Here is a 69,666-nt window from a genome sequence, read left to right on the forward strand (position 1 = left end):
TGCATCCGCCCTTCCCCTCACTCACCTGCACCTGCACCTCCATCTTCACCTGCACCTGCAGCTCCATCTCCATCTTCACCTCCACCTGCACCTCCTTCTCCATCTTCACCTCCATCTTCACCTCCATCTGCACCTGCATCTGCACCTCCTCCTGGAGGCACCGGCCAGCGCTGCTCCCAGTGCAGCGCCCCGTCTCCGGGGCGGGGTGACCCCAGACTCCGCCCCATCCCCACCCCCAGCGGCGGACTGAGCGCCGGGCCGTCCGCAGCCGCAGGGCCCAGCGGAACCGGAACCGCCGAGCGGAACCGAAAGCGGACGGACCCGCCGACGCTTCCTCCGCCGGAGCACCGAGCCGCCGCCGGTGAGTGCGCCGCCTGCGCGGGGGGCGCGGGGAGGGCCCGGGGGAGCGGCGGGCCTGGCCCCGCTCCCGCCCGGGATCCGGAGGCCCCTCCGCCGCCTCTGCCCGGGGAGACCCGGGGACCCTCCGCCTCCCGGGGCGCTCGGCCGCGCGTGATGGGGGCCTGCGAGGCGCGCGGGGTCGGGGGTCGGGGACCGGGATCGGGGACCAGGACAGGGACGGGGATCGGGGACCAGGACAGGGACGGGGATCGGGGACCAGGACAGGGACGGGGATCGGGGACCAGGACAGGGACGGGGTCGGGGACTGGGACGGGGACGGGATCGGGGACCAGGACAGGGACGGGGATCGGGGACCAGGACAGGGACGGGGTCGGGGACTGGGACGGGGGTCGGGGACCGGGACGGGGATCGGGGACCGCGACAGGGATCGGGGACCTGGTCGGGGACCCGGACCAGGATGCCGTGTCGGCCCTAACCCGTGGGAGGCGGCTTTCTCTGTTGACCTGTGACAGGTCAGGTGCTCTGGGCGGGGCCAGACTCCGGAAACTTGTTTCCTTCCTCTTTTGATTCTGTGTGTGGGTGCGTTTTGTTGTTGTTGTTTTTATATTTTATTGATTTTTTTACAGACAGGAAGGGAAAGGGATAGAGTTAGAAACATCAATGAGAGAGAATCATTGATCAGCTGCCTCCTGCACACCCCTCACTGGGGATGTGCCCGCGACCAAGGTACATGCCCTTGACCAGAATCCAACCTGGGACCCTTCAGTCCTCAGGCCCGAGCTCTATCCATTGAGCCAGACCGGTTAGGGCCCATTTACTATTGCAACAACAACAAAAATTAAGTTACTTAGGAATAAACCTAACCAAGGAGGTAAAAGACTTGCACTCGGAAAACTACTGGACGCTGAAAAAAGAGATTAGAAGAAGATAAGAACCAGTGGAAGGATATACCGTGTTCATGGATTGGTAGAATCACATCATTAAAATGGCCATACTCCCCAAATCTGCAGATTCAGTACAATCCCCATTAAAATACCAACAGCATAGTTCATAGATCTAGAACAAATCCTCCAAAAATTTATATGGAACAAAAAAAAGAAAAAGACCCCCAACAGCCACAGCAATCCTGAGAAAGAAGAACAAAGTTGGAGGAATCACAATACCAGATCTCAAGTTACACTACAAAGCCACTGCAATGGAGACAGCTTGGTACTGGCATGAGAATAGATAAATAGATCCATGGGTCAGAATGGAGATCTCAGAAATCTACCAAGCCATTACGCTCAATGTTTGACAAAGGAGGCCCACTGGATGGGAGGACATATTTGGCAACGATACATCTGATAAAGGGTAAATATCCAAAATATATAAGGAACCCATACAACTTAACAAAAGGAAGACAGTGCAATTAAAAAATGGGCAAAGGACCTAATAGACACTTCTCCAGAGTGAACATACAGATAGATGGCCAAGAGACATGAAAAAATGCTCAAAGTCACTGATCATCAGAGAGATGCAAATTAAAATGACAATGAGGTATCACCTCAGACCTGGATATCTGAGATTTTGCTGCCAATAGAAGTGCACTCGGTGAGAATTGGGGTGAGATCTTTGGTTGCAAAAGCATCCCGTTATTTGGCAAATATGAGTGAAATAATTTATAATTTACCTCTAAGGATAATTATGACGTAAAGAAAAGGTGATGCATTTTCTTTCCCTCTCTTTTGACCTTACTCAGGGCAACTGCCTCCGTTTCAATCGAGGGAACCTTTAAGTGAAACTTGCTTAAAAGCTGAGCTCGGACACAGAAGAGAGACCGCAGTCGACACTGAAGAGGAAGAGAAGGATGCTGTCCTTGAACAACCTACAGAATGCCATCTGCAACCCGGTAACCGAGTCCTCTGGCGTCACTTCCTGCCCTTGGCAGGACTGAGAGCACACCCAGGGCTGCAGTGATGGACGGGGTGGCTGTTGGAAAGCCGTGAGGGCCATGTGGAAAATGCTGGGTTCCTAAAAGCGCGTTTGTTCAAATCGTTTTCCCCAGATAATCCCCTACGTGGGGACCATCCCTGAGCAGCTGGATCCCGGAACTCTGATCGTGATCCGCGGGCACGTCCCCGGGGACTCGGACAGGTAAGATCGCGTGGCGTCCGATGGAGGAGAACATGGAGAAGCTGTCTCCATGTGGCAATAACGTAATGTGGGAGAGACGTTGGGTACGTGAGGCTGACCTTGCCTCCGTCAGCATCCTGGCCCAGATGCCGAGATGAGTGACTGAAATAGATGTTATTTTGGTTTTTTATTTTATTGCTCTAAGTCTGATCTCATTATAAGGAACAAGAGGCCTGGTGCACGGATTTGTGCACCACCGGGGTCCCTCCGTCTGGCCTGCACCCTCCCACAATCTGGAACCCCTTGGGGGATGTCGGACTGCCGGTTTCAGCCCGATTCCTGCAGGCCGGGTCGAGGGCACCGGGCCTCTAGTGTGCATATAAGATCTTTGGTTAATCTCTTCCCGCCCTCCCCCTATCCCTCTGAGATTCATCAGTCTGTTCCATGTTTCCATGCCTGTGCGTTGAGCGTCTGCCCCCTGGTGGTCAGTGCGTGTCATAGCTAACAGTGGAAGGGTCGCGTAGGCTTTTATATGTATAGATGGCATGTACGGTTAGTGAGGGGAACTGTGGTCCGGCGACAGGGACAGAGTCCAGTTGCAGGTCCCTCCCACAGCCCCTCCTAAGGCCCGTTTGGGTCGTTTTCATCGGACGGGCTGGGTACAAACTGTGGACGAGTCCGTATCTGTTAGAGTTGGGCTCCGGTCAGTGTGGCTGCCGCCCATGTTGACAGTGGCTTCCAGGAAAGAGTCGGGTCTGAAGGAGACAGCTGCTGCCAAGTCTTAGAGAAGCAGCCTCCTCCGCGGCGTCCGCTCTGCTGCCCCAGCGAAGGCCTCTTTCCCATGGTTCTTGGCGCTGGAACTGCAGCCTCACGGTGTGGGCGGGGTGGCTGGGTGGGAGCACGTGCTGTTTGCAGGGATGGACGAGGGAGGCCGGAGAATGGAGGCTCCCTCCGGACAGACGGGGCCCCGGCCTCGGCCCCGGGGACTGTTACTAAGGAAGAAGCGAAGGCGGCTGGAGGAGGGGTCTGGCGTGTGTCCCCTGCTGTGGCCCCCACCCCGCAGCCCCCTGCCCCGTGCTCAGCTCAGGGGCCGTCTCCCCCCAGGTTCCAGGTGGACCTGCAGAGCGGCAGCAGCGTGAACCCCCGGGCGGACGTCATCTTCCACTTCAACCCGCGCTTCAAGAGGACCAACTGCATCGTCTGCAACACCCTCAAGAACGAGAAGTGGGGGCGGGAGGAGATCACCTACGACATGCCCTTCGGGAAGGAGAAGTCCTTCGAGATCGTCATGATGGTGCTCAAGGACAAGTTCCAGGTGGCGTGCGGGGGCCGAGCCTCGGACCTCACTCGTGAGCGTGCGCAGGGCGCTTTCACCCTCGCGGTTCTCCATCAGAGAGTCTGGCTGTGGCCCTCGGAGAGGCGGGAGTCACAGCTCCTTCCCGATCGTGTTTCTCCTCCCAGGGAAACGTATGTGCACGCGTGTGTGACTGGTGTGCAGAGAAGGACAGACATTAGGCGTTCATGAGACCCTGCGGGTGGCTGATGCTGCCCGTCAGTCTGGGCAGGTTGAGCGGGCAGAGGGGTAAACTGGAAATCCAACCCGAGTCTCCAGATGGCGGGTCTGTTAACTGGTTTTGCTGTGCCCACCAGGTGGCCGTCAACGGGAAGCACACGCTGCTGTACGCGCACAGGGTCAGCCCCGAGAAGATCGACACGCTGGGCATCTCGGGCAAAGTGCGCATCCATTCGGTCGGCTTCAGCTTCAGCTCGGTGAGCGCCCTCCCTCCGCGGTGAAACGGAAGGAAACCCCTCCAGTTACCGCCCGGACCCCCAATCCTCTGTCTGCAGACCCCAATCGAGGGCAGTTCCAGCCAGAAGCCCTTTAGCCGCTGGGCTGTTCCCTCAATCCAGGAGGACGGGGGTTGAGAGGTTGCTGCCTGCGCCAGGGGGTGTCTGCATTCTAAGTTCTGGTTGAAAGTGCTAACTTGCCCTCCAAAAAGACTAAAGCGGAGTTCTCAAGCATAAAAAAAAAAAAGTGGCCCTAACCGGTTTGGCTCAGTGGATAGAGCCTGCGGACTGAAGGGCCCCAGATTCGATTCCGGTCAAGGGCATGGACCTTGGTTGCGGGCACATCCCCAGTACGGGGTGTGCAGGAAGCAGCTGATCGATGCTTCTCTCTCATCGATGTTTCTAACTCTCCCTCTCCCTTCCTCTCTGTAAAACACCGATAAAAATATATGTTGAAAAAATAAAATAAAATTTTTTAAAAATGTATTGATTTGAGAGAGGGAGGGAGAGGGAGATAGAAACTTTTTTATTGATTCACTGCCTCCTGCATGCCCCCTGCCAGGAATCGAGTCCACAGCCCTGGCATGTGCCCTGACCGGGAATCAAACCTGCAAACTCTCGGTGCCCGGGTCGCCGCTCAGCTCCTGAGGCCCCCTGGCTGGGCTGTGGTTCTTTCTGTTATGTCACTGGGAGCCGGACGGATGGTAAAGATCCCTCTTCTCTTTTCCCCAGGACTTACGGAGTGCCCAGGCACCCACTCTGGAGGTGGCCGTTCTGAATGGAGAAGATGTGAGTGTCAGATCTTTCCATGAACCACCAGTTTAAAACGGGGGATACAGGATTCAGCTTGACCTTCCAGCCCGCGTAGCCCTGACTCCGGACCACACCGCCATGGGGCTCTTGTTGCCTGGGTATCGGTCTCATGGCGGAGCAGGCACTGGTCCCAGCCGGGCTGGCTTGGGACACCAGTGAGATCCAGTTACTGCTGTTACGTACACAGTGCTGGGCTCTCCCCTTTCAGGCGTCCTCATTCTGTCTGTCTCTCTCTCTCCGTAGGTACCAAACGCCGGCATGTCACAATTTGTAAGTATTTCTGCCTGTTGGAATACGTAGAACATTCTAGAAAGCTGCCCAGGGAGCGAGTGGTTTAAACATTGGAAGACAGCGCCATTCATCCCATCCCTCACTGCACACCTGTCTCCCCACAGCCTAGTAATAGAGGCGACACTGGTAAAATCGCACCCAGAACTGTCTACACCAAGAGCAAAGGTCCGGCTGCCCATCACACTTTGACTTGCGCCAAAATACTACCTATCAACTGTTTGTCAAAGGTTTGAAGAGCCCCCATTTTTCCTCCTGTAGGACAAGGGGAGTCTTAGTTTGCTGATAAGTGGCACCTCTACCTTCAGGAGCCCAGAGCAGCCAGTCCCTGGTCAGCTCAGGCCTCAGGCCCCCAAGAGCCATTAGTGATCCCCTCCCTGCTGGGGACCCAGGCTGGCCCTCCACGGGGTGGACAGCCTCAGCCTTCGGACACTTCGGTGTTTGGACAGCTTTCCCACAAGCTGGCCTCCTGCAGGCTTCCTGGTGCCGACTGTGGTCTCTTTTCAGACTCTGCCTTTCGTGGCGAGGTTGAACACCTCCATGGGCCCCGGGCGGACCGTCGTCATTAAAGGAGAAGTGAACGCGAAGGCCAAAGGGTGGGTATCACCGAGTTAACAGTAATAGTGCAGCCCTCTTCCACGTGTCTCCTCTTGGCGTGCACCACGCGTCTGTCCTGTGAGATCCCAGTAGCGCTCGGGTCCCAGTCCTCATCTGGAAGGTGAGGCTGATAAAGAGGAAGCCAGGCTGCTCACTAGGTGGCTGAACCAGGACTGAATCCCCTCCTCCCCTGGTGAAATCCAGGGCAGCTCTGAGGTCCTGAAGCTCTTGTTAGGGCCCCTATTGTCACGTAACTTGTGAAATGTCTGCTTTACGGGCTCCTCCAGAGATATTCAGATCTGGAAGCTTGGAATGAGAGATCTTTCCTAGACAGTACACCTCCAAGAACACAACACATACAAGTGAGGAGAATCCCTTCTTGATAGGACGCTGCCCCCCACCGCAGCTGGAGAAATCACTCAGCTGATCCTTCTAAACCCAACCAGATCCTACCCTCTATGTTGATTTTAAACTTTTTTTTTTTAATCTTTCTTTTACAAACAACATATTTATGTCTCCGGAATGCTAACTTGGAATTTCAAGTTTCATTTCACCTTTTTGTGTTCCTATGTCCGTATGCATACTTGTATTTTGTGGTTATCACCACGGTTCAGTTCTGATTGTTAAATTTCAGAACGTGCAATTTTTCGGTTGAAAAAAATTTTCTTTTTCTTTTGTCTTGAAAGCTTTAATGTGGACCTGATATCAGGAAAATCCAAGGATATTGCTCTCCACCTGAACCCACGCCTGAACAGTAAAGCATTTGTAAGGAATTCCTTCCTTCAGGAGTCCTGGGGAGAAGAGGAGAGAAACATTACCTGTTTTCCGTTCAGTCCTGGGATGTACTTTGAGGTAAGATTGCAGGGGTAAGACATATGGTCTGTGCAGACCAAGCCCTCCTGTGGAGGTGTGTGTGTGTTTTATTTTGAGATTGTATTTTCAGTCCTGTTTATAACATGGACAGTCAGCACAAATGGCAAACGCAGTAGAATGGAATTATTGGACATAACAGCCCCGTTAGTCAATAGGACTTTTGGCAGGAACTGTGTCTCGGTCCTGGGGTAACATGTTTAATGCCCAGTGCACATGAGGACATGGGGGCCGTGAAACTGCCTGCACGGCCATCACCCCTGTGGTTACTCACAGCTTTGGGGCAGTCCTTTCTTCCAGGAAGTGAGTCCTGTTTGTTCAAGAAACGAAAGTTTTTAAACCGGGGGAGGCACTAATGTGGCGCGTCCCTTCCTTTCAGATGATCATTTATTGCGACGTGAAGGAGTTCAAGGTGGCGGTGAACGGCGTCCACAGCCTGGAGTACAAGCACAGGTTTAAGGAGCTGCCCAGTATCGACACCCTGGAGATCGATGGAGACATCCAGCTGCTGGAAGTGAGGAGCTGGTAGCTGACGCCACCACAAAAACTGAAATACAGATGGCTCACGTGACACTGGCCTCGTGACAATGCATCGCACGACCACACTACCTGTGTACATAGATAGGATGAGCTTCCGCAGCGTTTAGTCCCAGTGTTCTGACCTGTCGCGCAGGTGGCTTCTAGCGCAGGAGGAAGTTAGAGGCGGCAGCAGCCTATGTGTTATTCAGGCTCCCTGCTCCCCCCCCTCCCCCCTCCACCCACCCAGCCTCTTGTTTGTAACCCGCTTCGGTCACCAGGCACTGGTGAGGGGCCTGCTCTCAGCAGCAGCAAATGCATCAAGTGCTGCCTTTGCGGGCCATGTGCTGGGAGCTGGGATGGATGCCCAGTGGTGCCCACTGCCATGTTCCTTAGGCTCTGCTATGTCAGCCCTGGTGCCTCTGCAGGTCAGATACACCCACCAGGGCCTTTGATGACTCAGCTAGTAAACCACCTAAGACATTAATTTGTAGGAGACACTACCACAGCCCCAGGGACCACATTCTTAAAGAGCCTTCTCTCATCCCCGCAGCTAGGGAGTTGATACCGATTGACACCTGGCAGTTCCCTTTAACACAATAAACACCTGACTGTAAGCGCTACCAGATCATTAACACTAGGACATGGACACAGCACAGAGATTAAGGCAACAAAACGAAGCAAAACCAACAAAAAATGAACGGTGTTGAAATTCACTTGATGTCAATCAGAATACATCTGTACCAGTGAGTGGGTATATTTTTTTATGAATTTAGGGTGAGAGAAAGATCTGCACATACCTGTACAGAGAGTTTAAGGTAGAAGTGAGCGGAATTCAATTAATTGGCAGGTGTTTCTGGGTAACAAAGTGTAGTCAAGAATGATTTAATGTTTATCAAACAGGCCCTACCAGAAAGTGAGCTACAGCAAGAGACCAAAGTAGAGGGGCAATAAACGCCTGCTGGTTGTCCGCATGCCAAGTGGCATTGCCTCTGCTTTTCCAAAGATGAGTCCGTCATTAGGCCGAGATCAAAACATTGTTCTACCTAAGCGATTAAATCAAACCTGTATCAGCAAGTTCAAGTGTTGCATTTCTGTAATTTTTTCTGTTATTCTTTGAAACGAGTTGGCAGAATCCTCTGCAGAATTCTCACATGCCAGGTCTTGTTACAGGAAATTTAAAAGGCTCGGGAGCGGGGAGGTAAAAACTGCTGAGCTGGATTCTGCCAGGATTTAGGAGTATTTTCATAACAGATACTCGTTATTTTTTTTAACACCCTTATACCAAAAAGAATACTACAATGTAGAAACTTCTAGCATTCTTTCCAACATTTTCCTATTTATTATGCCGAGTTTTGCCAAACTCAAAATAAATTAAAAAACAAAACAAAACATTGGTGGGGGCGTGCGGGCAAGAAGGCTCTAGAATCTCAGGGTTATTTTGTTCTTCCTCAAAGATTGCATGACTGAGATTTTGCTCTAAGTCCAATAGTTCATTTTCATTTTACATGGAGATTGTGAAACAAAGGACTGATTCTTTGACAGGATACAAAATATTTAGATGTTTTGAAATGAAGCTATTAGCATTTATGACTGAGTGTAAGACTTTTCTTAAAGAGAATATCTTTACAGCATGTCAGCCTTTTGCTTGTGACAACTCTGTCACTGTGACATCACATTAAAAAAAAAATCCGGTTCTTTCTCATACAAGTGACTCTTGGTCACCACCTGTGGGAAACGGGGCCTCCTACTCCCTGGGAAAGGGGATCGGGAAGGGAAGGGGGAGTGGCTTCCAGCTGGTGGGTTTGCCAGGTGTAGCTGTTTCATAAACAGCCTGTAGCCGCCACCCCCCACCAAAGGCCGAATGATAAAGGAGATGGATCGTTGTCCTGAGTGGAAAGTACATTCTACAACGACTGCCCTCTATGGGCACACACACAAGTCAAGGCTGAAGTGTTATCTACCCAAAATGAAAGTAAAGTCCAAATGGCTTTACAGTCCAAAGTGTTCCTGCTGAAAGCGGAATAACGCACTTTCTTGAAGAAAATGGATTGCTCTGAGGGAAATCTGACCTGGCCACCACGGGCTAAGACATTCCTTTATAGAAACGCTAAGGTTTGCGCTTGCAGTCCAGCGGGTACTGCCAGCTGGGGCACGAGGACCAGACCTGTCTGTACCAGGAACCTCGGTCAGGAGTGACCAGTAAACGCTGAAACAACACAGCCGCCGTTACCAAACCACACGTGTCCTTTACTCTGCGAATCTGTACAGATGGCGGGAGGGCTTGGATGCAGTACAAACGAGGGAAGACCCTTGTCAAGTCCCCGTTGGTGTTAAGGCACCAAAACTAACATGGCACCAAACACCCAAGTAAAAATATAAAACATAAATCCGAACTCGGACCAGAGTGTGAACCCCGCCGCAGTTAGAAGTAGCTCTGCAGCGGCTCCCCCAGCACGGCCTCCAGCCGCTGCACCGTCCGCTGGCACTGGTGCTCCACCTCCTCACACTCGTCTGCAAATGCAAGGACACGGGTCAGCTCCCGTCCCCCCACCTCATCCGGGCGCGTCCCGGCTCTGGCCCCCGGCCCCCAGACAGGGAGGCATCGAAGGGAGGCGCCTGGGAGGCACCTTCCTCCCTGCCAGGGGCCTCAGGCTTGGAAGACGGAGCCCAATAGAGGCCCCAGAAGAAAATTCCCGATTCCTGGCGGAGCTGCGCTCCAGGCCGTCGGAACCAGGTGCACGACCTCTGTGGAGATGAGCAGTGCAACACGAACGTGAACGTGTGGCCTCCTCGTCTCCGTCCCCTGCTTACGGGGAGCCCCACTGTCATTCCCTGGGCTGCGCTGTGCCTGGAGCTTCCCGGGCCCAGTGTCCACACCGCACACCTGGCTCCCACCCCAGCTCCGTCATACATGCTTTGTTAGTTTGCCGAGTTACCTAATCCCCTAAAGCTTCTAGTTCTTTCCTTTGTGAAACGGGCACTGCATTGGCTTACAGGATCCCGGGGACAATGAGGACCATGCCCAGCACGGGGTAGAGCTGGTCACTGTGAACAGGAAGCTGTCACAGGCTGTCTCAGTGCCTACCCGTCGTGATCCAATAGCCTCCAGCTGCAGCCAAACACGTGTGTGAGGGGAAGGCAAAGGAAAGGCCATTTCCTAATCTCTTCCCGCCACCGCACTCAGCATAGGAACCCCGCCTCCCGGGTCCCCTGCACCCATATTGGCGTGTTCACTGGAAATTACCTTCCATCAATTCCGCTAAGAAAGGGATGGATTCCGGCAGCAAGACGATGTAATTCTCCTTCAGCGTCTCCGCCAGCGCGAGCACGGTGATGAGGGCAGCAAACCGAACCTGGAGGGAGGAGCCAAGGGCAAAGGTTGGCGAAAACTAGAATCTTCAAAGCGAAATGCTCTTTAACATGAGTTTATTTCACTTTATGTCCATCCGACTCCCACCTCAGGATGCCAGGGGACGGGACAGTTGGGGATCTGTTTGGGATCCAGGCATCCTGAACTGTGTTCTAGCACTTCGGCCCCCATGTCTGTGGGTGTCACCCAGCTACACCTGCCTTCCAGCATCCCACAGACCCCTCAGCCTGAGATTCTCTCACCCAGAGGAAAGTCTGTGGACAAGCTCAAAGCACTGGCCTCTGTGAGCAGAGAAACTGAAGAGGCGTTTAAATTAAAAACCACAAGGGATCACTTCATGTCTTCTCAAGATTTAAAAGTGCAAGAGTGCCGAAACCGGTCTGGCTCGGTGGCTAGAGCATTGGTCTGCGGACTGAAAGGTCCCAAATTTGATTCCGGTCAAGGGCATGTACATTGATTGTGGGCACATCCCTAGGAGGGTGTGTGCAGGAGGCAGCTGGTCCATGTTTCTCTCTCATCAATGTTTCTAGCTCTCTATCCCTCTCCCTTCCGCTCTGTAAAAATATATATATTTTAAAAAATAAATAAAAGTGCAAAAGTATTTAGAAGTATTTGAGCCACCCACACATACTATAGGAGTCAGGGGAGGACTGCTGTTCTTTATGAATAACCCAGAAGTAAAATCCAGAAACGCAGGCACAAACTTCTATCCGGCACAGCCTGCTGCTGGTGCTAGCAGACGAGCAGCCGTGTTTGTCTGGCCAGTTACCATGGTTGCACAGCCATGACTGCGCGATAGCTGTTAGGCCTACGTGGTGAGAACCCAGGGCACCGGTGCCGCCACCGTGGCTCCTGACCTTGGGCGAGGAGTCTCTGGTCTTGAGCAGGATCTGGTAGTTGAGGGGCTTCCAGAGGGAGTCATCGGCCATGGCCACCGAGAACTGGGAGATGCAGGGCACCAGGTGCTGCGTCACCCGCTCCTGGAACCTCTCTTCTCCTCCCAGCCGGTTCTCCAGCTGCGGAGTGAGAAAAGGGCTTTGAGCAACAGGGCGCATTCCGTTTGAAAAAATACCCAACGTGTAAATACTATTCCTCTGTCCTCCGTGACAGGCTCAAACCGGGAGCTGTTCTGACACGGTCCTAGGTAGCGGGCCGCCTTCAGGAGCTCACAGACCTCAGCCTCAGCACCCCTCCCTCCAGAGACTCTCCGAGCCAGAGGACGGCCGCACCCCAACATTCTCAATGAAACCAGTTCTAACAAGTTAGAAACTTAACCACTGGACCAGCGGTCCCCAGCCTTTCGGACCTCATGGACCACCAGGGGTCCGAGGATCACCGGTTGGCGACTGCTGCATTAGTCCTTACACTGTGCTTTTCATGTGAAAAATTCAAAAGTAGAGCTCAGTAAACTAATGAAGATAAGTTAAAGCCACAAAAAATGATAAGTGAAAAGGTGGTTTGACTCGGTTACCTGGTCCACCAGAGGCATCATCAAGGCTTCTGCTCTCTCTTTACTTAAAAAGTGCTGGGTGTCGAAAAGGAAGATCTTATGCAAACAGTTCAAGATAAACTGTAAGAGCAAGCAGCACTTATCAGGGTCGTTTTCAGAGTCAAAAAACGCTTCATCTGTAAGAGGGGGGAGAGTAAAAGTGAAAACCATGCCACAATTTAATCTCCAATGTTTACATTCAAATCACTATTGACAAAACTACAATCAAGAGGGTATGTCCCCCTCCACCTAGAAAGCAAGCTCAGGATGAGGGTGGAACAGTGTGGATGGGCTCTCGGTTAAAGTGATCCCTCCTTTCCGTTAACTCAGTGGTCGGCAAACCACGGGTCACGAGCCACATGCGGCTCTTTGGCCCCTTGAATGTGGCTCTTCCACAAAATACCACGGCCTGGGTGAGTCTATGTTGAAGAAGTGGTGTTAGAAGAAGTTTAAGTTTAAAAAATTTGGCTCTCAAAAGAAATGTCAATCGTTACACTGTTGATATTTGGCTCTGTGGACTGATGAGTTTGCCGACCACTGCATTAACTCATGACCCATTTTCAGATGCGAAAGCAGACTCTTTAGGGCCTGAACAGCGGCTACAGTTAAGAACAGCCACCCCCTTAGACTCTCTATACTTCCCAAGCCTTGTGTAAGGCACCCAGAGCAAGGAGTCCACGAACTGGAGTCAGCCACCAACCTGTTTTGGAGATGTTCACCTGGTTCAAGGTGTCGGCAAAAGGCTTCACCAAGTGGCCGGCGAACAGCGTGAAGAGCCCCTTCAGTTTGGCGGCAATGCAATCCGCCAAGTGGTAAAACGTCAGCAGTCTGTCCTTGGGGGCGTCCTCGGTCTTGGCCCAATCGAACAGCTGGAGAGAGAGAGAGAAACGGGAGTTTATTCACACATCTTGTTACTGAGAGAAGCACAGAGCAGGCGGGGAGGAAGCAAGCTCACCTTGAAAAACAGAGGTCTGAACGTGACCTCAGACAGTTTTACAACCATAGCCACCAGGCAGTCAATGATATGACTTTCTGTTTGTCCAACTTCTTCCAGATCATTCTGAAAACAAAAGAGCCGTTTTACTGGGCAGAGGCCTGGCAGCCAGCTTTGCATGCTTGTGGCCTGTAGAACAGGTCACAGCCAGCTTTCGGCTGGCTGTCAGCAGGTGAGTTCGGGATTGGGGGAGCGGCTGCCAGCTGACCTCGGGGTGCTTGGCTCGGAAGTCCAGGGCCTCCAGGAAAAACGTGGTGAGCTGAGACTGATGGGAGGTGAGCTCCTCCTTCTTCATGACCGCGATGTGCTCTTGCAAGATGCTCATAAACGGGCCCATGTGATTCTACCGAGAACACAGCGGAGAGAGGGGCCAGTGTTTCACGTTCCAAGTTCATTATGAAGGTAAACATGTCAGCATCTTAGCTCCCCTCCCCAAAGTCTAATCCCCAACAGATCTCACCCTCCAGTCCTTCTGGACGTGCTTGTAGGTTTTGTTGATGGCTGGCAGCAGGACGCGGGGTGACAGAGTGGTGGCCAGGGTCTTTTTAAGAGACGTGAGACGAACATTAGCCTGGGAGGCTGGACCCATCTCACTCGTGATTTTCTCCAAACGAATCACCTACGGAAAGAGAGAGACAGCGATCGAGGCCTCTGTGGACTCAGTGAGAACGTCTCAGAGTCACGTGATAAGTCGAGAAGTCAGCCCAGATGCTAGTGGCTGGGAAGGCTCGGTACATGTTTGCCAGAACATTCCCTTCCCAGCCAACCCTGACCATCTGCAGGCGAAAATGGACGGGTGCCTCTTTCCCAGCGGGAGATGGGGATGTGGATGAGGGGAAGGAGGACTCTGAGCAACTGAGACTCGCGATGTTCTCAGGACAGGAATCCAGCGCCATGAGTACTTGAGCTCCTTCTTGCTAGCAAACTTAGAAAGCTCCTTAGAGAGAGAGGTCCCGTTCTGTAAATTTCAAGCACTGGTTAAATCATCCGCATCAAGGAAGTTATAAATGACGAATGATCAAGAGACCAGAACAGGTGCGGGGCCATTCTTGGGCATGTTCAGTTGGAAATGCCACTTGCCCGCTGTGTGCAGTAAGCTCTCTCTGCACTGACCTCCAACAGGAGAGCTGGGGGGTACCTGGTCCTACAGCAAGGAATAAAGACGGCTCTGCCTGCTCAGTGCCAAACCGCTCAGGGGGAAAAAGAGCAATAAACTACATTCTGCCAAACCCAGAGACCAGCCTCATGGCAAGATGACACCTTCGCGGTGCCAAGGCTAAGCAGAGGCATGATGACGTGGGAGAGAAGGCACGCATTTAGGAATAACAAAGCACTTCTCAGAAAAAAGCTTCCTGCCAAGCAGCAACTACTAACGTAGAGAACAAATACAATGATTGAGTGTGTGATTTTCCTTTCCCCCTGCTCCCTCGCACCGCACGCTGGGTCCCGGGCTCACCTGTGACAGCACGCCTTCCAGGTACGGGCTGAGGAAGTGGGGCAGAGTCTCCACCACCTTCTGCAGGGCTGCTAGGGCGCTGAGCAGGTAGACGTCGCCGGAGACGAGCTCGCTGGTGTTCTTCATTGTTGTCAGCAGTGAGGGCATCAGGCTAGAAAGCAAGCACACGTTTTAGACTAACTTTAAGCAGATAGAGAAGGGAGTGTAAGTCAGTAAAAAAAAAAAAAATCTCACACTGGTGTCTACACTGTGTATGTCAGAGCCTACAAAACACTGTCTACATAGCTTTCGTGACAAAGAGCAAGATGTGTCCCAGAGCCTGTAGTATTGACAACGCTCCTTTTAAAAATAATGCCTCTCGCCTGAACGCTTGCTTTGTGTCTGGCCTTATCCTACAGAACCCCACGGGTGGGTGTGGTCTCTCTCGAGTGGCAGCACCCACGGCTTCCTAATGACAGCTGGTCAGAGGGGATCAAAAATGGGGACAAGAAACACCATAAAGGTATAATAAATGGGAATGTTGTGCTTTTCAGCTTCAAGATCAATTCTGTAGCAAATTTATTTTTAAAAAATGCTGACCTGAGGACACGATTTCATTGATTTTAGAGAGGGAGGGGGGAAGGCAGGGAAAGAGAGAGAGAGAGAGAGAGAGAGAGAGAGAGAGAGAGAGAGAAAGAGAGAGAGAGAGAGAGGAAGAGAGAGAGAGAGAACCATCAACGTGAGAGAGAAACACTGATCGGCTGCCTCCCGTTTGTGCCCTAACTGGGGAAAGAACCGTAACCTTTCGGTGTAGGGGACAACCAGCTGAGCCCCTTGGGGCCTCGCCACGCACCTGGGAAGCTGTGGGACGGCCAGGGGCCCCAGAGTGGAAGCCACCTCTGCTACGCACAGCAGGGCACTGCCCACCACGTTCTTCTCATCCTTCTCTGGAGCGACCAGTTTCACCGCCGTGGTCAGCACTGGGACGAAAGGCTCTGGATTCTTGGCACCGAAATTCTTGCACAAAAGCTTCAGGGTGTACAGAGCTGTCTGTCTGTTAATTGCTTGTTCTTCGGTCCCCTTCTTCCTATGCTGCACCACGGCCAGAAGGACTGGAACCAGTTTGAGGAAATTGTCAACCTGTGGAGGACAGCGAAGTTCCCACGTAATTAAAGCTGCAGGGACATTGCCAGGTTGCTCTCCACTGTCACTGCCGACACTGCCCAACAGAGGCCCGAGCAAGACGCCCTGAGCTACATGATCACACACAGAACCTCCGCCAATGGACTCGCTGCTGCTGAGCAATGCGAGTGCTGGGAACAGTCCCTGGCTCACACTAAACATCTCCTGATGTTTGCAGAGAGACGGAGTGGATGAGAATTGTCCCAAAGCCAACGTGTGGTCCACATCAATAAGAATTCTATCAGAGTTGAAATCCATTCCAAGAACACTTAGGACACATCTCTACACTCCTGCAGGATGACTGTCACGTTGGAAACACGCATGCCACAGCAATGTGTTCAGACAGCAACCGGCTATGTGGACGGTGCCACGGAGACCCGGGTGGGGGGAAATGCAGCTCGGACACGGCGGGACGGGAGGGTTCGGACGCGCAGTCACTTACGGTTTTCTTCTTCCAGGACGCCTTCTGCTGCAGCTTGTTGTTGAGAAGGTCCATCGCCTTCCGGCGCACAGACGGCAGGGGGTTGCCCAGCAGCCCTCTGATCACGGGGATGAATGTTTCCGTGGGCAGCAAAGCATTGACCTAGAGAGCGGTTCACATTGAACAAAAAAGCAATCAGAAAAGAGGGAAGATAAACGCAGATCCAGACAGGTTTCTATCCACGGAATACCTTCTAGGCGCAGGCGTGTTCAAACCCCCTTTCTTATTTAAATTCTTCTATAACTTTCAGGTAAGGCATTGCTGATCACGTTTATTAAAAAAGAACTGAAGCTCAGACTAAGTGAGCTGAGCAATGCCAGGGAGCAGGCACTCAGCCGGATGCTGGGCAGTGATCCTACGTCAGGACCGGCAGAGCCTCTGAGAGCCTGAGACCCCACCTGGCAGGCACTGTCCTCCCACTTGTACTTGAATGAAGTGAAACACCGCACAGTGTCCCATGACTGAGTTCTGAAAGCACAGTGTTTGCTAAGGCTCAAGCTCACGTAGTCGATAAGAGATACAACTGTCATTCCGACAAAATTACTTCTAGTCATCAAGAGGTTCTTTTCTGAGTTGTATTATATTAAGAGAGGCTATTGCTAAGTTTATTCTTTTTTTAATACATTTTATTGATTTTTTTACAGACAGGAAGGATCGATGAGAGAGAATCGTCGATCAGCTGCCTCCTGCACACCCCCTACTGGGGATGTGCCTGCAACCAAGGTACATGCCCTTGACTGGAATCGAACCTGGGACCCTTCAGTTTGCAGGCTGACGCTCTATCCACTGAGCCAAACTGGTTTCATCACTAAATTTGTTCTTAAAGTAAAACTATGCAAAACCATTTCACAAGGACACAAACACAGGAACAAGGCACAGGAGATGGGGGAGAAACGGAGCCCCACCTTGTCCAGCATGTCGTAAGCTTTACTGAGGAGCGCTCGCCAGAACTTCCCCGTTAGCTTGTCTGTGTTTTTCTCCACGGACTGGGCCACAGCGTTAATGTAGCCGAGCACCGCCTCCAGCAACCTAAATGCAGGAGACTCGTGAGGATCCAGTACTATTCTTCCAGGTTGTTGATAAAAGCTTGAAATTATTTCCCAACAAAAATTGAAAAAGAAGAAGTAACATACCTTTGTTCAAAGCCCTTTAAGGCCTGAGGACCACCGCTTTCAACGACCTAATTTATAAAGAAGGCCTCATTAGGACATTATGCAGCTGGTCATAAAAACCATTTAAATGGGCCCTTAATTCACCTAAGACTATTAAATTCAAACTTCCTACCACAACTGTTTTGACACTGCAATCTTACAGGTTTGGATCACCCTCAGCATAACTTTAATTACACTCTATTCATTTATTTTAATTGCATTCTACAGCTATTGGTAATATCTGTAAAGTACCACAAAAATTCAGAAAACTATAGCGAATCAATACTCATTTATCTACTAATTATGGAAAGCTAATCTTCCTTGAGCTCATAATCTGATTTTAAGGTTTCATGCTTCATATTTTCATGATATTGGCCAAGCTTTTTACTAGTTTTTAAAAATATATATATTTTATTGATTTTTTTTTTTTTTTACAGAGGGGAAGGGAGAAGGAGAGGGACAGATAGTTAGAAACATCGACGGGATTGAAACATTGATCAGCTGCCTCCTGCACACTCCCCACTGGGGATGTGCCCGCAACCAAGGTACATGCCCTTGATCGGAATTGAACCTGGGACCTTACAGTCCGCAGGCCGACGCTCTATCCACTGAGCCACACCGGTTAGGGCATCTTTTTAAGCGTTTCAAACACAGTTCCTTTAGAAAAAGCCAAGCCACTGTATCGTACAGAGCTGAGGAGCACTCACCTTCCTGATGAAGTGGCTGGAGGCCAGCAGCTGGGCCATGAAGGACACGGACAGGAACTTGAGGTGCCGCAGCTGCTTGCCTGTGTGAGCGTCCACACTGAACACCTGCAGCACCTCCCCTGGCGCTTCGCTCACGTGAGATGCCGCCTTGGGACCGGATTCTGAAAGAGAGCAACACATCCAGGCAGTCATTTGGGGCCGCAAAGCGTGGAATGTTCTCGAGTCTTCTATACTCGGTAACATTTCAGTGTCTCGTTACCACCGCTTCTCTTCTACACAATCTCTGCCCACCCCTCCGTACCCCCGACCGTTCAGATCAGCAGGAAGTACCCCCATTCTCCCACCTTCCTTTTCCTCCGGCAAGCTCAGCAAGTACTGGAGGATATTCATCAAGCTTTGTATCTGCTCCTGGACACTGAATTCACAACAGACCGAGATCCAAAATTCAGTGTCTGCTTCGAGCATAGCATCCTGCAGAGAGAAGAGACTCGGGTCATAAAACTGTACCTGTCCAATTTATGTAAATTAGTAAGCACAAATAAGGGGAATGTCGTAAAAATATTTCTCTCCTCCCGTCCCGTCTATCTCCATGGGACCGAGCTCCACACTGAAGAGCCAGTCCAGGAGGGTCGCAAGCACACTCCACAGTCTGCGTGACGACTTCAGCAGAACCAAACACCCTGCTTTCCTCAGCTCAGGTCTGGATCTGTTCCCAGACCAGCCTCTCGTCTAAAAACAGTCCTGCTGAAACCGGTGTGGCTCAGTGGATAGAGCATCGGCCTGCGGACTGAAGGGTCCCAGGTTCCATTCCGGTCAAGGGCATGTACCTTGGTTGTGGGCACAACCCCAGTAGGGGGCGTGCAGGAGGCAGGTGATCAATGTTTCTCTCTTATCGATGTTTCTAACTCTCTATCCCTCTCTCTAAAAAATCAATAAAATAGCCAGGGCCGGTTTGGCTCAGTGGATAGAGCATCGGCCAGCGGACTGAAAGATCCCGGGTTCGATTCCGGGCAAAGGCATGTACCTTGGTTGCGTGCACATCCCCAGTAGGGGGTGTGCAAGAGGCAGCTGATCGATGATTCCCTCTCATTGATGTTTCTAACTCTCTATCTCTCTCTTCCTCTCTGTGAAAAATCAATAAAATATATTAAAAAAATAAAAAAATCAATAAAATATATTTTAAAAAAGAAAAACGACAGCGCATCTCTCAGAGCAGGTCTGAGCCAGCACTGGCAAGCACTGCACACGGAACATGGCTGCCCACACTTCAGCTGGAAAGTGTCACAAACCTGCGGGAAACACCTGCCTTTCATCCACTCGCCCCCCACCTCTGACCTTCTCCCCGCCAGCGGCCGCCAGCACCGTCTTGGTGATGTACTGTTCGAACAGCAGGACGAGGAGGACCCAGAGGAACCGGCCTGCGCCGAGGGTGTCCACCAGCTGGGCCAGGACCGGCAGGCGCCTGTGCTCTGGGACGTGTGGCAGCGCGTCCACAAACACACGCATGATCTTCACCACGATCGCCTCCACGTTCCTCGTGACTTCCGCCGAGTCTCCGCCGTCAGACTGCAGAGTGGCAAGCAGGGTCAGCGGGGGAACTAACGGCCCCCACCCATCAGGCTTTTAGTGGCAGGATAAGGCCTTCCTGTGTGCCCAGCGCTATTGAAATCACTTTAATAATCAAAGGCTGATTGGGAAATATTCGATAAGGGTAAGACAGATCCCAGGCACTATCTGGCTCGGAGGGGAATATAAAGTGTAGGATTCCAGCCCTGCCCCAAAGGAGACTCATCAGAAACAAGATCCCGGGGTGAGGAGGGAACAGGAGGCACTGAATGGCACACCCCAATGCCAGGCACTGAGAGCAAGTCTGCTTGAGTAGAGTGGGTACAACTGAGAGCACAGAAAGGCCATGAGCTCCTGCTGTTTCAGAATCAAGTTCAAACCACTCCTCTCTAGTATGGGTGCTCAAATCAAAACTGTTCAATGGATCGAAAAATGAATAAACTGCCAAAACCAGTTTGGCTCAATGGATAGAGCATTGGCCTGCGGACTGAAAGGACCCAGGCTCGATTCCGGTTGCAGGCACATCCCCAGTGGGGAGCATTTTAGAGAGGCTGGTAACTGTCACTCATTAACTGTTACTCTAAGTTGATATTATGCAAAATTTTTAAAAAGTGATACTAGCAATGGTCTTAAGACAGCCTACCTGAATAAGTGCTGGAATAACCATTTTCACTGTCTTGTTAATAACTTGAAAACTGTAGGTATCATCTAGACGCATGACGTTGGCTCCCATAAATGTAAAAATAGACATGATATTGTGTAGAACTTTATCCTGAAAAAGAAAATACGTTTTCAACATTTTCTATTTTAAACAAATCAAATATCAATGATTCATTACACCTCAACAGTAAGAGGAAAAAAACTCAGTTTTAAAATGTGCAAAGGAGCCGAAACCGGTTTGGCTCAGTGGATAGAGCGTCGGCTTGTGGACTGAAAGGTCCCAGGTTCGATTCCGGTCAAGGGCATGTACCTTGGTTGCGGGCACATCTTCAGTAGGGGGTGTGCAAGAGGCAGCAGATCGATGATTCTCTCTCATCAATGTTTCTAACTTTCTATCCCTCTCCCATTCACACATGAAAAAATGCTCAACCTCATTAGTCATTGGGGAAATGCAAAACCCACAAGACACCACTCTGTACCCACCAGCCTGTCCAGGGAGGAGAGAAACACCGGGAGTACTGGCTGGAGCCCCCACGCAGGAGTACTTACAGGAAATATCCCGGCCACAGTCCCCAGAAGCAAGAGGGCGTGGTGGTGGGTCTGAGGCATCTCGGAGACGCGGATGCACTGCACGATCAGTTCCACGTTGAACTTCTCCTCGTCCAGAACGTCTGTGGTGGGGAGGAGGACCCAAGCTGTAGGTGGCAGGCACGGTGCTACCTGAGGGGAACAACCTCCCAGCTTCCCGCCACCAAAGCACGCGCGTACCTTTCGGTATTCTGCCGCCGTCTGGAGAGAGCTTTTGGCAGATGTTGAGCAAAGAGCTGAGAATGAGCTGTTTGGTGTACTCCATGTTCCCCTGCTCCGGAAGCGGAGGCTCTAAACACCTGCAGGATCCGGAAGAGGACGGGATGTGAAAGCGGAATCATGTCAGCCAGTGACACAGCCATGACCACAGTCCAGCACATGTACTAAGTAAGAAATGACTGAGACGTTAACATTAAACATCAAGTCCATACACAGGATGGAAGATTTAGAAGTCTAACTTCTTTCTTATACAGGCAGCTCCTCCCTATTGCACTTCCTATCACGCTGTGGAGAATCATAGGATTGATTTGCCTTTCAGATGAAAGAACACATCCACAATTCAACGGCATTCGCTATGGCTCTCTAGCTAATAATTTACACCTAAAATATAGAGTGAATGTCACCTTGTATCTTTATTTTTAAATATATATTTTATTGATTTTCTACAAAAAGAAAGGGAGAGGGATAGAAAGTTAGAAACGTCGATGAGAGAGAAACATCGACCAGCTGCCTCCTGCACACCCCCCACTGGGGATATGCCCGCAACCAATGTACATGCCCTTGACCGGAATCGAACCTGGGACCTTTCAGTCCGCAGGCCGACGTTCTATCCACTGAGCCAATCCGGTTTTGGCTCGACTTGTATCTTTAAATACAAGCAATGCTGGCCCGGGGACAAGGCACTGAAAGGAGGAGAGCGGACCCCAAGGCCAAGTGGCCACTTCCTGCACAGCCCAGGATAAAAGTCAGTGCGGGCATTGGCAATAGATCCTAACCCATGCTTTTCATCTTTCTTCGACAGTTCTTAACTTGCTCTGTTTTACAGACCAGCAAAGCAGAAGAGTGTGAATTAAAATAAGATGAGGAGGAATCGGAATCCCTTCTCTCCTGGACCAAAGGCAGGACCGTTACCTCGACAGCAGGTTAAAAAGAGTTGGGATCAGTATCTGAGGGTTTTTGAGCTTCTTTTTGTGCTGCAGCAATTCCAGAATGAGGGTTACTCTTTGCCAGTAAGAACCTCCAACGTCCTGAACAGATTCTAGATCTTGTGATTTCCTGGGACACAGATGTGACAAACAGTTGGAAAAGCAGATACTACGAGTGCTAAGAATAAATACACCTGATTCTAGAGCAGCATGATCCCTGCAGTGACAGCTTACTTCTGCTGCATCTTCTGCCTCCTGGTTTGCTGAATCGTGCCCAAGGCCTTGGTTTTATCTGGTGGCTCCAGTTCTATTCTGACTTGCTCAGCGTTGACGGAAATCTGAAACATGAAAAAATGTTGACGCCAAAGCTCACGGGATAAATTAAAGCAATGAACGTTGACTAAGAGATGCGATGAAAACTCTGTTCACTTTTATGTCTCCCTATGACTCTGGAGCCCAGGTCAAACCCCAAAGGCAAACACCACTGACAATTTCTTACGTATTTTTGAAAATTTGTATACTGACAGCTGTATAAAGATGGAAAGAATAAAACCAACAGGAGCATATGATACACACTGCTCTGTACCTTCATTTGTTCCACTTAATTTGCCTTAGAAATCCGAGTAAACACACGGTAAATTCTGAGAATGCTGAGCACAGACACTAACGCTTCCCAGGCCCTTACCCTCTGTACATGTGACTTCCAACAACAGAATAACTAGTGCTTATTCTGATGTAGCCTGGGTCTCAGTGGACACACAAACCGACACGCAAGCTCTCAACGGCATTCCACACGCATCGTTAGACAACACTGAAGTTAGACGGAATGAGCTGTTACCAGTAAACTCCAACACACACACACTTGCTACCTGGTTAAAACCACAAATATTCCAGACACTAAAATCAACAGTGCAGATTTCTAATTCTGATTTAGCACTTCTCTATGACTGACTTTTCTGAGGGTTTTGTTAACGGTTAACACTGGACTTCCTAAAAGCAGTGTGCATGGAGGACGCTTCACATGGTGTTCCTTGGAAGGGAACAAACGTTCATAAACAACTTACCCCTTTAAAAACACTGCTGACAGTCTGAGCACACTGGGCATTTTTACAGTTCACCAGTAAGTCAAACAATGTGCACAAGAGCTTCTGCTGAACTCTTTCATCTGATACAGCGGCAAAAAATGGCTTTGTAATCTAAAGGAGATTAAAAAAAAAAAAAAAAAAAAAAAAGGTCATTGGGGTCAATGAACAAACTTGAATCCCTAAAACATTCTTTACATCATTCTCTTACAAATGTAAAATTGTTCCCAATTTTGTCCGTTAAAATGCAGTACTTTTTAATGACCCGTGTACATCACTGGCAAAGTGGGTCAGATAAACCATGTTCCTTTAAAACCTGTCCAGTCCACTTTGTCTCCTCCAAGGAAAACATCACACAGTTTTAAACGCTGGGATGTGCTTTCGATTCCGAAAGAAGTCACTGACCTTCTTGAGGGCTGTGATCTGAACAGGTGGCATGCCCGTGAAAAGCTCCTCCGTGGTGTGCACGGCTTTGATGAATATATCTAGACTCTTGGGGTCCTTATGCAAAAGCGAAGCTGAATATTCATTATATTTTCCCAGAATGAGATGCAGAACAGTGGCCTCGTCTTGCAGGACAGCCGCGGGCTCCTTCTGGATCTTCTCGAGCAGGTGCTCCGCCATAGGCAGCAGCTGAGCAAGCACCATCTGAAGTGTGGAAAGCTGATTAGTGAACAGTTAGCACGTGGGCACAGCTTTAACAAAGATCTGCAAAGATACCCTGTGGGAAGCCTGCCAGCTCAGTCTGGAGAAGACCCCCCAATAATGATGTCCTCATGGACACGGGATGACTGTCACCCCAAGGAAGCACTCAGGTCCCTTTCTATAGTTTAGTCTACAATGAATGGTTAAAAATCTCCCTAGCCAGTTTGGCTCAGTGGATAGAGCGTCGACCTGCAGACTAAAGGACCCCAGGTTCGATTCCGGTCAAGGGCATGTACATTCCTTGATGCGGGCACATCCCAGGAGGGAGGTGTGCAGGAGGCAGCTGAATCGATGTTTCTCATTGATGTTTCTAACTCTCCATCTCCCTTCCTTTCTGTAAAAAAATCAATAAAATATATTTTTTAAAAAAGCTCTAAACCCTTCAGAGATCAATGGAGAAACCCAAGTGTCCCAAGACTTTTTGAAAACAGGAAATACAAACTAAACTGAAGTTATGGATTATCAACATACATTTTAGCTTTTTCTAAAACACTGAACCTTTTCTCTAAGTGTTTCCAACTTGGTATAATTAATATTAATGCAAATTATGTATGTAAAGGCTTTAACTAATGCCAGAAATATGGCTTCTCCCATCTGTCCAGATACCGCCTCAGCCACCAACGCCACAGAAGGCAGAGCTGAGCGGCTGTCTGAGACTGTACAGCCTGCAGGGCCTAAAATGTCACTACGTGGTTTTTAATAGACTAAGATGGTCAATTCCTGTTTAAATTACACCTGGGAAGACACGGAGCTCATAAATGCCACGTGTGCTCCCACCAGGAAAACAGTCAAATGGCTTTCACCCTATTCCACCGTTGGTACATCTCCCTGCTGCAGTCACCCTGAAGCAGGGGAAGCCCAGGTACTTGGACCCCAGGAAGAGGGAGTGGTGAGAGCAGCGGCCCACGTCACATCACCAAGGCTCTGAACCCCTCATCTGTACACAGGTTTCCTTGACAACATAATGCAAGCTGTGGATTTCCACCCGTAAAGAGTACAGCTTGAAATAGTGAGCAAATGGTTTGGAATGTCTGAATATATCACATCGTGGGGGTTTTACACCGGAAGCACAGATGCAACCCAAGTTGTTCTGCGCCGATGTGTTTCCCTGTGTGATTTTAAAACTCATTTAAAACAAGCCAGTGATTAGACAGGGATAACACACCATTTTAAAATGGGAAGAAACGCCCAATACGTGCTTTTGGTTTCCTATGTATTTCTCTCCACCATGATGCTTCCCTCCCCAGATTAGTAAGGAGATGTTCGTTCTGAATGCGTGCATGTGATTCTGCCTGGCCTCGCCATGACACCCCAGGGGATCCAGTCCACTCACGGCACTCACCTCACTGTTGACCCCCTGAAGCACTTTCAGCAGATCTTTTGCAACGTAAGATGGGCAACTAGAAACACAGTAAAGCAGGTTTTTTAAAGTCTCGGCCACCTTCTGATGAGATTTCCGTTTTTTTTCTGTCTGGAGTTCCTCAAATAAAGTAGTCAAATCCTAAGGGAGCCAAAAAGAAAATTGCACGAAGAAGAGTTAAGGAACTATCAAGGTTAAAGGTAGTAATTATGGAGGGTCATTTCTCATTTCCCCTGAAACCTTAACAGGAAAAGACATTGGTGCTCTATAGCTTACAATCAAGAAGCCAGGCACTTGTCTGCTAGCAGCGATCTTTAAAAAACGGGGGAAGGAGAATGTGCAAGTACTGACATGGCAGTTTCTAAATTCAGAGACTAAACTCACAATCCTTACAGAGCGAGTCAAGGATGGAGGATACCATCAGGTGGATGCAAGGCGCACGCGCAGCCTTCTGTGCGATGAGCTACCTGAATGACGTAGGCGGCGTCCGAGGTGACCTCCTCGGCTTTGGGGATCACGTGCTCTATCACCGGGTGGAACAGGGAGGCCGAGGCCCCGAGGGCCTGCAGGCAGTGGACGGCGGCCCTCCGCACTTCCTTCACGGGGCTCCCCAGGTTGAGGAGAAGCGATGCCACTACTGGAAGCAGAGGGGAAAATGTCAGTAACAATTTAAAGACAGAAAGCAGCATAAAACTTAAATAGTGCCCCCGAGTACATGATGAGAAGTTTTACTCCCAATGCAAACTCCCTCTCCAAAGACCATTCACTGTATCTGGTATTCTAGAAAAATCTTAGCCAGGTGCTGGTAAATTCTTTGGAAAGTATACAAATGAGAGCATAGTACAGACACACTGTTCTGCAGAAACCACCTCAAAACATTCTGGGAGTGTTTTTCCACACAAAACTAAATTAAGTTGTTCTTTAAAATTGTACAGGTCTTCCCTGATTTTCTGTATGTTTAAAACTAATACCTCACTGGAGAAAGTTTACGTTTCTACACTTTTCACATAAAACCCGCTGCAAGCACCCTGTACACACATCCTTATACAACTGTGTGGAGGAAGTTACCCATCAGTGCATCGTGCTTTACAGAGATTTTGTCCTGAATTGATGTTTATTGTGACTTTACTGGCCCTTTCCCGGAACTGAACCAGGACCTTCAATCCACAGGCTAATGCTCTATCCACTGAACAACACCAGCTAAGGCTGACTTCACTTTTCAATGCAGAAATTTTAGTTCAATACTGAATTGTATTATGATGGTTAAGCAACACATAGAAGTAAACAGAAAATTCATTTAGTTGGGGGGGGAGGGGAGGTAACATGCACATGCTCTATTTTAAAATCTATAAAAAAGAAATTCTCCAAACTATTATACAACCCACATGTAATATCTACAGGGAAGGGTGCAGAGCAGTCACAGCGGGCGGGACATGACAACGCTCGGAAGTACCTGGGGAGGACATGGAGGCCAGCTGGGCTCTGCTCTGGGGCCTTTGTGAGGTCAGCACTGCACAGCCCACATACAGAGCCTGAGTCTGCAGCACAGTCTTCACACAGCAGCTCAGTGGATTTGCAAGGCTAGACCCGTAGGTCCACACAACGGAAAGGAACTTGAACAGCTGAGGAACATCTTCCAGATGCACCTGAATTAAAGAAGCAGACAAAAGCAGTGACGCTTACCTTTTACTAAACATAGATTGATTCCTAGTCCCTTTCCCTAGTGTACAACTGTAGGAAAAAAATATTTTATTACAGTATTTTGCTTTGTCTAGCCACTTACCCTTACTTATTCTGTACTTGGTATTTTAGCAAACTGGAAAGTATGTAAATAAATTCAGAGGACTGACATTCAGAGGACTCGCAATAACCTTGCACTTGAACTCATTTAACAACAAAAAAACGCCCGGGTACTCTAAGCAGAACAGCGTGAGGAGTGGTGTCGCGGAAGCCTCGCTAAGGAAGTTCTGCAGAGACGAAGCGGACACCGTCCACCGTGTCAAACGCGGCTCAGAAGGCAGGTCACTGGTGCCGTGACAGAGTTTCTCATCCGAGTGACTGAACACACTCAATCACTGGTCTGAACGTCAGTTTCTCGTGGGCAATGGCCTGAACCCACCAAGCAGACTGATTGCACGTGACCAGGCCTATCATGTGACATCGCAGGCGGCAATGTCAGTCTCGGTCACATGCTGCTTGGCAAGGCCAGTGTTTACCATGAAATGCTCTTTGCTGTTTAAAAATCTACTTTCATTTTAACTCAAATCGGTTATGGCGAAAACACCTGCACCACTTGAAAGGGAAGAATACGCGTGAGAGAGGAGCCACGCACCTTCATGAACAGCTTCATCAGCACCCGGAAGTGCGTGCTGTCAGCGCCGCTGAGGATGATCTCGAAGAGCCCGAGGAGCAAACGCAGGTAGTCTCTGCCGTCTTCCTCCAGGCACTCGGGGTTCCACCACACGTCACCTACACGTAGGCGACGAAAGAGGCCATGCGTGACTTCCAGGAACACTGCTGGGCCGTTTCACTCAACACAAGCACAGGTGTGCATCCAAGAATTCCGTCCCCCAGGGTGTCACATTCAAACGGTTCCCACCTTGTCCTACCTTTGGGAAAGGATTTAGGCGTCTTCAGTGCATGAATGAAGTTTTTCAGCGAAAACAGGAGCAACACAGAGTCCTCCAGAGCAATCCTCTGGGCAGTGCAAGCCTGCTGGATGTAATGTGCCCACAGCTGCACTGGCATCGCTCTGTCCAGCATCAGCTCGGAATGCCACTCCGGGGGCACTTCCTGAAATGGCAGGGCAACAAGAACAGCACAGATTTAAAGAGGCCAATAGGAGACACTCAACTTGTCCACCCTTCTACACTGAGAACAAATACAGTCCAGGCCATAGCACGTTTCCCAAACATAAGAGGTTAAAAAGGGCCTGCCGGGGCTAACTTTTTAAAATGTAAAGATTTATTCCTTAAGTTCACATAACTTATAAAATCCTGAGGGTATCTGTCAATGTGAAAAAGATGCAATTCATTTGGAGGACAAATAACAACAAAATACTATTAGATAGGGAAGACATTATTTTTGTTTTCATTTTGCTTTTTTTTTTTTTTTTTTGTCTGAAATTTCTATAACCTTGCTCTGGAAGCAGCAGAGCAAGGCCTCAAACTGTTCCAAAATGTTCTCGCAAGCTCTGTAGGAATGCACAGGGTCACCCCAGACCCAAGCACGCTGGAGGCTTGCAGTGTAGGGCAGATATCAAAAGAAACAATCTTATTACCGCAAGATGTGGTACTAATAAAGATATAAACTACCCTGTTTCCCCGAAAATAAGACAGCGTCTTATATTAATTTTTGCTCCCAAAGTTGCACTGGGTCTTATTTTCAGGGGATGTCATATCTTTCCATGCGCTAGGTCTTATTTTCAGAGGATGTCTTATTTTCCGGGAAACACGGTAGTACTAACTTAGTAACACTCAGAGACAGCAGGAGGCCTGTGAGGGCCAAGTCTAATATAAGACAGAAGGTCTATTTTCAGCAAACGGAGCACGAGGAGTCTTCTGCTCAAGCAGGGACGCATGCAGTGAATTCTCACCACTACGGGCAGTCAGGTACAGCTTAACCGATTACCTACCCAGTAATTGACACAGACACAACACTGCGACCCTGAAATCTAGAATTTTCTGCAAAAGGAAGAGAGCGCCGGGTCCACTCTCTCCGGCTGCCAAGGCGGCTCCACACTCCCGCCAGCCCCGAGCACCCAGCACCTGGGCCCCCCGATGGCCAGGCCACGTGCTACCCCACCCATCATGCACTGCGCCTCCTTACCACGGCAGCCATGACACTTTCCAGCTTCTTTATTTTCTTCTGCAACAAACTGAAGACTCTTGTCGCAAATGCAAAGTGAGTTCCTTTTGAAGATGAGCAGCAAGAGACGAGCACGGCCGTGATCACGTGGAAAGTAACCTTGTGCTTCAGGCTGAAGGATTCCTTTTCCCCGACGCTGATCAAGTCCTCCACCTTCAAACACAGACAGGGTCCATGACCGGTGGCTCTTGGTTTGCGCCCATTTTCTCTACTTGAGGGCTATCTACGCATTGTGTTTTGCATTTCAAGTCAGATGACAAATATAAAGCGTGAAAGAGGTAGTAACTACTAATTTCTAATTATAAAAAGAATCTCAGAAATTATAATGAACATACCTGTGCTTGCCAATTGGATGTTTTTAAGTCAAAAACCCAAATGACTTTACAAAGGTGTATTGTCTACATCAAAAAAAAATTTTCTCCTCCTTTAGATATTCTGCTATTTTAACAAAAATTTAACTTTAATATTTTAAATAAGAGGGGGGGGAAAAAAGGAAGTGAAAAAGTATACATTATTCTTTTTCGTCCAATATGAAATAAATCATATAAAATGTTAAGGATTTTTAATAATCTGCAGAATATACAACACTATGTTTACAGCAAAACAAATGACTCAAGAATGCAAAAGATATTAATAATAAAACAAGTGAAAAAAAAAAAAGAGAAGAATCTAGTAAAGCAAATATGGAGAATCTAATAAGATTACAAGAGGGAAATCTGGGTGATGAACTTCAACAGAGAACCCACCAGCTTTAACCCTGAAGAAAGATCCCCTGACTTTATATTGTCAGCCAGCAGCTCAATCATCTTCTGATTTGCTATACCAATTAGTTTGCCGGATTTTGTGCTTTTAGTCACATTTTCAAGAGCTGGAAAAAATAAATAAATAAAATTTAAGCTCAGGGCCTTTACGCCACCAATACTCACCTAAAGAATCATGTAGAGTAAGAAACATGAGGAAAAATTTTACTATTTTCCCATAAAGGTTTGTTTTCTATTTTTCCTTTTATACAATTCTGAATTTGTGAGTCAGCGTCTTTCTCATTGTATATATTTTATCTCAGCAAAAACAAATTTAATCTTGCTGGCACATACAATAAGTATGATTTCAAAGAACAAGTATAGCCAATTTTTAATTGTATTTATCTTCTTTTTAAAGTGTTTTCTGTTCATTTTTTTTCTCACCTGCTTTCCAGCCTCTAAGCACAGGGTGCAGAGAGCAAATTCCCGACTTGGATAAATAAACAGCAAATTTCGTCTCGGCCGACTCCAGGTCATCGCTGTCAATGACCATGAACGGAAGCAGATGCACCACCACCTGGTTAGCCAACTCCTCGTTTCCACTCAGCATCTCTTCTTTACTCAGTATGCCTGCGGCCACCTCAAGGACCTCATACCTGAAACATATCAAAGCACATCTGGTTCAGAGACACCTTAAGAGACTTCAATTCAGCAAGAAAATCATTCCATTGTTCTAGCTCCAGTGACTTCCTAGTCTCCTCATCAAATATGTTATTCAGAAACACCAGGATCGTCACTTAAAATCCATGCTAATAAAGGAATTATTTGGGACAGTAATTTTAAACTAGCTGTCAAGCCTTTTTTTTGAGAAATCACATTAGGTTAATATAACATAAAACTTGTCACAATATATATCTTACCTCCACTAGAAACCAGAAATTCATTTATGAGTTCAAAAATTCTCTGAACACATTCTATGTGCTAAGAATCGAATATGATACAAAACCCTGCAAATAAGTTTTCTTTCTCTAAGGAGCTTAGTGGTTGAGTATCAACACATGAACCAGAGGTCACAGTTCCATTCCCAGCCAGGGCACATGTCTGGGTTGTAAGCTCCATCACCAGTAGGGGGCACACAGAAGGCAGCCAATCAATGATTCTCTCTCATCACTGTTTTTCTCTCTCCCTCTTCCTCTCTGAAATCAATAATAATAATGAAAAAAATTACACCAATTCAAAAGTGTATGAGGAGAAAGGAATACATACCACATCCTATGTTTGGAAAGTTCTGCCCTTTGAAAGAGATTCAGAAGATTTAAAACAGTCACCTCTGGACTAAAGTGGCTCTTGAAAATCTAGGGAAAGAAATATCCCGAGTAAATTTTTACTTGCTGCAAGTACATCCGGTGCTTATTAAATAAACTTCAAAAAATAATGAATTACAAATAATTTATCTCCCAGGAATCCTAGTGTAATTCAACGTTTTATGACAGCAATTTCTCAAAAGTGGCATCCACCAGCCGATTTCCCATAAACCCAAAGTAAAATTCACAAAGTGCAATCTCATTACTCTTAAGCGCTATTCCCAACCAGGCTTAGTCTGTGCTCTCAAGAGAACAAATTTACAATGGAAGAATAATTTTCAATATATTCCTGCCTACAGCAGAGAATCACAGAAATTTATTTACCAAAAAATGTGCATTTCAATGAATACCAAGTCCACTCACCTCAAAAGCACTTACTGCTGACAAAACAACATCTATACTGTCATCGCCTAATCGGGCTAAAATAGCTTCTTTTATAAAAGACTCATCGATGCTCTCCTGAGCAAGAGGAAGAAAAAAAAAAGTATTTAGTTGTTGCTAAAACCTTGTAAGACTTACACTAGGAAGGAAGCTGGGTTTGTGGAAATCGCTCCGGAATGCAGACACGGACCTCACGCTTTGCCCTGAATGCAAACGCAAACACCCTAAAAGATCACAAATAAAAGCTATTTGACACCCACCTGGGATGTTTTCATGATATTTTTCAGATGATTAACGGCCAGAAGTCTCACAGGGGCCAGTGGATGATTCAGACTGAGCATCAAGGAGGTATTGGAATCTGCTAAAAACTAAAGGATTCATCACAATTACCAAATGACTCACCACTAACCCTGAGCAGCATAGGATCTAGAATGAAAACCAGAGAAAACCACCCAAAACTGCCCCCTACACCAGTAACAACTGTCCAATTTCAGAAACCGGAGAGTAAAGCAAAACCTCTGTCCCCAGAACATGGGATGGCTTATAACAGATGAAAAAATATGTGTTAATGCTCTGATTTATGCTTGTGTCTATATGTTGGTTTAACATAGTAACGCAACAAAGTAATTTTGAATTCTTTATATATATGATTCCGAGGTGAAAAACATCTGAGGTAAGTCATAATTTTAACACCTTAATGAAAATTAAATTAAAAAAAAAAAAACTGATCACTGAAGACAGATGCAGTAATTAGACTAAAGAAATCTGTATACCAAGCTAAGATTTGGATATAAAAGATGAAAGTCTAATTATGAAGGAGAAAAACCAACAATGATGTCTCTTCATATTTATTTTTAAGGCTAATTGTAAAAGCTGCTTACATGTTTAACTTCTAGTATAAAGATTTAGGGTGAACCACCAGAAAACTTCTGAAGTTCTAACATGATCAAGAAATAAAAGTCCACCTCCTTTTTTCTGATCAATGACTTAGCCCCCTGGGTGACTGTACCACATGACAAGTGCAGACAGAGGGGAAAGGTCAGGACACTACAACCTGAGGGAGGTCATCCTTTTTTAAAAAATATATATATATTATTGTTTTTTTACAGAGAGGAAGAGAGAGGGAGAGAGAGTTAGAAACATCGATGAGAGAGAATCCATCGATCAGCTGCCTCTTGCACACCCCCTATTGGGGATGTGCCTGCAACCAGGGTACATGCCCTTGACCGGAATCAAACCTGCGACCTTTCAGTCCGCAGGCCGACGCTCTATCCACTGAGCCAAACCAGTTTCGGCGGGAGGCCACCCTTTGGTGATTACTAATTAGCATCAAATATAGAATCTCCAAATACTATGTTTCCTGAAATAAGTCCCACATTCAGTTCAAGTCCCGTACTTTACTCCTGATATTTAACCCGTCTCTTAAGCCTTACCTCAATAACTAGGCAAAATTGTAAAATCTCATCTTTCCATAAAACACTCCAAGGAGCCCATTTCCTTCTGAGTTCTTCAAATACTCACAGATATACCCCAGTCTCAGTTCCTCTGAAGAAAAACTCACCTGGTACTTCCCTCCACTCGTAGAAAGAGAGATAAACTGGTGAAAAAGCTCTTGCTTTTTTAGGTCTGTGATTTGCTTTAGGTGTTCCTCTAAGACAATATCTAGCGTTCTCGGATATCTGAGAAGAAATCCAAAGGGTTAATTCATATAAAAAATTATACAAAGTTATTAGTAACCACACGTACCCTGTATGTATCAGACATAAATAGAAGTTTTAATATTATTGAGCTTGAGACTAAAACTTTAAGTTTTATGTAAAACCAATTGATACTGATCAAATCTGTTCCTATGATTTATTTACTACATCAAAAAAGTCTCTCGCCGAACCCGGTTTGGCTCAGTGGATAGAGCATCGTCCTGTGGACTGAAAGGTCCCAGGTTCGATTCCAGTCAAGGGCTTGTACACTGTTTGCAGGCACATCCTTGGTGTGGGGTATGCAGGAGGCAGCTGGTTGATGTCTCTCTCTCATCGGTGTTTATCTCTCTATTTCTCTCCTCTCCCTTCATCTCTGTAAAAAATCAATAAAATATATATTTAAAAAATTATCCTCTAAATTTGAAATATAAATCCTATACTGCCCCTTCCTAAAGGGGAAAAAAAAGGACAGGCTCTGTACAATTCATTTACTATACTAAAATGAATCAGAGGCACACATTAACAAGAGGCATGAAGACACACAACTTACTTGCTTTCTAAAAGTCTGATAAGTGGGAGAAACTGTTCATTAAGCAAAGATGCTTTATTAGGATCGATTTCTTCCTGTGAGTTATATGAAATATACTCTTCAAAAAGAAGGCTGCAAAACAAAACCAGTGTTAGCTGACATGAGAGTTGTTTGAGTACCTACATGTCCTAGGTGGTGTAGAAATATTCTAACTCTCATCACCGCCAGGTAGAAAACTACTCATTTCACAGATACCACACGAGGGCTAGGAAGTCTTATACCTGCCCGATGTCAAACGAGGACAAACACAGCCGCTACCCTGGTGAGCCCCACTGTGCCTTTCCAAAGATGAGCTCCCAGTCTGAATCCAGAGCCCAAGCTCCCCTTACATGCATGCTCCCCATCCATTCACAAGCCAATGCTGGGAGCAAGAGCAGGAATGAGGACTCATGTCACAAGGTCAAACCTAGATCTGGGCAGCCTGGCCTCCAGAACTGCCCACCCTACTCTCCTAGGGAAGTGAGGGAAGGGTTCAAGTTCGCAGTTCATCGCTGTGCGTACATTCTTTGCACCGTATCAAGCTGCTCTTCAAGCAAGAAAAGAAAATGGGAAACGGAACGATTTTTACAGAAAAGGAAGAAATAACTTTCACTTGATATCAATCCTTAAGAGGAAGTTTCTAGGTGATAGTTACTAAATACCAACTGTTTCAGGCATTTCGGTCCATTTATGTTTAGGAAACTAAACACATACAATTTATATGAAGCTATAACCCAAATTTAGCTTAACTATTAACTTTTCATGATCAGGTATAAGCATTAAAGATAAGCAAAAGAAATTAGTTTTTTCTGTTGTCGCTAATACTGGACTAAAATACTTATGATAATACAAATCAAAAGCATGTTTGAAATAACCACTTACCTAGCCAACAAATGGTCTAAGTTGTTCTTCAGTGATATGTGTGTAAGTATAGCTTCCAAGTGTTTCCTGTAGATTTGACCATCCATCCCTTCAGTTTCTTCTCCTTAATATATATGACAAGTTAAAATGGATTGGTTAAGCGACTTTTGCATGCTTACGCTATTATATCCACTTAGTTTCTACACGAGAGCAGAAACTTTCCTACAGGAATAACTTTAAAACATGTACACCAAAACTTCACTTCTGGGGGGCATTTTTAAAATCTGTTTTCAAAATTGTCTTTCACTTATTTTGTCATTTATATTTTTCAAAGCATTTCTGCATATATTACTACCCTCATTTATACTTTAAATTATCTATATTTTTTAAAAAGAAGGATGATCATGCCTACCTCTTTAATGAAACAGAAATCCAAAAAATTGTCTTTCTCCAGATCTCATTACAAGTAGTTGAAGTTAGGACATGAACCTAGATCTCATCTCATTAAACCTTCCCTTGAGAATATGTCTGAAGACCCCCAGTGAATGCCTGAAACCTTGGATGGTACCGAACACTTTATACACAGTATTTTTTTCCTCTACATATATATCTGTGATGAAGTTTAATTTATAAGTTACACAGAGAAGGAGATTAACAACTAATAATAAAACAATTAACCGGGTCGGCAAGACTCAGTGGTTGACTACTGACCTATGAACCAGCAGGTACCGGTTCGATTTTCAAAGCACTTGCCTGGGTTGCAGGCTCCGTCCCCAGCAGGGGGCGTGCAGGAGTCAGCCGATCAGAGATTCCCTCTCATCATTGATGTTTCTCTCTCTCTCCCTCTCCCTGCCTCTCTAATAAAAATCTATTATAAAGAAAAGGTACGAGCACAGGCATGGCTCCTATTTTAAGAGAATTAAATATTAGAAGCATGTTCTGATACATGAAATGTAAAACCACATACCTGTAACATGATTAATGATGGAGATGACCAGATGGGGAAGCATGTACCGCAGGAGAGGACTGATGTCGTATGTTTCGGAAATCCCATGCAGTATTGTGATAAGATCGGGAACATTGCACAAGTGAGGAAATGGCCTTTGGAGAAACACGAACAGAGGTGTTCACTTTACAAGTAACACAATAAATAGCAATTTATCCTAAAAAAATAAAATACTAAAGAGAGATTCAAAATAACATCTAATTATCATTTCTCAACTCAAGAATACGTACTTCTTCCCCAGGCTCTCTGGCTTCTGCCTCTGCAGCAGCACTATCAGGCAGCCCAGTCCCTCCTTGATCAAAGAGGGGGTTTTCGTCAACGTTTTGATGATCTGTGAGGCCAATGAGTTGACGATGGTTTCTTCCATGGTCACTTTCACCGCGATCTGACATATTATCATGTACGTTGCAGCTCTGTAATCTGGTAAAGACGATTTCAATCCCTAAATATTTTTTAAAATATAAGGGAAAATAATGAACTGTATATTATTTTAGTCTACTTAAAATGTCACTTTACCTTGACAAGTTAGAAGTGCCATAAACTGCAGATCAATGCTACCTAATGCACACTCCTCTGAAGTGAAAAATCAAGATGCTGACCCTCTCCTAAGTGGACACAGACAAGGCAAGAGGGACCTCAGAGGTCTCCCACTCGAATACCTGCCACACATCCTGCCAGGAGCCAATTTCTTTCTACACAAATTCCCACCCCTATAAGGGAGACTTCAATCAGAAACAGCTCTGAGTGAACACAATGATGGTGGCACAAGGTGGGAAGTGCAAGCAAGTACCTCCAGGGGCTGGGATGGTGGCGGCACCAAGGCAACTGGGAAGCAGAAACACTGAGCAGCAGGAGTCAGTGTAAACACAGTAATGAGCCTGTGTCATCAAGATTCGCTAACCTGTTCTCTCCCAGTGGGGTAACATGACTAAGAGAAGAAATATGGGCGGGAAGACCACCACATGAGGATGGGCGGAAACTGGAGTTATGAGCACCAGGGCTGCCAGTAACGCCAGTAACGCCGGAACATTAAATAAATACACAGAATCAATGGTTCACGTGAAAGTGACAAGGCTGACTGAACAGTCTTCCTGACATTTTTAGACTGTCTCTTAAACTGTTTCAACAATCATTATAATTAGAATTTGGCAAGGAGTTAATTTTTGTAGAAAAACATCCTTTATCATGAAAGACTGACCCACTGCTCACACTCCTGAACAGGAGGGGCCTTTACCAAAGGTACTTTTTCCAACCACCACTGTGACTGGGGAGGCCTGCAATTCTCCTTCAGAGCTCCCTGCCAACGCCCTGATGTCACACTTCTAACCTCCAGAACTGCAAAAGGATAAATTTATGTTGTTTTACACTAAAACAAACAAACAAAAAAAGATGGAACATGTATATTGGGGAGACACTAGCAAGGTCAAATATCCAGCATTTGTTTTTTAAGAAGCCTTAATTAAAAGCCTATTCTGGTTTGTGAGACCATAAAAAAAGTCATCTTTTTACCTCAAAGTTAAATCTCTGAAACTATTTTAGAACGTTTATGTCCAAGTTAAACATTTAAAAGCAAGAACATCTCTTCAAGTACAAAATAATCTGCTATACACTTGAGCAAGGCCGACCTTTTGAACATAGGGAATTAGCTTAGCAACTATATTGTCCGATAAGTCCTCAGCCGTCACCAAGGCAGACACGATGGTAGAAGCATAAAAAGTTAAGAGAACCCGCAACTGAGCAGAACTCCCAGGATACTCAGCAAACACCTGGAACAGAAGCACAAAGAAAACACATTTAAGGAGTGAAAGGCCAAGTTTAATACAAGTACAAAAACCTGTACAGCTCTCTTCAGCTCCCTCAGGCTAACACTTTAATTTTTTACCATATGCAACATTAAATAAATACACAGAATCAATGGTTCACATGAAAGTGACAAGGCTGACTGAACAGTCTTCCTGACATTTTTAGACTGTCTCTTTAAACTGTTTCAACAATCATTATAATTAGAATTTGGCAAGGAGTTAATTTTTGTAGAAAAACATCCTTTATCATGAAAGACTGACCCACTGCTCACACTCCTGAACAGGAGGGGCCTTTACCAAAGGTACTTTTTCCAACCACCACTGTGACTGGGGAAAATCCAATACGTTTTCTCCATTCAGAGCAAGCAACTTTTTTTTTTTTTTTTTTTTTTTAATATATTTTATTGATTTTGTACAGAGAGGAAGGGAGAGAGACAGAAAGTTAGAAACATCGATGAGAGAGTGTCATCGATCAGCTGCCTCTTGCACACCCCACACTGGGGATATGCCCGTAACCAAGTTACATGCCCTTGACCGGAATCGAACCTGGGACTCTTCAGTCCCCAAGCCAACGCTCTATCCATTGAGCCAAACCGGTCTTGGCAGAGCAAGCAACCTTTTAACAGAATTACACACTCATGAGACAATAGACTACTCACCTTCACAGATTTTGTTACCAAACTGCAGATGAAGTCCATGAATCCAAGGTCTTTGTAGCAGTGGGTAATCAGAGTTCCTTTAGCTAAGGGCACTCCAGATTGCTGTCAGAGACAGAAAGAACAGCCACTGACTGACCGTGACTTTGAATCCTCACCGGGCTATGTTTTTATAGGAAGGAAGAGGGAGAGAGAGCATCGATTGGTTGCCTCCCATCGGGAGTACTGACTGGGGAAGCAAACCAGCAACCTGGGTACATGCCCGGACTGGGAATTGAACCCACAACTGCTTGGTGTACGGGATGACACTCAAATCAACTTAGCCACCCCAGGCTTCATATGGAAAATAATTAATAAACAGCAAAAGAATAAGCTCTGTTTCCTGTATTCACAACTGTAAACCTACTTTTGCCTCATCCTCTAAGTAAATTGCACTGCCTGGATCAATAAATAAAACTCAGCTGTTATCCATCATAGTTTAAACAGGAAGTCAGGAAATAAAAGTGATGGAGGCAATACCCTCAGAAGCACTAATGACTTTATTTTTCCCAAACTACATCTTAATCAGGATATGTACTGATCACAGATATGGGTCATTCAACAATCATACCTTAACGGGCAACAACCAGAACCATTTGTGCTTCGGATTATTAATTTTTAGAAGCTGTATAACCCGCACAAATATTCTTGTCTCATGGTACGGGAGAACGCAAGCTATGAGGCTGTCTTGATTATACAGATGGATGTGGAACCTGGGGAAAAAGCAAACAATTCAAATTGACACAAACCTTACAAGCACGTATTTCCTTACATGTCCAGATTGTGTGATCAATGAGCTAAAAATCCTCAGAATGAATACCAGTAAAAACAATCACGTAATATAGGATACAGAGCATTAAACACAGCCCTCTATTTTGCACTGAATTACTCAACACCGTTCAGCCCATTCCTATGTGGTAATATTTAAAATATTAATTATCAAAACCTGTGTCCTAGTCACTTTCTCTCAACTTTGTTTTAACCTACTTTAACATTAACATAACCGTGGGATTATGTTAATTAACAAACCATCAGAGAAGCAACCAGCCCACCAGGCAGCAGTGCTCCAGGCCCACCTTCCACAGCTGCCTCAGCTTCCCTCGCTATCCTCATGTTTTAGCTTTCAATGGGTACACGCTGTCATTACTTAATATTTTTTTTAAAGATCCAAGTTGTCAGTCCCTGATTATCTCTGTAATTTCGGTCCCTACCTGTGAATCAGCCACTCCAGGCACTTGTGTGCCGGCTTCAGCAGGAAGTAGGGGGACAAGTGGGTGAGGAACAACGAGATGTTCTCATCCAGCTGCTTGTTCACCGCTTTGGTCTGCACGCTGCGCGCCAAGGTCTTGGCGAACTGGCTGAACAGCGGGGCTTCAAACTGCTCGAAGGCGGGATCGATGCCCAGCAGCTCCTCCAGGCCGGTGCACCCTGGGAAAGGCCCATTCCTTTAACGATCCTTTGCAAGGAGATACGGCTCACCCCGCAAAGAACTCTGAATCTTTTAGTGTACACAATCTGTAACATGGTCCCAAGGATAGATTCCTCGTTTTCAACTAGAGAATAAATAGCATTGCACCAACTAGGAGAACAAGAAATACTTCCTCAAACAGGCTGTGTTGTGTGTGTGTGTGTGTGTGTGTGTGTGTGTGTTTAACATCTGCTACTAGAGGACCCGGTGCACAAAATTCATGGGAGGGAGGGGCCCTCAGCCCGGCCCGCACCCTCTCAAAATCTGGGACCCCTTGGAGGGTGTCCGGCCTAAACTGGCAGTCGGACATCCCTCTCGCAATTCCGTGACCATACTTTCCATACAGGTAAAAGGCATCTTGCTGTTGTATGGGCAGCTACATTTTTTTTTTTGCCCTGATTATAAAAAGTAGTATACAACACGATCCTGCTGGGGCAGTAGTGCCATTCCCCCCACCTTATGGGTGGAAAAACTGAAGCAGAGAGAAGTACTTGTCTTGGTCACACCGTTGTTAAGTGTCAGAATCAGGGCTGATCACAAACTGTGCAAGCCAGAGTCCATGCCTGTCATCGCTGCATCACCCTGTTTTTTTCAGTGTTAGAGGAGCCTTGCCAAGTTTTAATGTTTAAGTCTAAGAGACTGTTCCCAATTTATAGCATAGGGCCCCTAGGCCTGGCTAGCAATCAGGGCCATCTATGGAGTGACCTGCAGGCCGGGCCATGTCCTCCAGCCCCCATCCCCACGCCCCCATCGGTTGCCTCCTCCTGCGTTGAACGTCTTTCTCTCCCCCCCTCCCCCCCAGCCAGTGCACATCATAGCGAGCCAACCCCTCGTTCCCCTATTCAGACAATTTGCATATTAGGGCTTCTTATATAGGAAGGATAATAACTAGGCACTCAGTCCCCTGGAAACACGGCTCCTCCACCCCAGCCACTGCCTCGGACCCCTGCGGCTGTCCGTCCTCTCTGTGCGTTAAGACGACCTCCCTAGCCCCGAGGTCGCACCCGTGCACTCGCATTCGTCTGACCCTCGCACGCGGGGGTTGCCCGCCCTTCTCTTTCCCTCACAACGTGAGGCCAACAAGTTAGGAACCGCTCGGGGAGAGAGAGGGCAGGTCCGGAGAGAAAAACAAGGAAATGTGCAGCCACATCCAGGAAGCCCACGCTCACCGATGGCGAAGGCGGTGTCCCTGTCGATGGTGGCCGCTTCCTTGGGGTCAAACAGCAGAGAGGCCACCTCATCCCTGGACAGGAGGCTGGGGTCGCTCTGAGGGAGGGCGAGGCGCTGCAGCTGCTGGGCTAGGGACGTCATCTCTCCCGCGGGCGGGCTTCTGAGACACGGGCGGGCGAGGAAACGCACCCACCGTGAGCCGAGCGGGCCCCGCCTGGTCCCCTACAGGCAGCCCCTCGCCCCCGGGGAGCCCCGGGCCGCTCCGTCCGGCGCCCGGACTTCCAAACGCGCGCTCCCCGCGCCCTGCCTGCCCCGTCCCCCAGCCCCCGTCTCCAGCTCCCACGCACCGGGAGCTCGATGTCGGCGGGGCTCGGGTCGCAAACTCCTCACTCCAGTTCCCACATGGAGCCCAGAACAGATCTCGACCGGAAGCCCAGCGCACGCCTCAGCGCTGCTTCCGGTTCCGGGCGCTACGGCGAGAGGAAAGGGACAAACTTTCCTGGAAACGCGAACGGCGGCTCCGCCTCCTGGCGACGTAGCCCCGCCTCCGCCGACCCGAACTTCCGGAAGCCGGCCTCCCCAGGGGTTGGGTCTCTGCGCCCGGTGGGCGGGCGGCGGGAGGTTCCGATCGCGGAAACCTGTTTGCTCAGTGGATAGAGCATAGGCCTGCGGATTGAAAGGTTCCAGGTTCGATTCCTCTCTGTAAAGAAAAATCAATAAAATATATTAAAAAAAAAAAAAAAAGGTTCCTTTTCCTGGATAAGTAGCCCAGTAGCACGCAAAACTAATGCAGTCAAAACTAATGCAAAGGCAGAGCCATTCATTGCAGGTATCTGTGCCCACCTCCTCGTCCAGCTTCCTGGCTCATGGGAGGCCACTACTGAGCTTTCTTTTCTCTTAAATGCACCTCATTAGCCCGGCCGGTGTGGCTCAGTGGTTGAGCATCCACCTATGAACCAGGAGCTCTCGGTTGATTCCCGGTCAGGCCACTTGCCAAAATTGCAGGCTCCATCCTCAGTGGTAGGCGTGCAGGAGGCAGCCGATCCATGATTCTTTATCATCATTGATGTTTCTCTCTCCCTCTTCCTTCCTCTGTGACATAAAAAATGTTTTTAAAAAAAAATTAAAGATAGGACCAGAGCCCCAGGTCCCCCTAACCCATTTGGGTGCATTTTCTACTACAAGCACCTCCTTGAGAGACCTTTCCCTGAATGCCCAGCCTCCTGCAGATGCAATCATAGCCCATATTTCTTGTAAAAAAAAAATATATATATATATTTCTTTATTGATTTCAGAGAGGAAGAGAGAGGGATAGAGAGATAGAAACGTCAATGATGAGAGAGAATCATTGACCGGCTGCCTCCTGCATGCCCCCTATTGGGCATCAAGCCCACAACCCGGGCATGTGCCCTTGGCCGGATTAGAACCTGGGACCCTTCAGTCTGCAGGCCGACGCTCTGTCCAATGAGCCAAACCGGCTAAGGCCATAGCCCATATATTTTTTTAAAAATATATTTTATTGATTTTGTACAGAGAGGAAGGGAGAGAGATAGGGAGTTAGAAACATCGACGAGAGAGAGAGAGTCATCGATCAGCTGCCTCCTGCACACCCCCCACTGGAGATGTGCCCACAACCAAGGTACATGCCCTTGACCGGAACCGAACCCGGGACCCTGCAGTCCCCAAGCCGACGCTCTATCCATTGAGCCAAACCGGCTAAGGCCATAGCCCATATTTCTTAAGAAAGTATGCTTTACTGCCTTCACGAAGGCACATACATTTCTGAGCCTCTCAAGAAGCCGTATACTACTCACCAAGATTTTTTTCTTTATATAGTATCACCATCATCTTGAAATATTCAGAGTTACTATACTCATAGGACCCGTTCTGCCCACGCCCCTAACCACTAACCCACAGACGGGATTGGAATGAATTTAGCTGTTATTCCACACTGGAGCAGAAGACCCAGACTTTCCAGCCCAGCGCGCAGGGCTATTTGCAAACGGCAGAGGAATTTGCTATCAGGTTTCTTCATCTGTTCTAAGACCATCTCCGGAGGTCTTGCTCAACCAGAGGTGTTATTTTTAGCTGCATTTTGGAATTCACAATGCACTGCTACCCTGCTCTCCATCAAAGCAAATCAAATATATGAACATTTCGTTTGCCTTAGTATCTACAGCAATATTAGCTTTGCCATGTATTTATTTTTTCCAGTTTAATTTTAGTGATTAAAAAAATGTAAAGGGCAGGGTTAGAATGTTCAGATTTGGGGAATGCCCATATAACTATTGGTTATATTAATTTATTGATGATATGAGTCACTAGTAAATTGTATCAATCATTAATATATGAAGGGAGACATCTGAAAGTAACTCAAGGCTAGACTTTAAAAATAACATATAAGAGCTCAGCTGGCATAAGCCAGCGGTTGAGCATCACAGATTGATTCCCCATTAGGGCACATGCCCGGGTTCCGGGTTCAATCTTTAATGTGGGGGAGTGCAGGAGGCGGCAGATCAATGATTCTTTCTCATCATTGATGTTCCCATCTCTCCCTCTCCCTTCCTCTGTGAAATCAATTTAAAAAATGTATTTAAAAAAAAAAAGAATGAGCTGATGCCAGTTTGGCTCAGTGGATAGAGCATTGACCTGCAGATTGAAGGGTCCCAGGTTTGATTCCGGTCAAGGACATGTACCTTGGTTGTGGGCACATCCCCCTTAGCGGGTGTGCAAGAGGCAGCTGATGGATGTTTCTCTCGCATCGATATTTCTAACTCTCTATTTCTCTCCCTTCCTCTCTGTAAAAAAAAAAAAAAAAAAAAAAAAAAATCAATAAAAAATATTTTTTAAAAAAGAATGAAGAAGAAAGGAAAGCCTTCTGGTACCTGGGCTCTCTCTACTCCGTTGTCTGAGTGCTCGGGCCCCGGTCCATTCAGCGTACATAGTACGGGCTGTGGGTGTCATGTGAGGTTACAATACCTCCCGCTCAGGCACCTTTTATCGTCACTTCCCATCCCCGCTGGCACCCGGAGGCTCGTTTTAGCTGTGGGTCACGGGGCCCGGCTTGTCTACAGTGTCACCATGGCGATTCAGTGACCCTTTCCCCACTGACCGGCACCCCCTCTCCAGCAGGGAGCATCACATCCTGTGCATGTGACTCAGAGGCGGGGGTCTGATGAGAGAGAGGGCCTTGCCTGCAGCAAGTGTTTCAAAAAGAACGTGTGGGCCAGGCAGGTCCTGGGGTCTGGGGGACCAGTCTGGGCACAGTGCCCGGGGAGCTGGGAGTCACATCATAGTCCCCACCCCCCCCCCCGAAGGAAATGACAGTAGAATGAGGGGTCTCTCTCTGAGTAGCAGGAACTCCACCGACGGCCCAGCCCGCAGTCCACCTGGAATGCCTGCTCGGAGCATTTCCCTTGCACCATGGCTTTCCTTTCGTTGCTGTCCAGTCCCAGATGCATGAAATGCACTGAGGGAAATGCACGGAGGGAACCAGGGATGAGAATAGCAGGCAATGGAACCAAATACTTTTTTTTTTTCAGAGTAAAATACCCACAAATTTAATGTTATAAATAATCTGACGTACCAAGAAGCCTACTGTAGGCCACCATGATATTCAGAACCCCAACACACTAATTTAAAAATTACATGAAGCTGAATCCGGTTTGGCTCAGTGGATAGAGTATCGGTCTGCAGACTGAAAGGTCCCGGGTTCGATTCCGGTCAAAGGCATGTACTTTGGTTGCGGGCACATCCCTGGTCGATGATTCTCTCTCATCAATGTTTCTAACTTTCTGTCCCTCTCTCTTCCTCTCTGTAAAGTATCAATAAAATATATTTTAAAAAGTAAAAATTACATGAAAAATTGCAAGCAACTTATTGCTTACCATAAAGTCACAATTTTTTATATTCTCTTTATAGACAGATACATTTTATATCATTTAAAGCGACGACCCTACAGCTGTATTCTTGCGCTTTTGTCTGCTGTTTTAAGAGGTAAAAAAAAAAAAAAAAAAAAAGAAGAAGAAGAAGAAGAAGAAGAAGAAGAAAATGGTTCTGTGTGTCCCCAGCATGAGTGTGATGCCAGCTTCTAGAGGGAGGATGGTTTTACGGACTCAAGAAATGTCAGAGAGAGGAAGGGAGAGGGAGAGAGAGATAGAAACATCCACGAGGAGAGAGAATCATGCATCGGCTGCCTCCTGCACGCCCCCCACACTGAGGATGGGGCCTGGGACCCTGGCATGTGCCCTGACCAGAATAGAACTGTGGTCTCCTGGTTCCTAGGTCCAACCACTGAGCCACACAAGCCGGGCGGAACCAAATACTTTTAAAGAGCTGCTTGGACTTCACGGAATTTCCTTTCAATAATCCCCCCCGGGACCATCAGAAATAGGTCCCGACTGTCCGTGTTGGGTCCCGCAGAGGCCCATGTCATGTGCCCCTTCTAACCTGAACACCAGGCCGGGCAGCTGTGGGCTCAGGCAGGGGTGTCTGGCAGAGCAGCTGCGGCTGCCAGGCCTCTGCAGGGCTAGAATAGTCAACAGCTGTTTCTCAGGAACGGAGACAGGGTGATCCATAGCCTCGCCTGCTAAATTCAAATGGAATAAAGCTCTTTCCTGCCCTAACCGGTGTGGCTCAGTGGATAGAGCGTTGGCCTGCGGACGGAAGGGTCCCTGGTTCGATTCCGGTCAAGGGCATGTACCTGGGTTGTGAGCACATCCCCGGTGGGGCAGCTGGTGGATGTTTCTTTCTCATCGATGTTTCTCTCTTCCTCTCCCTTCCTCTCTGTAAAAAAAAAATCAATAAAATATATTTTAAAAATAAATAAAAATAAAGCTCTTTCCTAACAAATTAGACCCGGGGTGGGGCCGAGAGAACTCTGTCTCCAGGGCGTTGGGGGAAGGGACCAGCAGGCAGAGTTTGAGACCTTCCTTCGGGGTGACTCTGTGCCCCCCCTTGGGAACCCCGAGGTCTCCTGGGAAAACTGGGGGCCGGGGGAGAGCTGTCCAGCCTTGCCTGCATTTTGTGCCCACGATGCTGCCCCCTCTTGAGAATGGAGCTGGGCAGCTCCTAAGCAAGAGGATGGGGGGAGGAGTCCTGAGTCCTGGCCCCGCCCTGGGTTGCCCTGGGAACTTTCCCACGCGCCCGAGGGAGCCGCTAGAGAGGCTGGATTGGGGCGCGGGAACGAGGTGAGTATAATTAAACACTGACAACAGTTGACGGAGCGTCTTTAGAGGGTGACTTTGGATGTCATCACCATGCCTTCCATAGTTGGGGATGTGTGCAGACACATGGCCACGCTGCCTGGAGCTGATGGTGCAAGTGGGTGCCTCCTGCCGGCCCAGACTGGCCCAGAACGGTCCCGATTGGGCCTGGGCAAGATGGCCCTGATGGCCGGCCAGGCCACGGGACCCCATCCATGCACGAATTCATGCACTGAGCCTCTCGTATGTATATAAGGTCTTTATTTTGATTTTTAGATTTAATTGTTGATATGTATTTATTGGCATTTTATTGTTCATAATTTTTTTAATCTTTTTCTCCTTCCTCTTTTTAAAAAAAATATATTTTATTGATTTTTTACAGAGAGGAAGGGAGAGGGTTAGAGAGTTAGAAACATCGATGAGAGAGAAACATCAATCAGCTGCCTCTTGCACACCCCGCACTGGGGATGTGCCCACAACCAAGGTACATGCCCTTGACCGGAATCGAACCTGGGACCTCTCAGTCCGCAGGCCGATGCTCTATCCACTGAACCACACCGGTTTCGGCCTCCTTCCGCTTCTTAAAGAACATTTCATGTGATTCTGGCTTGGTGGTGATAAAGTGGGTCTCAGACCTAGCCTGCCACTCAGCCCCTCATGGGAGAGCTGGGGAGGGAGGATCCCTCTGGCAGAGGCTCCGGGAAGAGAGGCAGCACAGATGCCCTTGGGTCATGATCCACTGGACCCTTGAAATGCTAACGTGTAAAAGGAAACCCACGGGGAGCCTACGATTTGCAAGAAGCTCGTGTTTTCTGTTTGGGAAGCCAGGAAGAAGTGCATGTAGCCCATTTCTTAGTTCTGAGACTAACACCTGCATTGGCCATTTAATTAGATGAATAAAAGGCAAAGCTCAGCAGCCAGAATGGCTCAGTGGTTAAGCATCCACTTATGAACCAGGAGGTCACGGTTCGATTCCCAGTCTGGGCACATGCCCAGGATTCAGGCTCAATCTCCAGTGTGGGGCATGCAGGACGCAGCTGACCAGTGTTTCTCTTTCATCATTGATGTTTTCTCTCTCTCTCTTTGTCTCTCTTTCTCTCTCCCTTCCTCTATGAAATCAATACAAAATTATTAAAAGGAAAAATTACCTCCTTAGTGTCAATACACCTGACTTAGCTGCCTAGTGGTGTGTTTCTTTTTTGTAAATGTCTTCTCTCCCCACCTAAAATTTAAGCTTTGGGAAGAAATTGCATGTTTTGACACTTTATATCCCACACATGTAATGTGTTACATATAGACCATGTATGTAAGGAGAGCTCAACTCATAGGATATTGTCCCCACTCTCTGATGCATCCCAGTAGGAAGAATGCATTTTCTGATCTCCTGATAACAAAATGACTGTGGATGGTGATGCCGGTGGGAAAGAGTCTTTCATGCTGTAATTTTTTATTTTTATATTTTCATATATATATTTTTATTAATTTCAGAGAGGAAGGAAGAGAGAGAGAGAGAGAGAAACATCAACGATGAGAGAGAATCATTGATCGCTGCCTCCATCACGCCCCACGCTGTGCCCTGACCCGGAACTGAACCCTGACCTCCTGGTTCATTGGTTGATGCTCAACCACTCAGCCACACCAGCCGGCCGTGCTGTACTTTATCTGCCTTCTTTTCCTTCCCTTCTTCAGTGCTACAGCCAGATTTCTGATGTTTGTTTCTGAAAACAGAACAACCCAGTCATTAGCGGCTCTTTCACATGGAAATGCAGAATTACAATTTTCGTTTCAAGTCCGGCATCGTGTTCGGATGAGATAATCATCGCCTGAAAAGCTGTAGGCAAAATATTGCTCCTCTTCTCTTGGCTCAGCTGAGGGAGACAGGGCAGGAGCTGGTTGGCACACAGATGGCCGGGGGGATGGATCAACATTCTCCCTGAGGCCCTGCAGGCTGGGCTGAGGGACCCCATCTGCCAGAGGGACCCCTTTGAGCCATGGGGCCACCCCGGGTGCAGCTGGCCGGGGAGGGACAGTGGGAGGTTGGTTCCAGGGTGTGTCCGGCCGTATCTCGCCCAGTCCCACCCGTCAGCCACTTTCTAATTAATTTCCTGTTAGCATGCACGAATCCATGCACAGGGTCACTGGTAGGACTATATAAAGCCCGGGTGGCTGGGCTTTTATTAGCTGTGACGGAAAGGAAAGCGAGAGGTGTGCCAGGGTAGGAAATCCCGTCCTAAAAAAAGAAGTGGATCTCTTCATTTTGCCTCCCTGGCCTTGACTCTGCTCCAGCCAGCTCGCCCGTGTGGCTGGTCTCGCTCAGCCACACCTTCAGGTTGGGCCCCTAAAGTTTTCCTTTTTTATTTTTATTTTTTATTATTATTATTATTATTATTATTTTTTTTTTACAGAGAGGAAAGGAGAGGGATAGAGAGTTAGAAACATCGATGAGAGAGAATCATCGATCAGCTGCCTCCTGCACACCCCCCACTGGGGATGTGCCCACAACCCAGGTACATGCCCTTGACCGGAATCGAACCTGGGACCTTCCAGTTCGCAGGCCGATGCTCCCTCCACTGAGCCAACCCGGTTTCGGCAAGTTTCCCTTTCTTAGAACCAAGACCATGGAGCAGCTCCGTCTGAGAGAGAGGCTGGGTAGAGGGGCCTTGAATGCTATGATTCCAAGGGGGAAGCTCTCTGCCCTCAAATGTATGGATGGTTATGCAGTCATACTGCTTTCCCATGGAGGCATTCATCTTTGAAATGCAGACATCCAGCCCGGCCGGCCGGCCGGCCGGCGTGGCTCAGTGGTTGAGCATAGACCTATGAACCAGGAGGTCCTGGTTCGATTCCCAGTCAGGGCACAGGCCCGGGTTACAGGCTCGATCCCCAGTGTGGGGCCCTGCCTGCATTGTAACAAGCCCTCTGGAGGGTCTGTCTCAGGCTCAGGGGTCGCAATGACTAGTGGATGGATTTCGGGATGGAAGCGGATCTTGGGGTCACGTGGCCTCACTTTCTCCTAGGGTGATGGCCTGAAGGGCAGGGCGAAGCAGAGAGGCCTGGGGCTCATGTTTACTTCTCTACTCATCCCCAGAGCGATTTATGGGGCCGCAAATGGCCTGTTTCCTCAGTTAATTACTCACAGTCACCTTCCCAGCAAGGCCAGCTCATGTCCCAATTTTAAAGATGAAGAAATCCAAATGCCAACCATGGTCAATGGTGGACGAGTGGAGCTGGATGACAGCCCAGAACTCCTCAACCCCCCCCCCCAACCCCCCATGGCCCTCTCCTCGGCCCCCAGGTACGCAGCTGGCTTCACTCTGCACCAGCATCCAAGTTCACAGGGGCTGCCCTGGCCGGCTTGGCTCAGCGGATAGAGCGTCAGCCTGCGGACTGAAGGGTCTCAGGTTCGATTCCGGCCAGGGGCACAGGCCCAGGTTGTGAGCTTGATCCATAGTGGGGGGCGTGCAGGAGGCAGCCGGTCAATAATTCTCTCTCATCATTGATGTTTCTCTCTCTCCTCCCTTCTCTGAAATCAATAAAGAAATATATTAAATATTAAATGATGTGGGGGGGGGGAGAGGGGAAGGGAATAAAAAAATAAAAGTTCAGAGGGGCCACACAGCCCAACTGTCCTGGGAAACGTTCAGTTCAAAGCGGCTTAGTTTAGCCCTGGCTGGTTTTGCTCAGTGGTTAGAGCACTGATCCTTGGACTGAAAGGTCCTGGGTTCAATTCCAGTCAAGGGGACCTCACCTGGGTTGCAGGTTCAATCCCTAGTTCCAGTTGGGGCAAGTGGAGGAGACAACCAATGCATGTGTCCCCCTCACATGGATGTTTCTCTCTCTCTCCCTCCCCCTTCCACTCTCTCTAAAAATCAATGGAAACATATCCTTGGGCGACGATGAAGGAAAAAGAAGGGGCTCAGTTTGGTGTATCGACAGGGACTGAGGGAGCGTTTGAGGAGAAGCTGGACTGCGCGGTGAAGCTGGGTCCCAGCCCGGCCTTGAACTTGGGGTGGACTGAGCGGCGGGCGTGAGAACGGGAGGCCTGCGCACTCCCAGGCCCTCTGTGAGCCTGTGGCCACCCCCGCCCCCTGTATCCTCAGGTCTGCCCCTTGCATTCCTGTCACTAAGTCACTTTGAAAGCCTTGGCCCCGGCTTCTCATTTTTTCCGTTCAGATGCCAAGGCTATTTGTAGTCCCTCCACCTGTCGCCACGCGTGTTGGGCTGCAAAGGGCGAGGGCGGTTCATGGCAAGCGTGGTCCTCCTTCCAGCCCCTTTGGGACACCCAGCTTTCTTTGAATGTCCACGTCGGGGACCCCTTCAGAGTCCTCACAGCTCTGCGTCTGAGCAGTGCCCCCTGGTAGCTCATATTGGTAGATACACATTGAGTTGGTTTCTTTAGACGCCTGAATTCATCCTCACTTACAAAAGAGGAATCATTGCTAATTTGCTAATTGCAAACTATGCTGGTGATTCAAGGAAGTTACTAGACTCTAAGCCAGTGGTCAGCAAACTCATCAGCCCACAGAGCCAAGTATCAACAGCACAATGATGGGAATTTCTTTGGAGAGCCACATTTTTTAAACTGAAACTTCTTCCAAAGCCACTTCTTCAACATAGACTCTCCCAGGCCGGGGTATTTTTGTGGAAGAGCCACACTCAAGGGGCCAAAGAGCCGCAGTTTGCCGATCATGGCTCTAAGTGATACAAATGTTCTAAAAGGATCATTGCAGCCCGGCTGGTGTGGCTCAGTGGTTGACTGTTGACCTGTGAACCAGGAGGTCATGGTTGGAGCACATGCACAGGTTGTGGGCTTGATCCCCAGTGGGGAGAGGAGGGCGGGGGTGGGGGGAATGCAGGAGGCTGCTAATCAATGATTCTCCCTCATCATTGATGTTTCTCTCTCTCTCTCTCTCTCTCTCTCTCTCTCTCTCTCTCTCTCTCTCTCTCCCTGCCTCTCTGAAATCAACAAGAATACAAGTAGAAAAATAAAACAGAGAGATGCAAATAAGCGTATGAAAGATGCTGTACGTCCCACGTCACCAGGGAAATTGCAAATTATACCAGCAGCGAGGAGCCTGTTAGAATGGCTGCGTTTCGCCTGCTGTCATTTTCCTTCTGCTTGAAGGATTTTTTATTACCCTTTCTTGCTGGTGAAAAACTCCTCTAGGTGTTATGAGTCTGGAAAAGCACCTGCCTTCATTCTGTGCGATATCTTCACTGGGTGTAAAATTCTAAGTTGACAGTGTTCTTTTAATACGTGAAGAGGGTCACCTGCTGGCTTCAGTTCATATGGCTTCCGAAGTCTGCTAGAATCCTCATCTTCTTGCAACCTCCCTCCTCCCCTCCTGTGTAAAACATATCTTTTCCCCTGGCTTTTTAATATACATATATATATTATTGATTTTTTACAGAGAGGAAGGGAGAGGAAGAGAGAGTTAGAAACATCAATGAAAGAGAAACATTGATCAGCTGCCTCCTGCACATCCCCCACCAGGGATGTGCCCATACCAAGATGCATGACCTTGATCGGAATCTAACCTGGGACCCCTCAGTCTGCAGGCTGATGCTCTATCTACTGAGCCACACTGGTTTCGGCTCCCTGGCTACTTTTAAGGTTTTCCCTTTATCATTGATTCTGAACAACTGGATAGAGATTTCTTCATGTTGCTTGTGCTTCAGATTCATTGATTATCTTGGTTCGATGAGTTTATAGTTTTTGTCAAGGTCAGGAAATTTTCAGCCACTATTTCTTCAAATGTTTTTTTTCTGTCCCCTCCCTCAGCCTCCTTCTTGAGGGGTTAGTCACTTGCATGTTCCATTGCTGGATGTCCCTCCATTCATTGATATTCTGCTTTTGTGTTGTTTGTTAGTTTTTTTAAATTCTTTTTTCTTGCTGTTACACATTTTAATGATTTCTCTTGATGAGTCTTCAAGTTCACCAGTCTTACTGATGACCACTTTTTGTTGTTAATCCTCATCCAAGGATATTTTTTCTTTGATTTTTTACAGAGAGTGGGAGAGACAGAGAGAGAGAGAGAAACTTGATGTGAGAGAGACACATTGATTGGTTGCCTCCCATAGGTGCCCTGACCAGGGCCCAGGATCAAGCCTGCAATGGAGGCACATGGCCTTGATGGAAAATGAACCCAAGACCCTTCAGTCCTCGGAGGAAGCTTTTCTTACCCCTTATTCCCTGTGGTTTGCTGTTATGAACAATTTGGAGTTTTTTTCTTCTAAAGACAAACGTTTGAAAGACATATGTCATTTTCTCCCACAAAAGAAATAACCTTTGCAGGCATGTCACATTAAAAAAGGAAGTTGCTGCCAAAATAAGTTTGGCTCAGTGGTTAGAGCAGCGGCCTGCAGATTGAAAGGTCCCGGGTTCGATTCCGGTCAAGGGCATGTACCTTGGTGTGGGCACATCCCAGTGGGGGGTGTGCAGGAGGCAGCTGATTGATGTTTCTCTCTCATCAATGTTTCTAACTCTCTCTTCCTCTCTGTAAAAAAAAAAAAAAATCAATAAAATGTATTTATAAAAAATAAAAAAAGAAGTTGCGTACTACTTCAGATAGTTTAGTTCTAAATTTTTCTAACGTAGTACTTATTCCCCTATCTGTCTTGGCTCAGGGGATAGAGTGTCAGCCTGGGGACTGAAGGGTCCCAGGTTCGATTCCAGCCAAGGGCACATGTCTGGGCTGTGGGCTCGATTCCCAGTCGGGGGAGGGATTCCGGAGGCAGCCAATCAATGATTCCCTCTCATTGATGTTTCTCTCTCTCTCTCTCTTTCTCCCTTTCTCTCTGAAATCAATAAATATATTTAAAAAAATAGTACTTATTATGTGTGACTACGCATACAAAAATTCTGAAAGCATTCACAAACATCTGTCAACACTAATTGTCTGGAGGATTAAAAAAAGTATGACCTTTACAAATGCACATTTATTAACAAACGAGTTGAATTGCCTTCAAACGGTTGAATAGGCAGGCTCCCTACCCATCCTTTGTCACTTTCTTAAGAGACTCTGAACCCCCCATCAGCATCCTCCATAGGAGAGAGAGCCTGGGCAGAGGAGAATGAGAATGAGTGTTGAAGGTGTCAAGGATTTCCTGTTGGTTTAAGTTAGTTCTTCACAATAGTAACAACAATGGGGTTGAATTTGATCTCTTTACCCTCTTACCCTCGCTGCTTTCTGGTTCTGTGTGAATCGACCTTCTAACTGACAAGCAAGTTCAAGGGGAGCCAACTGTAGGCGGACAAAACGCAGAAAGCAAAGTTCCACTGGATTAACAGATGAGATTTCTTTTCTTGATGATTCATTGTTCTCAACCTGGTGAGAACGCCTCTGCAGTCATAGAGGCTCTCATGTATCATAAACGTAAAGTGTACTGACGGGGAAAAACAAATAGCACAAAACTGCAGGAAATAAATAGGTGAAGTTTCCTGTCTTCCCACCCCTCCCTTCCCCACGGTTCACTGTTACGAACACGTTCGCGAGTTTTCTTCTCACTACAAACATTTTAGAGACGTATGTAATTTTCTTCCACAAAAGAAGTCACCTTTGCAACTTGGCTTTTGAAAATATATATTTTATTGATTTATTACAGAGAGGAAGAGAAAGTTAGAAACATCATTGAGAAAGAAATATCAATCCGTTGCTTCCTGCACACCCCTTCCTGGGGATGTGCCCGCAACCAAGGTACATGGCCCTGATCAGAATCGAACCCGGGACCCTTGAGTCCAAAGGCCGACGCTCTATCCATTGAGCCAAACCAGTCAGGGGTGCAACTTGCTTTTCATGCCTAAATCATGACGTACAAGTTCAGAGATGTTCTATCACTTCCTTCGTCAGCCTCCTCCACATGGACATTTGTCTGTATCTGTTGGGTAGATTCATAAAAACGGAATTTCTGGGTCGAACGATCAATTTACAATTCTTTTTAAAAAATACATATTTTATTGCTTCTTTACAGAGAAGAAGGGAGAGGAAGAGAGAGAAAAAAGAAAATAAAAAACCGACCTGTTGAATATATAGATTTTGTAATGACTCACTTCGTATTCGAGCTGTGTGACCTTGGGTGGGTAATATAACCTCTTCAAGTCTTGAAAATGTTTCTTTCATTTATTTCCCCCCACATAGGAAGGCACATCTGGTGCCTTTCCCCCCCATCTTATCTGAAACTTGAAGTTCCTGCAGTTCAGTTTGATGACTAAGACGAAGACTAACAGATCTTGTAATTGTTGGTCAAGTTTTTCATAGTCCGATTTTACTGATAAACTTGTTCAGAAGGTATGATCTCAACCCAAAATATAAACTTTACATTTAAATCCCAAGCACATTAGCTAGTCGCTGTTTCCAGGGATACTTATTTCTTCAACAAAGATTTGAGTATCCAGTATGAAATAGGCATAGTTTTCACTGCTGGCAATTCTAGCTGTGAACGGAACAAAATCCCACCCTTGTCCAGTTCCCATTCTAGCGCACATGCTTTATTAACTGTTCATGCGACGTCTTTGCTAATTTGCCAAAGACTTTTTGTAGAAAGCTTGAAACAATAAAACGAAGGGCTGTAAAAATTCCAAGGAACAACCATGATAAATCCAGGCACACTTTCAGCCTGAAACACGACAAATTAGTAACCCCGAACCCCAGTTGGGTAGCACCCGTGAGCAACTTTCATTTGATCTGGACGCACGCCTCTGAGTGCCTAACGCAGTGTTTAGGTTACAACAGGCTCATCATAAATGTGAAAATTTTCAAACTGTTTGTCCCAAGTGATCCGTTCTTGGTTCCTGCAGGGAAGAGCTAGCCAACACTATGGGGTTGAAAAGACTCACATGGACAGACACATCAGGGCGAGGTGGGCATGTAACAGGAGGCTGGCTGCTGGTCCTCCATGGTCTGTTCTTTTACATGGATGAGTGGCAGCTGAGGGCTGACCCTCCCTGCTATGGGTTGGGTTCCTGACATTTTAATACGGTGGGTCCAAGTCCCTTGCCTCGATTTCCCCAGGTGAGGACTGGAGGAGGGGGGAGAGGAGAGAATTCTGTAGCTCTGAAACGTTACTTTTTAGGGATGTGTGTGTGTGTGTGTGTGCGTGCGTGTGTGAGTGCGTGTGTGACGTGTGTGATAGCTCGCTAGTGAATGTGTTCAACTATACGGGATAACGTGAATATGCACACGATGCATGGAAAACGTTTGGGGTCAGGGTCTCAGGCTGTGGGGGATCCTCCCGGGCCAGGGTGCTCACCCAGGCGCCGCAGGAGCCATACGGACAGATGGGCGCGGTGGCAGCGGGGTCCCCAAGCCACGAGACGTCCCTTCACCTCGCACACCCGCCCAGCTCCTGCTGCGATGGGGTAGTGGGCCAGCGGGTTGTAGGCGTGGATGGGCGGGGCGGAGGCAGGGAGTGGGCGTGGCGAGAACGCGGATAGGCGGAGGCAAACCGGGGGTGGGCGGGGCCATGGCGCGAATTGGGCGGGGCGTCGGCGCGGGTGGGCCAGGAGTGGGCGGGCTTAGGCCCGGGGTGGGCGGGGAGTAGGCGGGGCGAGAGCGCGGACAGGCGGAGATAAACCTGAGTGGGCGGGGCGTAGGGGCGGGTGGGTGGGGAATGGGCGGGGCTTTCTGCCACGTGACGCGACGCGGGTATTAAGCGGTGCCGAGCCGCTGGCCATCGAGCAGGTGCTTCGCCCCGACCCAGCGCCCGCCCGCCCGCCGCCTCCACGAGCAGCCGCGCCGCCGCCCGCGCCCGCCGCCTCCGCCGCCGCCGCCGCCGCCTGTCAGTCCGTCCAAGTCCGCCCGCAGCCCCCGACCCCCGGCGCCATGAACCAGATCGAGCCCGGCGTGCAGTACAACTACGTGTACGATGAGGACGAGTACATGATCCAGGAGGAGGAGTGGGACCGCGACCTGCTGCTGGACCCCGCGTGGGAGAAGCAGCAGAGGAAGGTCAGCCCCCCGCGTGTCCGTGTCCCCCCACGTGTGCCGTGATCGCCCCCTCGGGGCGCCGAGCTGCCCGGGGGAGAGGGGTCACGTCCGGGGACAGGCATGCAGCCAGGTGTCCTGTGCGAGCGACCCGAGAGGACAAAGCATAACGGGGTGCAGGGTTTCCGTCCGATTTCCGTTAGATCAGACCTCGAGTCCGTGACCTTGGCCGCAGAGCGATGCCCCTTGGTCCCCCCGCTCCAAACAGCCCCTGGAAGCCCTTCCCCAGCGCCCCGGGCCCCTCAGAGGGGGTGCTGGCTGAACCCTGAGCGTTCACGATAAAGCCACGGTTATTCACACTCTATTTATGGGTCCCTGAAGTCAGTGCCTGGGCGAGAGGCAGAGCCAGCCCGCCCCGCCCCATGCCATCCATCCCGGCTGGCACTGCCCGGGGCCCAGTGGAACATTCCACTCTTTGGGGTTTCTTCCTGATCCCTTGGCTGGGACAGGCAGGGATGCTCACCAGGAAGATAATCACACACCCCCCCTCCTCCCCTCCCGCTTGGCTGGCACCGAGCGGGCCCGGCCAGGCTGCCAGCACAGACCTGCTAACCCCAGCCAGCCTATGGTGACCTGCCCTGGCCAAGCCAAGGGCCCTGTGCTCCCCCTCTGCCAGGGGTGGGGGGTGGAGCCACACGGATTTCCCTTCTTAGGCCCTGTTGCTAAGTGGATGACCTTTGCTGACCACATGTGTGCATGGGAGTGCGTGTGCATGGGACCCGCCACGGCTGCCACCGTGCGTGATCACACCGCAGTCCACTCGAATTAGCGTGTGGTGGGAAGACACATCCGTACTTCCCTCCCGTCGAAACGGTAACTGGAAGGAGAGAGAGGTCTCCTATTTGGATCATTATTAAATAGCCAAGCAGGGCTTCTGTTTTGTTGTCCACCGGATCTCTTAAAATACCATTATTATTATTATTACTATTGTTATTTTGAGGCTCTAATTTAGCCCCATTTCAGTCCCCACCTCAGTTCCTAAGACTTCCAAACATCCCTATCTTCTTGGAAAGAAGATAATGGAAGTCACATGTAGAGGTTGAATCTGCAAAGGAGAAGAAAAACCTCAAAGCTTCCCCGGTCTTGAATGACTTACTGCGAGGGCGGTGTGTGGGCAGACGGTTATTAATGTGTCATTTGGACGAGCTGACGTGTCACCGATCAGCAAGATGGGAAAGAGCGACTTTCATTCCTGGCAGCGAGAGTTTCTTTAAAAAATTTTTTTTTCTTACAGTTTTGATAGTTACGTTTTTTTATGGGTTAAAAACAAAACAAAACTTCTGTCTTTGTTTCAAAGATTGTTTTAATCATAATAGCTATGGAATGGGACAGAGAGTCCGGTCTTGTGGTCATTGCCCGTCACTTTTGGGAATAGACCAGAGGTTGGCAAACTCATGAGTCCACAGAGCCAAATGCCAACAGCACAACGACGGACATTTCTTTGGAGAGCCAGATTTTTTAAACTTAAACGTCTTCTAACGCCACTTCTTCAAAACAGACTCGCCCAGGCCGTGGTGTTTTGTGGAAGAGCCACACTCAAGGGGCCAAAGCGCTGCATGTGGCTCAGGAGCTGCAGTTTGCCGACCACTGGCGGCAATAGACTGATCACAGTGGCTTCTGTTGGTTATATGTATGGTACAGTCAGAGAATAGAGTAACCTTCCTTCCCAAAGACCACATCTACAGCTGTCTTCTGCCGTATTTAATTTTTAAAAATATACTCACAATATTTTTGGACAGAAGGGCTTTGCCATTTTTTTTTCTTTAGGCCTTGGTTTCCTGTGTTACTATTATAATTGCCTAGCACTTGAAATATATTATTAAGAAGCGATCATACTTCCTGATCCCGATTCCAGGTCATGCTAACACGTCCAAAAGTGAGGATCTATTTTGTTTGGTAAGACAGGCTGCATCGCCAAAACCGGTGTGGCTCAGTGGATAGAGCGTCGGCCTGCGGACTGAAGGGTCCCAGGTTCGATTCCGGTCAGGGGCATGTGCCTTGGTTGCGGGCACATCCCCAGGGAGGGGTGTGCAGGGGGCAGCTGATGGATGTTTCTTTCTCATCGGTGTTTCTAGTTCTCTATCCCTCTCCCTTCCTCCCTGTAAGAAAATCAATAAAATATATACTTTTTAAAAGACAGGCTGCGTGCTGAGGACACCGGGGGGAACACAGCCAGGCACCGCCTCAGGACACGGGCCCGGCAGGTCCTCTGCTTCCACTTTTGGTAGAAACGGCTCGGCCCGGAGATAATACGGGCCCGGAGGGCCGGGCGGCCCGGCCTCGGCCTCTATTTCTGTCCCATGAGGCACCCGCTGGAGCGGGCCGCCTCCCCGCACTAGCCGTGCCAGTGATACGCGGGTAAGAGAGCTGTCAGCAGATGCTGGAGCTCAGGATGACGTCCTCGGGGTGAGGACGGACGTGGCGCCTAATTATAGCCGAGTGCGGCCGAGTGCGGCCAGAGTCCCGGGCTGGGGCCGCCCCGGCTGCGGGAGGGCTTAGTAAAAGGTAGCGCTCTTTTTTTTTTTTTTTTTAATGATAAATTAAAAAAAAAAAAAAATGCCTAGACCGGTGTAGCTCAATGGATAGAGCGTCGGCTTGGGGACTGAAGGGTCCTGAGTTCGATTCCGGTCAAGGGCATGGACCTTGGTTGCGGGCAGATCCCCAGTGGGGGGTGTGCAAGAGGCAGCTGATCGATGACTCTCTCTCATCGATGTTACTAGCTCTCTGTCCCTCTCCCTTCCTCTCTGTAAAAAATCAATAAAATAAATAAATAAATAAATAAATAAATATTTGTATTGATTACAGAGAGGAAGGGAGAGAGAGAGAGAGAGAGAGAGAAACATCAATGATGAGAGAGAATCATGGATCCGTGCCTCCCGCACGCCCCACACTGGGGATGGAGCCTGCAGCCCGGGCCTGTGCCCTGACCGAGGAATCCAACCCTGACCTCCTGGTTCATAGGTCAACGCTCAATGACGGATCCATGTGACTGGGCAATAGATTTTTTTTTTTTTTAAAAAAATACTTTCATCACATTTTTAAAAATATATATATTTTTATTGATTTTTTACAGAGAGGAAAGGAGAGGGATAGAGAGTCACAAACATTGATGAGAGAGAAACTTCAATCAGCTGCCTCCTGCACACCCCCTACTGGGGATGTGCCCACCACCAAGGTACATGCCCTTGACCGGAATCAAACCCGGGACCTTTCAGTCCGCAGGCCGACGCTCTATCCACTGAGCCACACCGGTTTCGGCAATAGATTTTTTTTTTTAAATTGGTAAATTCATACAACAAAATGTACCATCTTAACCATTGCCAAGGGCACGGCTCACTCATATTAAGCACATTCATTCTGTGGGGTAACCGCTTCCCAAACTCGGTTTATCTTGCTAAACTCAACTCTGTACCCACGAGCCCGTAGCTGTCCATTCTCCCCGGTCCCAGCTCTGGCAGTGACCACTGTGCTTCCCGGGCCTGTGAGTAAGCCCCTCCAGGTGTGCCCCGTACATGGGGCCTTGCAGTATTTAACCTGCTGAGACTGGCTTACGTGACTGAGCAGAATGTTTTCAAAGATCTGCCAAAACCGGTGTTGCTCAGTGGATAGAGCGTCGGTCTGCGGACTGAAGGGTCCCAGGTTCAATTCCGGTCAAAGGCATGTACCTTGGTTGCAGGCACATCCCCAGTGCGGGGTGTGCGGGAGGCAGCTGATCGATGTTTCTCTCTCATCGATGTTTCTGACTCTCTATCCCTCTCCTTTCCTCTCTGTAAAAAATCAATTAAAAAAAAGAAAGAACGTTTTCAGAGATCACCCACGTAGTGGTGTGTGTTGGAGTTTCCCTCCTGGGGAAGGCTGAGTAATATTCCCCGGTGTGGCGAGACCACATTCTGTTCATCCTCCTGTCCGTCGAGGGGTGCCTGGCTTGCTCCCGCTCTTTGTCCCTCGTGAATACGTAACAAGGTGGTGAACAGGGGTGTGCAGGCATCTCTTTACGACTGTGCTTTCCATCTTGTCGGTTTCGCACCCAGAAGTCTGGGTTCCGTGCTCCTTGCTCTCGACTCTGTGAAGAAGCGAGTCCCTTTCCCCCCAAAGCGGGCCATGCGGGCGACGTGGCCACCGTCCCGGGCAGGCCCAGGCGTTGCCCAGCGCCCCCTCCCCTTCTCTCTCAGGGTTGTTTAGCAACCGGGGGGAGGAATGTCTGTATTCCCACCAGGGAAGCTCTTTGCGTGGGGCTTTAGAAGCTTCCAGAGCTTCGGAGCTGGGAAGCAAGCTTGCCCTGGAACCTGAGGACCCCGTTCAGCCCTTCGTCGCACTGTGGCCTGATCCCGAGGTGACTGGTGGGGACAGCAATGCCGAGTATGCGCGCAGGGCGCTGGCCCCCTCCGGAGGCTGGCGCGGGCCTTGTAAGGAAGTGGCTCGTGTTTCCACACATAAAGGAGCTTGCATTTTTTTTTTAAATAAATATATTTTATTGATTTTTCACAGAGAGGAAGAGAGAGGGATAGATTATTGGAAACATGGATGAGAGAGAAACATCCATCAGCTGCCTCCTGCACACTGGGGATGTGCCCACAACCAAGGTCCATGCCCTTGACCGGAATCAAACCCGGGACCCTTCAGTCCGCAGGCCGACGCTCTATCCACTGAGCACACTGGTTTTGGCAAGGGGCTTGCATTCTTAATATGGGGTCGGCTAGAGGATGGGCCAGCGCCTCTGGCCGTTGTAGGAAGCATGAGGGTCCTTCCTGTGTTCCACGTGGAGAATCCATCATTCCTAAAGAAACTGAAGGTCTGCATACCCACTGTTTAAAAAGAGAAAAAGTTTGAGAGAAAATCGTGGATGGGTCAGTGGGGCAGGACGTAGGGGTCCGAGGGGGCGGAGCCATGTGGGCCTCACCGTCCACGCGGAGCAGAACTCCGCAGGCTCTGAGCTCCGAAGAGCCGCGTCCCTGTGGTGCCCGGATGGTTTGCGGGAGAGACCGGCGTGGGCGAGGGCCCTGCTGGGGGCCCCGCACACACGGGCCAGAGTCTGAGGCGGCGGCTGTGAGGAAGTCACCCATTTGCGAGCGATCAGGAGGGATTAGGGAACGTATTAAATAAGCCGGTGTTCCCGGGCAGGCGGTGGTATAAAGCCAATTAGACAGATATGATCTCACCCTGCGCGCGCCCGGACTTCACGCTCAAGACAGCGGCATTGACCAGGAGAGACAGCCACTGAGGGGAGGCTGTTTGTGCGCCGGAGACAGTGTCTCGGTGGAGCGCTACGTATTGTTTTTATTTTTTTAATATAATTTATTGATTTTTTTACAGAGAGGAAGAGAGAGGGATAGAGAGTTAGAAACATCGATGAGAGAGAAACATCGACCAGCTGCCTCTTGCACACCCCACAATGGGGATGTGCCCGCAACCAAGGTGCATGCCCTTGACCGGAATCGAACCTGGGACCTTTCAGTCCTCAGGCCGACGCTCTGTCCACTGAGCCAAACCGGTTTCAGCTTATTTTTAAATTATATTTGTATTGATTTCAGAGAGGAAGGGAGAGACAGAGAGAGAGAGAGAGCGAGCAACATCAATGATGAGAGAGAATCATTGATTTGCTGCCTTCTGTATGCCCCCTGCTGGGGATCCAGCCCACAACCCAGGCATGTGCTCTGAGTGGGAATCGAACCATGACCTCCTGGTTCATAGGTCGATGCCCAACCACTGAGCCATACTGGCCTGGCGAGAGCTAGGTGTCTCCGGGATATGTCATCAGGTGCAGGGCAGTGACCTATAGTGCTGAGGGGCACATCTTGTGTCCACATGGCCGTGGCGAGAAGGAGGGCTGGGGTCTCAGTCAGCCCTCCATGTCCAGAGGCAGTTGTGGATGGGACAAGCAGGGATGCAGGCAGGTAAAGGCTTGCTACGGCCGTCACAGGTGCAGGAGTCCTAAGACACGGACAGTCGCCCTCTGACTGTCACCCGCTCCTGGGGATGACCTCCCCTTAGGCCACTGTTAGCAAGGAAGGAGCTCGAACCCCCAGTGAGATGCTCCTTGAGTGTGGGCTGAGGGAGGAACAGAATCCTTGGCTGGAAGCTCGGTGAACACAGCAGCTTCGGGAGCTGTCAGAGGCACTGCCGTGGTGCAGCCGGGACACCCACAGACCCGGAGCTGCAGGGGTGGGCGCTGCCGTGCCGAGCAGAGGAGAGGATGAGAGAGCGCTGGAGCACAGTCTGGAGTGTCCCCGTCTCCCTGGGAACAGCCTGGATCCTTCCAGAAAGAACAGAGAGCAGAGAGGAGGTGCAGTGGGCTGGCTGCGGCGCTCCACACATCTCAACGGGCGGAGCATCGTGGGACCAGAGATTGGTCTCTCCGTAGATGTCGGGGAACATGTTTGCACACACATGTATCTGCGTGATACACACACACACACACACACACACACACACTCCTTCCCTCCCCACAGTTTTCTAGATCAGAAACTAGGGATAGTTTCACCTATTTTTTATTTTATTTTATTTTTTTTGAGAGGAAGGGAGAGGGAGAGGGAGAGAAACATCCATGATGAGAGAGAACCATGGATCGGCTGCCTCCTGCACGCCCCACATCGGGGATCCAGCTCGCAATCCAGGCCTGTGTCCTGACCGGGAATCGAACCCTGACCTCCTGGCTCCTAGGTCGATGCTCTGCCACGGAGCCACGCCGGCCGGGTGAAACATGCCTCTAGTAGATGACTTGGAACCACTGAGCTGTCAGGATGTGTCTGCTTTTCTTCCTGGAGAAATACCCGCTGGCTGTCCCTCTGGCGCTCACCTGCCAGCCTGGATGTGGGGTTTGAATGGGTTTCTTGCTGGAAGCGCACCCCGGGGTCTAGGCCCCGTGGGACATGAGGTATCTGTTGGCTCCTGGGAGAAGTTATGCTTCCGCCGGAAGCTAACAGCTGCCGGGAATGATGGGCGATTCGTGCCCAGGCCTGCGCTGTGAACCCTCCTCCCCTGGGACGGCCATTGCTAGCTTTCCTGAGCAAGATCATTGGTTTCTTTCATCCTCACGAGCTGAATGGAGCATGTAACCCCACGATAGGTTTCTTTCTTTCTTTCTTTTTTTTACATATATATTTTATTGATTTTTTACAGAGAGGAAGAGAGGGATAGAGAGTCAGAAACATCGATGAAAGAGAAACATCGATCAACTGCCTCCTGCACACCCAGCAGTGGGGATGTGCCTGCAACCAAGGTACATGCCCTTGACCGGAATCGAACTTGGGACCCTTCAGTCTGCAGGCTGACGCTCTATCCACTGAGCCAAACTGGTTTCGGCTTTCTTTTCTTTTTCTTCCCCCCCCCCCCCCCCCCCATTTGACCATTTATAAAAATTAAAGGAATGAACCGCTTTATTATTATTGGCATATAGGTGTTTCGTTGTAAGGTTTTCGAAAATGTTCCGTCTCAGTATTTTGAGTGTTGGGGAGAACGGGGCACGGCGCTGGGACGGGACAGATCCGGCTTGCTTGATGGAGTCTGAGACTGAGGCACGGACAGGCAATGCGGAAGGACAGAGACCCCTAGCCACGGTCAGCTGCACGCAGAAGCAGCAGTAAGGAGATCGCCGATATTTAAAGGTGACCTTCCCAAGACAGTAACCCCTAACTGCCCTTCCTGCCAGCCCGATTGCCCCTAACTGCCCTCTCCCTGCCGGCCTGATCGCCCCAAACTGCCTCCCCTGCAGGCCTGGTTCCCCCCAACTGCACTCCCCTGCAGGTCTGGTCCCTCCCAACTTCCCTCCCCTGTAAGTCTGGTCCCCCCCAACTGCCCTTCCCTGAAGGCCTGGTCCCCCCCAACTGCCCTCCCCTGCATGCCTGGTTCCTCCCAACTGCCCTCCCTTGCTGGCCTGGTTCCTCCCAACTGCCCTCCCCTGCTGGCCTGGTTCTCCCCAACTGCCCACCCCTGCAGGCCTAGTCCCCCCCAACTGCCCTCCCCTGAAGGCCTGGTCCCCCCCAAATGCCCTCCCAACTGGAATTAGATAGCCAATTCCCCCCACGCAGGTAACTAATTCCAAGATGTCAGGCAAACAGGAGAATTGTGGGAAGAAAGCACTTTTGTCTAAGAAAGCGGAAGGGACGCCCTTAGCATGAGACCAGATCGTCCAGGTGTTGGCGGGACAGTCCTGATTTCTAACAAATTTTCCCATGTCCCGTGGCGTTATAAAAAAAAAAAAGGCCCGATTTTTGGAAAGATTGGAAACATTGGAAAGAGAAAGGAGCTGAGAGCTGTTTGTTGTTAATGATGCTTAATCCCTCTGTGGAGGCAGCCATGTATTCGGGTCCCTGAAAATAGTAACGGGATGATGAACTTGAACTAAAGAAAACTTAGTTCACTGTCTGTGCAGTCCTAGCGGCTTCCCCAGTCACGGGCCCGGGCTGGGAGACATCCGTGTGCCTTTCTTTAAGCTTGATTTCATCCTCAAGAAGAGAATGACCAGCCCGGCCGGTGTGGCTCAGTGGATGAGCGTCGACCCACAAACCAGGAGGTCACAGTTTGATTCCCAACCAGGGCACATGCCCGGGTTGTGGGCTCCCTCCCCAGTCTGGGGCGTGTAGGAGGCAGCCAATCCATGTTTCTTTCTCATCCTCATCATTAATGTTTCTCTCTCTCTCTCTCTCTCTCTCTCTCTCTCTCTCTCTCTCTGAAATCAATAAAATAAAAACTTTATTTATTTTTTTTCTGAAACTGGTGTGGCTCAGTGGATGGAGCGTCGGCCTGCGGACTGAAGGGTCCCAGGTTCGATTCCAATCAAGGGCATGGACCTTGGTTGCGGGCACATCCCCGGTGGGGGCTGTGCAGGAGGCAGCTGATCGATGATTCTCTCTCATCGATGTTTCTAGCTCTCTATCCCTCTCTCTTCCTCTCTGTAAAAAAATCAATAAAATATATTAAAAAAGAAAAAAAAAACTTTTTTTTTTTTTAAAGAAGAGACTGGTGAAAGCCCAGTGACTGTTGCCGCCGCCCAAACCGAGCGGCAGCTGGGCCTGCCAGTCACGGAGCCCTCCGTGCGCATAACTCCCGGGCTCCAAGGGAACAGGCTATTCTGGGAAGCGCGGCTCAGGATCGGCCGTCCGCGCGGGAGGCTGTTTGCGGGGAGGCTCACAGGCTTGCTTACCAGGGCGTCCTCCCAGGAATGCTCGTCCCCGGTGCCAGCGTGGGGGCGGCAGGTGGGACCCCGCAGGGCTGGCCGGTGGCCGCGTCGGGCGCCTGGCCACCGGGGGGTCACGGGGCTCCGGGGACTCAGCTCCGAGGGCTTCCCTGTGGCTCTCGGGCTGCCCGTGATTTTACTTTATTTTTCACCTTGTAGAGCGGGAATGGCTCTGATGGATTCCGAAGATGCGTGATTGGTTCGTTTCTCATATGCTTGCAGCCTTAAAATAGTTGGCGAGGAATCCGCCTATTTCTAATCTTTACTCTTTCCCCCTCCTCCCCCATTTAATAGTTAAAATGGAGAGTTTCATCAAGATCATGAACTGTTCTTTAGAAGAGAGTGCTGTTATCTTTTTAAAAATATATATTTTTATTGATTTCACAGGGGAAGGGGGAGAAATATATAGAGATAGAGGAGATAGAGATAGAGAGATAGAGAGAGAGAGAGAGATCAATGATGATTGGGAATCATGGATCGGCTGCCTCCTGCATGCCCCACACTGCGGATGGAGCCTGCAACCTGGGCCTGTGCCCTTGACTGGGAATCGAACCGTGACCTCCTGGATCATAGGTTGACACTCAACCACTGAGCCATGCCGGCCAGGCTGTTAAACATATTTTTTATAATTAAGATTTTGTGTCAAGAATTTCAAAACTGCCCTTGGAATTACGGTAGAGACCGCCTGGGTTGCAAACTAGCCTGAGCTGTCAGTGGCTCAGAGAAATGTCCGATGCCCTTGCTGCCTCGCCTCGCTCTGCCCCGCGGGTTACAGAGATGTCAGGATGAGTAATTGCAGCTGAAAAGTAAGAATCAGGAGGATGAGCCTTGCCTGCGTGGCTCAGTGGTTGAACGTCAACTTATGAGCCAGGAGGTCACGGTTCGATTCCCGGTCAGGGGCACAGCCTGGGTTGCAGACTCAATCCTCTGTAGGGCGCATGCAGGAGGCAGCCGATCCACGATGCTCTCTCATCATGGGTGTTTCTCTCTCTCCCTCTTCCTCTCCTTTTCTCTCTGAAATAAATTTAAAACAATATTAAAAATAATTAGGAGGCTGAGTAATAAGGACTCCTGAGAGGGGTAATGAGATGACTGTAGGATATTTTCCTGAGCAGGGAGGACAGGAACAGATGGCAAACCACTAGCTTCTAGATCACTGTAGGGTCTTTATGAAACCGAGAGCAATTCTAAATGATTCAGCCCAAACGCAGTATTATTTATGGAGACCCATGTAAGAGGGAACACGGGGACACATGTGGGAGCTTAGACGGAGCGTGTGCCATGGAAAAGGAATGCGGTAAGTCGAGACCGAGGACAGTTGTCATTTCCACGGGATGAGATGGCACAGTGTAATTTAAGATCCACTAGCGATAGACTCCGGTTAGTTCTGTGTGTCATTCTTGTGTACCCATTACTATGTGTCTTCATCAAAATCGATAAAGTTAGACGGAATAGTAAACATTTTAGCTTATTTGAATCTTGGGCCTCTTTTTATTTATTTATTTATTTTTTAAAAAATGTAAAAGATATTGTATTGATTTCCTACAGAGAGAAATGGAGAGGGATAGAGAGTTAGAAACATCGATCAGCTGCCTTCCGCACCCCCCCCCCCCCACTGGGGACACGCCCTCAACCAAGGTACATGCCCCTGACCAGAATCGAACCCGAGATCCTTCAGTCCGTAGACCGACACTCTATCCACTGAGCCACACCAGTTTTGGGTTGGGCCTCTGTAGAAAAAGGACTCTAAACCGGTGCCATGTTTCTCTCTCACCTGCACACCTGCCTGAGTGCTTAATAAAGTGAGTTATGTTAAGGCAGGGGAAGATAATTCTTTAAGGTAAAATCATGACATAAGCATGAAAAACAGACATGGGCAATACATTGCCTTAGTTCAGAATCCCAGTGGGCCTAGCTGGTGTGGCTCAGGGGTGGAGCATCCACCTAGGAACCAGGAGGTCACAGTTCAATTCCCAGTCAGGGCACAGGCCCGGGTTGCAGGCTCCATCCCCAATAGGGGGCGTGCAGGAGGCAGCCGATCCATGCCTCTCACCATTGATGTGTCTATTTCTCTCTCTCTCCCTTTACCTTTCTCTCTGAAATAAATAAAAAAAGAAATCTATTTATATCTATCTATCTAAATTAGGGGTGTCAAACTCAATCAGAGAAGGGGCCAAAATCTAAAATCCAGCCTAAATCGCGGGGGCCGAATGGTTTACTGAACGTCCTAAACTGTCCAGTTTGTGAAGGAAACGCAGCGGAGTGCAGTGATGACATCGCGTGCGGGCCACATTGCAATGCTGGCGGGAACGGAGTTGGGGCCCGCGGGCCTGTGTTTGACACATGTGATCTAAATCTATCTATCTATCTATTTATCATCTACCTACCGACCTACCTGTCCGGAAGGTCGTCCAGAGGATGTCCAGTCTAATTAGCATATTACCCTTTTATTATTATAGAATATATATATACATATATAGGCACATATGTATGTGTATGTATAGGCTAATTAGCATATTACCCTTTTGATATCATAACATATATGTATGTATATATACGTGTGTATATACATCCTCATTAGCTATTTCTTCTTTCCAAAGCCCACAGCTTCAATCTGCTCCCCGCTTTCTGGGAGTTAGGGATTAGATGCCACATATCCAAGAGGCCATTCCTTAAACCAGAGTGAGCTGGGCTACGTTCAGCTGTTAAAATCCCCGAGAAGCATTTCCCCCCCCTCTTGTTAGGCAGCCTCAGAATGCTATTTTTCTTTATGTTTCCCAAACAGCTCGGGAACTAAACGGAGTTGGTCCCTGAGCCCTGCGGCCGGAGCCTGACATTCCTGGCGTGGCATCTCTGAGTGAAAACAGACCCGCGGGCCTCGCCCCCAGCTGTCTCTAACCTGCTCGCCTACGGCCCCAGCCCGGGGCCCGTCCTATTTTTAGATGCCCTCAGCCCCGAGGTTGCCTTTTCTTTCTCACAAGGTTGCTCTTTTTTTGGCCAAGATAACCCAGAGAGTCCTCTGGAACACTTAAGGCTTCTGTAGTTAAGGTTGGCATGGCAATAATCCTTTTTAAAAGCCTGAAGCTTGAGCAGGCACAGATTTTTAGCTCCTCCACCTTTTTAAAAAATTTCTTTTCAATTTGAAACATCTGATTGGGCCGGCCAGTGTGGCTCAGTGGTTGCGTGTTGATCCAGGAACTAAGAGGTCACTGGTGTGATTCCTGTTCAGGGCACATGTCCGGGTTGTGGGCTCGATCCCCAGTAGGGGGCGTGCAGGAGGCAGCGGATTGATTATGTCTTTCTCTCTCATTGATGTTCCTATCCCTGTATCCTTCCTCTCTCTCTAAAAATCAGTAAGAACATACTTTAAAAAAATTAATACACAAAATAAAAAATCTGATCAATGTTCTCTCTGATATGTCCCAGAAAGTCTGACCAATAAGGTGCCATCTAACACATTCTTATGATGCCACAGGGCCCCAGGCACCTGCTGCTGGCGATGTTGGTGGCCTTCATGCCCCTTAATTTGAGGCTGTTGGGCACCCTGACACTGGTAGAGAGAGATCTGAAATCCTGCGTGCAGGCAGAACTTGTTGGGCTGAACTGCCAGGAATGGGGTGCCTCCTTCCTTACTTTGTCTTTGCATGGAAAGCAGTGGTTTGGTCCTGATGAGGTCTCAGTGAAGCAATGATGGGAATTGTTACTGTTTATTTTTATTTATTTTTTAATATATATATTTATTGATTTTTTTACAGAGAGGGAGAGGGATAGAGAGCTAGAAACATCGATGAGAGAGAATCATCCATCAGCTGCCTCTTGCACACCCCCTACTGGGGATGTGCCTGCAACCAAGGTGCATGCCCTTGACCGGAATCGAACCTGGGACCCTTCAGTCCGCAGGCCGACGCTCTATCCACTGAGCCAAACCGGTTTCGGCGGGAATTGTTACTGTTTAATTGTGAAGCATGGAAGAGTTGAATGGGCACCGAGTCTGTATATGTGAATTGAGGTGCACCTGCTGGGTGCTGGGCTCTTCAGGTGGCGTGAGGGTGAAGAAGGCAGAATTGGGCCTGGCTAGTGTGGCTCAGTGGTTGAGCATTGACCTAGGAACCAGGAAGTCATGGTTCGATTCCTGGTCAAGGGCACATGCCTGGATTGCGGGCTCCATCCCCAGTAGGGGGCATGCAGGAGGCAGCCGATCCATGCTTCTCTCTCATCATTGATGTTTCTCTTTGAAATAAGAACAACACGTATTTTTTAAAAAAATAGTGCAGCCCTCTGGGGAAGAGAGATGCTACAGGGAAGGTGAGCTGGCTTGTCCACGCCTGACACGGAGCTGGCCACAGAGCCAGGCTTCAGGTTTTGAGGGATTGCTAAAGGGAGCTGTTATCTCGAAGGATCTGGGAGGCTAAGCAGGGCTTTG

General features: G+C 48.7%; 3 protein-coding genes and 1 non-coding gene across 9 annotated transcripts in view; 2 read left to right on the top strand and 2 right to left on the bottom strand.

Moving 5' to 3' along the window:
• The first annotated feature begins 234 nt into the window (after positions 1-234).
• Positions 235-9,280, top strand: LGALS8 (galectin 8). 2 transcript variants are annotated; one of them, XM_036453478.2, is made up of 11 exons: positions 235-361; positions 2,099-2,248; positions 2,405-2,493; positions 3,577-3,787; positions 4,123-4,242; positions 4,993-5,049; positions 5,317-5,343; positions 5,469-5,591; positions 5,869-5,957; positions 6,645-6,810; positions 7,208-9,280. In XM_036453478.2, the coding sequence occupies exons 2-11, from the start codon at positions 2,207-2,209 to the stop codon at positions 7,355-7,357; spliced, it is 1,074 nt and encodes a 357-aa protein (XP_036309371.1). In that variant the 5' UTR covers positions 235-361; positions 2,099-2,206; the 3' UTR covers positions 7,358-9,280. The 2 variants fall into 2 exon arrangements, with proteins under 2 accessions (XP_036309371.1, XP_036309372.1); XM_036453479.2 differs by lacking the exon at positions 5,469-5,591.
• HEATR1 (HEAT repeat containing 1) lies at positions 8,789-41,355 on the bottom strand. 5 transcript variants are annotated; one of them, XM_036453475.2, is made up of 45 exons: positions 41,229-41,355; positions 40,881-41,041; positions 39,455-39,671; positions 38,815-38,956; positions 38,208-38,309; positions 37,372-37,512; positions 35,977-36,188; positions 35,708-35,841; positions 34,762-34,864; positions 33,862-33,972; positions 33,176-33,293; positions 31,875-31,982; positions 31,597-31,692; positions 31,136-31,224; positions 30,314-30,525; positions 29,876-29,997; positions 29,091-29,282; positions 27,872-28,055; positions 27,595-27,731; positions 26,716-26,908; positions 25,730-25,899; positions 25,245-25,403; positions 23,603-23,845; positions 23,180-23,311; positions 22,350-22,453; positions 22,102-22,245; positions 21,151-21,269; positions 20,932-21,053; positions 20,366-20,494; positions 19,492-19,722; positions 18,501-18,627; positions 18,157-18,317; positions 17,432-17,478; positions 17,204-17,327; positions 16,260-16,400; positions 15,489-15,775; positions 14,657-14,807; positions 13,661-13,819; positions 13,409-13,543; positions 13,162-13,266; positions 12,907-13,075; positions 12,189-12,343; positions 11,575-11,733; positions 10,592-10,700; positions 8,789-9,858 (listed from the first exon to the last, which is right to left on the bottom strand). In XM_036453475.2, the coding sequence occupies exons 2-45, from the start codon at positions 41,020-41,022 to the stop codon at positions 9,770-9,772; spliced, it is 6,426 nt and encodes a 2,141-aa protein (XP_036309368.1). In that variant the 5' UTR covers positions 41,023-41,041; positions 41,229-41,355; the 3' UTR covers positions 8,789-9,769. The 5 variants fall into 5 exon arrangements, 4 of the variants coding, with proteins under 4 accessions (XP_036309368.1, XP_045443021.1, XP_036309369.1 ...); XM_045587065.1 differs by lacking the exon at positions 29,091-29,282; XM_036453476.2 differs by lacking the exon at positions 23,603-23,845.
• LOC118727743 lies at positions 28,376-28,507 on the bottom strand. The gene has a single exon (XR_004990651.1). It is a non-coding gene; the product is annotated as a small nucleolar RNA SNORA9 (small nucleolar RNA).
• A 14,402-nt stretch (positions 41,356-55,757) lies between the features above and the next one.
• The window catches only part of ACTN2 (actinin alpha 2), a 41,460-nt gene continuing 27,551 nt past the window's right edge, over positions 55,758-69,666 (top strand). The window contains exon 1 of the mRNA XM_036453410.2: positions 55,758-56,032. Within this exon, the coding sequence (XP_036309303.1) occupies positions 55,907-56,032 (126 nt within the window). The 5' untranslated portion in view covers positions 55,758-55,906. The remainder of the gene's footprint in view (positions 56,033-69,666) is intronic.

Source organism: Pipistrellus kuhlii, unplaced genomic scaffold, assembly GCF_014108245.1.
Source record: "Pipistrellus kuhlii isolate mPipKuh1 unplaced genomic scaffold, mPipKuh1.p scaffold_m20_p_25, whole genome shotgun sequence".
Classification (NCBI taxonomy): domain Eukaryota; kingdom Metazoa; phylum Chordata; class Mammalia; order Chiroptera; family Vespertilionidae; genus Pipistrellus; species Pipistrellus kuhlii.

What these genes read in the sequence shown, in the direction of transcription:
- LGALS8 (XM_036453478.2), top strand. Translation starts at nt 2,207, where the DNA reads ATGCTGTCCTTGAACAACCTACAGAATGCCATCTGCAACCCG. An exon ending in GTCCCCGGGGACTCGGACAG is followed by an intron (nt 2,494 to 3,576) that starts GTAAGATCGCGT and finishes GTCTCCCCCCAG; the next exon opens with GTTCCAGGTGGACCTGCAGA. An exon ending in CTATCAACTGTTTGTCAAAG is followed by an intron (nt 5,592 to 5,868) that starts GTTTGAAGAGCC and finishes GTCTCTTTTCAG; the next exon opens with ACTCTGCCTTTCGTGGCGAG.
- HEATR1 (XM_036453475.2), bottom strand. Translation starts at nt 41,022, where the DNA reads ATGACGTCCCTAGCCCAGCAGCTGCAGCGCCTCGCCCTCCCTCAGAGC. An exon ending in CTTTTTAACCTGCTGTCGAG is followed by an intron (nt 21,270 to 22,101) that starts GTAACGGTCCTG and finishes CGGATCCTGCAG; the next exon opens with GTGTTTAGAGCCTCCGCTTC. An exon ending in CGTCCTGGAAGAAGAAAACC is followed by an intron (nt 15,776 to 16,259) that starts GTAAGTGACTGC and finishes TGTCCTCCACAG; the next exon opens with GTTGACAATTTCCTCAAACT.